At 44.3% G+C, this 71,159-nt stretch overlaps 4 protein-coding genes, 1 long non-coding RNA gene and 1 pseudogene across 7 annotated transcripts; 2 read left to right on the top strand and 4 right to left on the bottom strand.

The window, feature by feature from the left end:
* Positions 1-34,316: 34,316 nt before the first annotated feature.
* LOC109940137 (uncharacterized) lies at positions 34,317-35,219 on the bottom strand. Its single transcript, XR_002262660.2, has 3 exons — positions 35,170-35,219; positions 34,825-34,945; positions 34,317-34,510 (listed from the first exon to the last, which is right to left on the bottom strand). It is a non-coding gene; the product is annotated as an uncharacterized lncRNA (long non-coding RNA).
* Positions 35,220-37,442: 2,223 nt separating this feature from the next.
* Positions 37,443-38,061, bottom strand: LOC109940588 (RNA-binding protein FUS-like; annotated as a pseudogene).
* Positions 38,062-40,710: 2,649 nt separating this feature from the next.
* On the top strand, positions 40,711-44,346 carry LOC100382435 (uncharacterized). 2 transcript variants are annotated; one of them, NM_001368199.1, is made up of 4 exons: positions 40,853-41,123; positions 43,426-43,621; positions 43,710-43,729; positions 44,070-44,346. In NM_001368199.1, exons 1-4 carry the CDS (start codon positions 41,035-41,037, stop codon positions 44,098-44,100), a joined length of 336 nt encoding a protein of 111 aa, NP_001355128.1. In that variant the 5' UTR covers positions 40,853-41,034; the 3' UTR covers positions 44,101-44,346. The 2 variants fall into 2 exon arrangements, with proteins under 2 accessions (XP_035815591.1, NP_001355128.1); XM_035959698.1 differs by lacking the exon at positions 44,070-44,346 and having other exon boundaries at positions 40,711-41,123; positions 43,710-44,057.
* A 972-nt stretch (positions 44,347-45,318) lies between these two features.
* LOC100194209 (Ribosomal protein L7/L12-like) lies at positions 45,319-46,844 on the top strand. Of its 2 annotated transcripts, XM_008649213.4 has the most exons (2): positions 45,325-46,037; positions 46,436-46,679. In XM_008649213.4, the coding sequence occupies exon 1, from the start codon at positions 45,353-45,355 to the stop codon at positions 46,013-46,015; it is 663 nt and encodes a 220-aa protein (XP_008647435.1). In that variant the 5' UTR covers positions 45,325-45,352; the 3' UTR covers positions 46,016-46,037; positions 46,436-46,679. The 2 variants fall into 2 exon arrangements, with proteins under 2 accessions (NP_001132724.1, XP_008647435.1); NM_001139252.1 differs by having other exon boundaries at positions 45,319-46,844.
* A 743-nt stretch (positions 46,845-47,587) lies between these two features.
* On the bottom strand, positions 47,588-52,241 carry LOC100283736 (uncharacterized). Its single transcript, NM_001156635.2, has 3 exons — positions 51,904-52,241; positions 48,258-48,373; positions 47,588-48,111 (listed from the first exon to the last, which is right to left on the bottom strand). The coding sequence occupies exons 1-3, from the start codon at positions 52,010-52,012 to the stop codon at positions 47,761-47,763; spliced, it is 576 nt and encodes a 191-aa protein (NP_001150107.2). The 5' UTR covers positions 52,013-52,241; the 3' UTR covers positions 47,588-47,760.
* A 90-nt stretch (positions 52,242-52,331) lies between these two features.
* On the bottom strand, positions 52,332-59,566 carry LOC100283631 (uncharacterized). The gene is made up of 9 exons (NM_001156532.2): positions 59,183-59,566; positions 58,969-59,097; positions 57,737-57,908; positions 54,044-54,129; positions 53,861-53,929; positions 53,729-53,773; positions 53,581-53,643; positions 53,408-53,484; positions 52,332-52,832 (listed from the first exon to the last, which is right to left on the bottom strand). The coding sequence occupies exons 1-9, from the start codon at positions 59,336-59,338 to the stop codon at positions 52,817-52,819; spliced, it is 813 nt and encodes a 270-aa protein (NP_001150004.2). The 5' UTR covers positions 59,339-59,566; the 3' UTR covers positions 52,332-52,816.
* Between the last annotated feature and the right edge of the window lie 11,593 nt (positions 59,567-71,159).

The raw sequence follows: 71,159 nt of genomic DNA, 5'->3' as shown, positions 1-71,159 counted from the left end.
ATGAAATTGCGAGCTAACCCCGAAATGAATATCCACCATTTCACTTATTTAAGGTAAAATAATGTATTCTCTTTTACCAAGAATTACTTAATATTGAATATATTTTTATTCATGAGCATACTTTAAATTTCATGAGAAGAATATCTTATCTCACTACATGGATGATATTTCTATTTTGTCTTATGTTTACTCCATTTCTTAGTATTACTCCCTATAAAAGACACAAAAGGAATACATGAACTCTTTACTTATTTTTAGGGTTTACACCCGCCGGGAGCAGCACCGCCACGTCAGAGCTCGACGCCATAGATAATAGGTTATGACGTCGAGCTATGTTACCTTGGCACCATAGTCTATAGGCTATGGCGCAGAGCTTCGAGTACAAATTCTGAAATAAGTCATCTAATGGTCTAAATGTATATTTTTATCATAAAAAAGATTAAAAACAAAAAAAATTCGCCGTCTGCAACGACTTCATTATTACTCGGACCCTAGACCAAAGAAAGCTTCGCCGGCATGGTAGCTCAACGGCTCATCAGTCTGGGAACCTGATACGGATAAAGTTAGGTATTATCTGATTTGCGTGTAGTACTATTTTATCGACTATGTTTTCACAAACGTGCCCACACACTTCAATGCACGTGCCATTATTCGTGGGACATTAGGGAACTGACCCACCCATAACGATTGGCAAAGCCAAAAAAAAAGTCTTTCCTTTTTTCTTTTTCTTTTTTTTTTTGCTTGTAGCCTTGTACGTATAGTTTTCCAATGACTTGAATCTCATACGTATATTGTTGCCGGAAAAGCTCGACAGTACCCAGAAGAGGAAATTCTTGCATGTGTTTTATTACGCTGGAGTGAACAACCGCTCCCAGCAGAGAAAACGACGACAAGACTTGTGCTCGAGACTGAAGCTCCTATGCCTTGGGGCTGAAAACGAATCGGGACCACACGACGTATAGAAACCATGAGTCAAACGATAGAAACGTAATCACAGTCTGGTCCCAATCACTCAAGCGACACATGGTTTTGGTTCTCCGTCGCTTAGGCATCGGATTCTTCGATATCGTCTAAAGAATCTTCTCTCCTTCAAATAAGCTAGCTGCTGCCTTTTGCTGCTACCTTTAGATAGTGTTGAGCACTATTATGCGACGGGACATAACTGGACGGTCTGACTCCCGGACGGTTCGGTCTGCAGACGGTCCACGGATAAATCAAATCTCTTATCTTCTTACGTGTTTAGTCCTTTAATCTCGTGAAAACTGTTGAAAAACGTCTTGGAACGAGTCTAGACCTCCCTCTTATATATTTAAAGAGGTACGACCGATTGAACAACCAACAACCGATCAAACAATCAATATATCTTTAATTCTTTACATTTTGCATTTAAGTAGACAGTAACATAGATCTCTTCCTCTAATCTCCACCTCTCTCCGGCTCTACATTGTTTAGAGGCGTCTTGAGTGTCTTGCCGATCCCAAGACAAAATATAGGATCTCTCCTACTCGATGGGGTTCTCCCGGGAGCGAGATCCAGATGTTATTGGTAAACTTCGTCGCCTCTGCGCTCGCGGACCGTCCGGCTTGTCAGCCAGAAACCCTAGCTCTTGCGCCTAGTCGCGGACTGTCCGGTCCTCGTCCGCGACTTCGCAGAGACCACCGCCGCAGACGTCCCATTCCCTGTTCTGCCTTTCCGATTCTTCTCCACAAAGCCCATTCTCATTCCCACGTGCATCCCACGCCTAACTAAAATTAAATTAAAAAACAGGCCCCAAAGGGATTCGAACCCACGACCCCTCAAGTAAATGTGCTCATAGCTACCACTACACCACATATGTGTTTATATCTACATCTATTATAGTAAAAACATATACTACATCTCTACCAAAGCCCACCTGCTACCCTTGCACAATGTGTAGTAGTAGATAAGTATCACCGAGATTATTAAATTATATTTTTGGATTGAGAGGGTAGTATTTAAAGAAGAGTCTTGCATGCAATTTCTTTTGTTTGAATAATGTTTTAAACTTAAATTTATTTTTTTTTGCATGTGTGACATTTATTCTCCGTAATATTTTTCCATAGATCTGACTTATAAGTCATTTTTATAAACCAATGCCAAAGATGAATCCATGTTTCTTACTTGGAAACCCCGAACAAACACCACTATCATGAGGCGCTCGCGTTGGCGTCGCTCATCGACGACAAGAAGAAACTTGGCGACTGCCAGTTCGACCTCTGGAAGCAGTCCTACGTGGCTCATGTGCCGCTGTGTATGGCAAGCTCCGGCGCAGCCACCGCTTGAACGTGGTTCAAAGCGGCTGCACCGCGCTGTCCATCGTCAAACATGGGGACCTCATGGTCGTTGTCAATGCCGACGACTCTCGGGTTGTTCTAGGCACCGCAACCGACGACAGCGCCATCACGCCGTCCAACTCATCATCCACCTGAAGCCCAACCTGTCACGTAAGTCACTACTGACCGGCCATGAATTCTTATACGCTGGAATGACGGCCATTGTTGTTGTTGTGTGAGTGTTCTCGAACAAGATGTATGTAGAGGAGTAGCACATCCGGTGGTGCAACGACCAGGTGTACTACCTCGCTGATGAGCCCGGGGTGCACTTCATTTGACAGCACAGCCAAGAGTCATCGGTACTCACCATGTCGCGCACGTTCGACGACTACTATATCAAGGATTGTGGCATCATCTCAGCGCCGGAGGTGAGCAGAGGAGGACCGCAACAATGACCACTCGCCATCGTCGGGGTAGCTTTGTGCCGGTATGCCTTTAATTCTCTTTGCAAACACACACTTGCATTTTTTGTTTAAGCAAGCGTGTATGGTAGTGCGTGCCTGATGACTAACGATGAACGATGGAACTTCTACCGGCAGGTGTGGCACGTGCTCTCCATTGATGAGACCATGCAAATCATGGCATATATCGAAGTCTGTATGATACTGATGGTTGCAGTGTAGTAGTGAAACAACTAAATTAAAATAACAAAATTTATGTATTGCTAGAATCACAAATAGATTATAAAATATTTTCTTATAATATATAAGGCACATTTTGTATATAAGTTATTATAGTATTATATGTTCCCGTTGCAACGCACATGTACTCACCTAGTTTTTGAATGAAGAATACATATATGACCTGGACCTATTTTTATTCGTGCATACTGCACACCATATACAGTAAGTACGTGTCACAGCTCACAGCCTCGTGCGTTCGACTACCCGATCAAGGTACGCGGGGGCATTGGCACATGACGATTACCGGGTCTGGACCACGACGGCGCGGCATGATCACAAGGCACCACCGCACCAACACGCAATGAATCAAATCAAGTCCTTTTGAGGACGCCCACACAGTCACACACACACCACACGAGACTTTCCGCCACATCCGTGACGCGAAACCAGCGCCAGGATCGGGGCCAAATCGTACGTGGCGAATGAGAGCCACACCACGGGCCCAGGACCACCGAAGCATATGGGCTTGCAGGGACGGGACAAGGTTCGTCCTCCTCCAAATAACCAAGGGAGAGAATCGTCCGAGTCTCAAGAGACGTCAGTTGATCATGATCATGAATCTCTAGCGATCAGGTAGTGCGAGGGGGTTTTGGGGGTCAATTATCTAGGCAGGCAAGAGGGTTGGAGTTTTAGGCCTCTTTCGTTTGTTCCAACTCAACAAAACATGCCTCTTTTGTGAATTCAGATGGTTCACTAGAACCTGAGAAGGTCTGGTTTGGTTTGATTCCAGGAGCTTGTAGGTGGGGTTCCAATCCGAGTTGCTGAGGAGGTGAAAAGGGCTAGAATGGCATGTTTTTCATTCTGAGTTAGCTATTACCACTTGCTTCTGGTTTTAATCTGGGCCAAATATATTTGGATGGAAAGGGGCCGTTCCAGGCCAACTAAGGCCTTGTTCGGTTATTCCCAATACACATGGATTGAATGAGATTGGAAAAAAATTAAGAAGAAGTTTGACTTGTTTGGGATTCAAACCCATCCAATCCACTTAATCCACATGGATTGAGAGCTAACCGAACAAGCCCTAAATGAGGCCTTAGGGAATATGAAAATCAAGATGGAAGGCGGTACAAGTTTTTAATCTATATTTGCGGAATCTCGTTTTTAGACGAGGTAGTTCTGCATCCATCCTATATTTTAAATCTTGTGGTTCATTCAAACATCTATTCCTAGAGAAAATTCATGTATTTTTTATTTCTCTATTTTACATATTCATTTCTGTTTATTTATGTCTTTTTTTCAATCTTGCGGTTTAAAGAGGGCCTGAGTGTGGTTTAAAGAGGGCCTGAGTGTACTCTAGTTTAAGTTCCCTTCCACAATTGTTCGTTTCTATATTCTTGTGTATATCTAGTTCCCGTCTATCTTTGTCCCATTTCCTTTTGTTTGAAATTATTAAGTGTTGAAAGCTGAAAAGAGCTGTGCGGACGGTCCGGCCCAGAGGCCGGACGGTCCGCGGTCCGGACAGTCCGCGGTTGTGGCGCGGACGGTCCGCGCGTGCGCAGAGTCAGTTAGGGTTCCTAGTTTCTCGCGGGATTTGTTACCTAAAACCGCGGGATTAACTCGGAAATCAGTTTGAAGCGGATCCAGACCTCCCCCTTTATATAGATGAAGGGCTACGGCCGATTGAACCTGAAAGGGAATTAGGCTTACACCTAGTTCCTAAGTTAATTTTGGTGGTTGAATTGCCAACACAAACAATTGGACTAACTAGTTTGCCCAAGTGTATAGATTATACAGGTGTAAAAAGGTTCACACTCAGCCAATAAAAAGATCAAGAGTTGGATTCAACAAAAGAGCAAAGGGCCAACCGAAGGCACCTCTGGTCTGGCGCATCGGACTGTCCGGTGTGCCACCGGACAGTGTCCGGTGCACCACCGGACATGTCCGGTGCACCAGAGGACTCCACCGCGAACTTGCTACCTTCGGGAATTTCCAGAGGCGACTCCACTATAAATTCACCGGACTGTCCGGTGTACACCGGACAGTGTCCGGTCCTCCAAGGGAGGTCGGCCTCAGGAACTCGCCAGCTTCGGGAAACTCCAACGGCTAGTCCGCTATAATTCACCGGACATGTCCGGTGCAACTCCGGAGCAACGACTACATCGCGCCAACGGCTACCTGCAACGCATTTATTGCGCGCTCTGCGCGCGCAGAAGGCAGGCGCGCCCATTCCGGCGCACCGGATAAGGAACAGTAGATGTCCGGTGTGCACCGGACATCCTGGCGGGCCCACAAGTCAGAAGCTTCAACGGTCAGAATCCAACGGCAGTGATGACGTGGCGGGGGCACCGGACATGTCCGGTGTGCACCGGACATGTCCGGTGTGCACCGGACATGTCCGGTGTGCACCGGACTGTCCGGTGCACCATCGAGCAGACAGTCTCCCAACGACCACTTTTGGTGGTTGGGGCTATAAATACCCCAACCACCCCACCATTCATTGCATCCAAGTTTTCCACTTCCCAACTACTACAAGAGCTCTAGCATTCAATTCTAGACACACCAAAGAGATCAAATCCTCTCCAAATTCCACACAACGCCATAGTGACTAGAGAGAGTGATTTGCTTGTGTTCTTTTGAGCTCTTGCGCTTGGATTGCTTTCTTCTTTCTTGATTCTTTCATTGCGATCAAACTCACTTGTAATTGAGGCAAGAGACACCAAACTTGTGGTGGTCCTTGTGGGAACTTTGTGTTCCAAGTGATTGAGAAGAGAAAGCTCACTCGGTCCGTGGGATCGTTTGAGAGAGGGAAGGGTTGAAAGAGACCCGGCCTTTGTGGCCTCCTCAACGGGGAGTAGGTTTGCGAGAACCGAACCTCGTTAAAACAAATCCACGTGTCACACTCTTCATTTGCTTGCGATTTGTTTTGCGCCCTCTCTCGCGGACTCATTTATATTTCTAACACTAAACCGGCTTGTAGTTGTGTTTATATTTGTAAATTTCAGTTTCACCCTATTCACCCCCCCTCTAGGTGACTATCAATTGGTATCAGAGCCCGGTGCTTCATTAGAGCCTAACCGCTCGAAGTGATGTCGGGAGATCACGCCAAGAAGGAGATGGAGACTGGCGAAAAGCCCACTACAAGCCACGGGAGCACTTCATCGGAAGAGTCCCACACCAAGAGGAGGGAGAAGAAGAAGAGCTCCTCTAACAAAGGGAAGGAGAAGAAATCTTCTTCTCACCACAAAGAGAAGAAGGAAAAATCTTCTTCCCACAAGCCGCATCGGAGTGAGGACAAGCCAAAGAGGATGAGGAAGGTGGTCTACTACGAGACTGACACTTCATCAACATCAACCTCCGGCTCCGACGCGCCCTCCGTAACTTCTAAACGCCAAGAGCGTAAGAAGTTTAGTAAGATCCCTTACACTACCCTCGCATTTCTAAACATGCACCCTTACTTTCCGTCCCATTAGGCAAACCACCAACTTTTGATGGTGAAGATTATGCTAGGTGGAGTGATTTAATGCGATTTCATCTAACCTCACTCCACAAAAGTATATGTGATGTTGTTGAGTTTGGTGCACAGGTACCGTCTGTAGGGGATAAGGATTATGATGAGGATGAGGTGGCCCAAATCGAGCACTTCAACTCTCAAGCGACAACAATACTCCTCGCCTCACTAAGTAGAGAGGAGTATAACAAAGTGCAAGGGTTGAAGAGTGCCAAGGAGGTTTGGGATGTGCTCAAAACCGCGCACGAAGGAGATGAGCTCACAAAGATCACCAAGCGGGAAACGATCGAGGGGGAGCTCGGTCGGTTTCGGCTTCGCAAAGGGGAAGAGCCACAACACATGTACAACCGGCTCAAGACCTTGGTGAACCAAGTGCGCAACCTCGGGAGCATAAAGTGGGACGACCACGAGGTGGTTAAGGTTATTCTAAGATCACTTATTTTCCTTAACCCTACTCAAGTTCAATTAATTCGTGGTAATCCTAGATATACTAAAATGACCCCCGAGGAAGTTATCGGGCATTTTGTAAGTTTTGAGTGCATGATCGAAGGCTCGAGGAAGATCAACGAGCTTGACGAACCCACCACATCCGAAGCTCAACCCGTCGCATTCAAGGCAACGGAAGAAAAGAAGGAGGAGTCCACACCAAGTCGGCAACCAATCGACGCCTCCAAGCTCGACAATGAGGAAATGGCGCTCGTCATCAAGAGCTTCCGCCAAATCCTCAAGCAAAGGAGAGGGAAAGACTATAAGTCCCGCTCCAAGAAGGTTTGCTACAAATGTGGTAAGCCCGGTTATTTTATTGCTAAATGTCCATTATCAAGTGATAGTGACAGGGGCGACGACAAGAAGGGGAGAAGAAAGGAGAAGAAGAGGTACTACAAGAAGAAGGGCGGCGATGCCCATGTCTGTCGGGAGTGGGACTCCGACGAAAGCTCAAGCGACTCCTCCGACGACGAGGACGCCGCCAACATCGCCGTCACCAAGGGACTCCTCTTCCCAAACGTCGGCCACAAATGCCTTATGGCAAAGGACGGCAAAAAGAAGGTAAAATCAAGATCCTCCACTAAATATGAAACCTCCAGTGATGAGGATAATGCTAGTGATGAGGAAGATAATTTGCGTACCTTTTTTGCCAACCTCAACATGCAACAAAAGGAAAAACTTAATGAATTGATTAGTGTCATCCATGAAAAGGATGATCTCTTGGACACCCAAGAGGACTTCCTAATCAAGGAAAATAAAAAGCATGTTAAGGTTAAAAATGCTTATGCTCTAGAAATTGAGAAATGTCAAAAATTATCTAGTGAGCTAAGCACTTGCCATGAAACAATAGACAACCTTAGAAATGAAAATGCTAATTTATTAGCTAAGGTTGATTCTCATGTTTGCAATGTTTCAATTCCCAACCCTAGAGATAATAATGAGGATTTGCTTGCTAGGATTGAAGAATTGAACATTACTCTTGCTAGCCTTAGAATTGAGAATGAAAAATTGCTTGCTAAGGCTAAAGATTTTGATGTTTGCAATGCCACTATTTCCGATCTTAGAGATAAGAATGATATTCTTCGTGCTAAGATTGTTGAACTTAATTCTTGCAAACCGTCTACATCTACCATTGAGCATGTCACTATTTGTACTAGATGTAGAGATGTTGATATTAATGCTATTCATGATCATATGGCTTTAATTAAACAACAAAATGATCATATAGCAAAACTAGATGCTAAAATTGCCGAGCACAACTTAGAAAATGAGAAATTTAAATTTGCTCGTAGCATGCTTTATAATGGGAGACGCCCGGGCATCAAGGATGGCATTGGCTTCCAAAGGGGAGACAATGTCAAACTTAGTGCCCCTCCTAAAAGATTGTCAAATTTTGTAAAGGGCAAGGCTCCCATGCCTCAGGATAACGAGGGTTACATTTTATACCCTGCCGGTTATCCCGAGAGCAAAATTAGAAGAATTCATTCTAGGAAGTCTCACTCTGGCCCTAATCATGCTTTTATGTATAAGGGTGAGACATCTAGCTCTAGGCAACCAACCCGTGCTAAGTTGCCTAGAAAGAGAACTCCTAGTGCATCAAATGATCATGACATTTCATTTAAAACTTTTGATGCATCTTATGTGTTGACTAACAAATCCGGCAAAGTAGTTGCCAAGTATGTTGGGGGCAAGCACAAGGGGTCAAAGACTTGTGTTTGGGTACCCAAAGTTCTTGTGTCTAATGCCAAAGGACCCAAAACCATTTGGGTACCTAAAGTCAAGAACTAAACTTGTTTTGTAGGTTTATGCATCCGGGGGCTCAAGTTGGATACTCGACAGCGGATGCACGAACCACATGACTAGGGAGAAAAAGATGTTCTCCTCATATGAGAAAAACCAAGATCCCCAAAAACGATCACATTCGGGGATGGAAATCAAGGTTTGGTCAAAGGTTTGGGTAAAATTGCTATATCTCCTGACCATTCCATTTCCAATGTTTTTCTTGTTGATTCTTTAGATTACAACTTGCTTTCTGTATCTCAATTATGTCAAATGGGCTACAACTGTCTATTCACTGATATTGGTGTCACTGTCTTTAGAAGAAGTGATGATTCAATAGCATTTAAAGGAGTGTTAGAGGGTCAGCTATACTTGGTAGATTTTGATAGAGCTGAACTCGACACTTGCTTAATTGCTAAGACTAACATGGGTTGGCTCTGGCACCGCCGACTAGCCCATGTTGGGATGAAGAATCTTCACAAGCTTCAAAAGGTAGAACACATTTTAGGATTAACAAATGTTCATTTTGAGAAAGACAGGATTTGTAGTGCATGCCAAGCAGGGAAGCAAGTTGGCTCTCATCATCCGCATAAGAACATAATGACGACCGACAGGCCACTGGAGCTCCTGCACATGGATCTATTCGGCCCGATCGCTTACATAAGCATCGGCGGGAGTAAGTACTGTCTTGTTATTGTGGATGATTATTCTCGCTTCACTTGGGTATTCTTTTTACAGGAAAAATCTCAAACCCAAGAGACCTTAAAGGGATTCTTGAGACGGGCTCAAAATGAGTTCGGCTTAAGGATCAAGAAAATTAGAAGCGACAACGGGACGGAGTTCAAGAACTCTCAAATTGAAGGCTTCCTTGAGGAGAAGGGCATCAAGCATGAGTTCTCTTCTCCCTACACACCTCAACAAAATGGTGTAGTGGAGAGGAAGAATAGAACTCTATTGGACATGGCAAGAACCATGCTTGATGAGTACAAAACTTCGGATCGGTTTTGGGCCGAGGCGGTCAACACCGCCTGCTACGCCATTAACCGGTTGTATCTACACCGAATCCTCAAGAAAACATCATATGAACTCCTAACCGGTAAAAAGCCCAACATTTCATACTTTAGAGTCTTTGGTAGCAAATGTTTTATTCTTGTTAAAAGAGGTAGAAAATCTAAATTTGCTCCTAAGACTGTAGAAGGCTTTTTACTTGGTTATGACTCAAACACAAGGGCATATAGGGTCTTTAACAAGTCCACTGGACTAGTTGAAGTCTCATGTGACGTTGTGTTTGATGAAACTAACGGCTCTCAAGTAGAGCAAGTTGATCTTGATGAGATAGGTGAAGAACAGGCTCCGTGCATCGCTCTAAGGAACATGTCCATTGGGGATGTGTGTCCTAAGGAATCCGAAGAGCCTCCAAAAGCACAAGATCAACCGTCCTCCTCCACGCAAGCATCTCCACCAACTCAAGATGAGGAAGAGGCTCAAGTTGATGAAGAAGAAGATCAATCAAATGAGCCACCTCAAGATGACGGCATAGATCAAGGGGGAGATGCAAATGTTCAAGAAAAGGAGGATGAGCAAGAGCAAAGGCCGCCACACCCAAGAGTCCACCAAGCAATTCAACGAGATCACCCCGTCGACACCATTCTCGGCGATATTCATAAGGGGGTAACTACTAGATCTCGTGTTGCACATTTTTGTGAACATTACTCTTTTGTTTCCTCTATTGAGCCACACAGGGTAGAGGAAGCACTCCAAGATTCGGATTGGGTGGTGGCAATGCAAGAGGAGCTCAACAACTTTACTAGGAATGAGGTATGGCATTTAGTTCCACGTCCTAACCAAAATGTTGTAGGAACCAAATGGGTCTTCCGCAACAAGCAAGATGAGCATGGTGTGGTGACAAGGAACAAAGCTCGACTTGTGGCCAAAGGATACTCTCAAGTCGAAGGTTTGGATTTCGGTGAAACCTATGCACCCGTAGCTAGGCTTGAGTCGATTCGCATATTATTGGCCTATGCTACTTACCATGGCTTTAAGCTTTATCAAATGGACGTGAAAAGCGCCTTCCTCAATGGACCAATCAAGGAAGAAGTCTATGTTGAGCAACCTCCCGGCTTTGAAGACAGTGAGTACCCTAACCATGTCTATAAGCTCTCTAAGGCGCTTTATGGGCTCAAGCAAGCCCCAAGAGCATGGTATGAATGCCTTAGAGATTTTCTTATTGCAAATGGATTCAAAGTCGGAAAGGCTGATCCTACACTCTTTACTAAAACTCTTGAAAATGACTTGTTTGTATGCCAAATTTATGTTGATGATATTATATTTGGGTCTACTAACGAGTCTACATGTGAAGAGTTTAGTAGGATCATGACACAGAAATTCGAGATGTCTATGATGGGGGAGTTGAAGTATTTTCTAGGATTCCAAGTCAAGCAACTCCAAGAGGGCACCTTCATTAGCCAAACAAAGTACACTCAAGACATTCTAAACAAGTTTGGGATGAAGGATGCCAAGCCCATCAAGACACCCATGGGAACCAATGGGCATCTCGACCTCGACACGGGAGGTAAGTCCGTGGATCAAAAGGTATACCGGTCGATGATAGGTTCATTACTCTATTTATGTGCATCTCGACCGGATATTATGCTTTCCGTTTGCATGTGTGCAAGATTCCAATCCGACCCTAAGGAATCCCACCTTACGGCCGTAAAACGAATCTTGAGATATTTGGCTTATACTCCTAAGTTTGGGCTTTGGTACCCTCGGGGATCCACATTTGATTTGATTGGTTATTCGGATGCCGATTGGGCAGGGTGCAAAATCAATAGGAAGAGCACATCGGGGACTTGCCAGTTCTTGGGAAGATCCTTGGTGTCTTGGGCTTCAAAGAAGCAAAATTCGGTCGCTCTTTCCACCGCCGAAGCCGAGTACATTGCCGCAGGCCATTGTTGCGCGCAACTACTTTGGATGAGGCAAACCCTGCGGGATGAAGCGTCCCCAATCCTCTGGGACTCAAATGTGAAACAATTACTAGTCCCAGGAGGCTAGTAAACACATTTATACATCAGATGATTCCAGATCTGCTTAAACGAGACAAACCTATAAAGGTGGCGAACAACTTTAAGAGTTGGTCCACAACTCGGGACATTTCATCAGAGTGGGGCTGAAGCAGCCCGATATACGCAGTGAAGCAATTCAGCGGTCCAACAGCCACAGGCAAGGTTGGGAACAGTCGTAACTCTTACCCGATCTCCTTTTTCTGAAAAACAACAAATAAGCAAGGGTGAGTACAAACGTACTCAGCAGCCCACCTTCACCCGCGGAATGGGGAAATCAGATATAATGCATGGAATATGTGGAGCTCAGGATATTTTGCAGAAACAACAATATTTTATGCAGAGTTGTTTTGAAAAACATTTTGTATTTTTGCAAAGTGCATCCTCTCCAAAAGGAGCAGGAAGTTTTTCAGTATTATAACAAAATCCCCTGGACTAAACCATCCAGGTATCTCAACAGTTCCCACTGGTTTTCATTTTCAAAAACAGCTACTGGACTTCCCGTCCACCATAGCTCACGGCTCAACCGCCGAACCTTTTTTTAAAACCACTTTTCAAAAGCATCTCTTTTTTTGGAAAACAAAACATTAATTGTCATACCATACCAGACTCGTCCATTCCTGTGGACACAGACTATTCGAATAGGTTTTCAAACTCTGCGCAGAGGGGTACACTTTACCCACTAGTTCGGCTCTGCGATCCCATGGCCAATGAGACCCGAATCCGACTCTCTTTCTTTCCCCGTACGTCCTAACCTTAACGGTTATCCGGAAGGAGTCAGGCCACCACCATGTCCAAACCGGACAAAACTTTCCCCCTCCTTATCCTCCCGGTGCTCCCCAGCCTTCATAACCCTGGGGTTGGACCGTACGAGTTCAGATTGAGTGACTGCCCACACAGTCTCGAGTGGTTGTACTATTAAAGAGTACAGGTAGTGAAGATGACAAACCGGTCCTTATATGAGGGGACAATCCTTCTGCTCACGCCTAAACCAGCTGAGCCAACACCTTAGGCCCTCCCCTAAACCAGGGAGTCCCTGATTATCCCACTCACAAGGTGAAAAGGGTGAAAACCCTTCATCACACACATTTTGAAAAGCATTTTCTTTTGAAAACTCACACCTGTTCTCAAATCATTTGGAACATATATATCAGGGATTGATTGTGGCAAGCGGCTGGGTGGCCATAATAACTTGTCTCAAAATCATATCATGCATAAAATAACAGGCTGAGGGTTGTGGTTGAAACATCATAGGTAATTTATGCATCAAAGGGATCCAGTGAGCTTGTCGTGCTTATTCGGCGAAGGGGGAAGGGGAGTTCGCGGAACTGGCTTCTGGCTCCACCGCCTAGCGTAGACTTGCAGATCTGGCCTCCACGAGACGGCACGAACGCTCCGATAACTATGCAACATGAACAAGCAAACATACAAACCAGCAAGTATACCAACAAATATTTAGTATAGTGGTCAGAAAAGCGATATATGGATGGGTAGAGTCTTGAGTAGAATCTGTGTCATGTGGTGTTGTGATATTACTGGTGGTGGAGCGGAGGTGCTTACCAGGAGGGTGGACTGGAGGCGAAGCGACACTATGCGTGTAGCCGGCAGAGCGGAGTAACTGAGTGGGTGGGGTGTTTACCTTGGTTGAGGGTGTTGAGTGTGTGTGGAGAGGGAGAGGGTAGTTGGGTGTATTTATAGCTGGGTGTATGTGGTGTAGCACAGTGAAGTTCACTGTTGGTGAGAATAGTGACGAATGAATCGTCTGACTTAGTATGAACAGGAGAGTTATAGGCAGAATATGGGACAAGAGTATTTTGGGAGTTTTCTGGAATATGGACCATGCTTAAGGGATGACATGGTTGGGTAGGGAATAGTTTGATAAGAATTTAGAAACGAGATTTATTGGAATCTAAGTTTGGGAGCCTGGTTCGAAGGATTCTCAAAGTTAAGCGTGCTCAACTTGGAGAAACCTGGGATGGGTGACCAGATGGGAAGTTCTCTACTGGAAGAAAAATCACAGTCACCGGAGTTCGTATGACTGGAATATGGGTCTGGCTGGTCTTAGGTGGACTCGACAACATGATGTACGAGTAGTTGAAATTTGGGATGACTAGATGACCGATGAATAGTAACGATGATTAGTAACGATGAATAGTGGCGATGGAAAAGAAATTATAGTTATCATCGATGAATAGTAACAATGATGAATAGTAATGATAAATAGTAACGATGATGAATAGTGTATGTGAATAGTAACGATGAATAGTAAAGGTGAATAGTAATGGTGAATAGTGATAGTGAATAGTTCGTATGAACGAACGATGAACGATGAATAGGAACTATGAACGAACGGACGAACGAACGATCGGAATTTCGGCAGCATGACGGCAGGAAAAGATTATTTGGACGAACGAACGAACGAACGATCGAATGATCGTACGAACGAACGATCGGAATTTCGGCAGCATAACGGCAGGACAAAGATTATCTGGAAGAACGATGAATAGGGACTATGAACGAACGATGAACGATGAATAGGAACTATGAACGAACGATGAACGATCGAATGATCGAATGAACGAACGATCGGAATTTCGGCAGCATAACGGTAGGAAAAAGATTATTTGGACGAACGAACGGACGAACGATCGAACGATCGGACGAACGGACGAACGAACCATGAACGATCAGACGAACGATCGAACGATCGGACGAACGAACGAACAAACTAAGAACAGGGGACGAACGATCGAAGAACGATCGAACGATCCTTGTGCTAGTGTGTGCTTGTGTGGAACATGGAGTGGGTGTGTGGGGGGGGGGGGGAGATTTGCCATGAAATGGCTTGGGGTGGGAAGAGAGGAGGCCCTTGCCCCTCTATTTATAGCCATGGTGGGGGATTAGGGGGAGGGATGAGAGGATTAGTGGGAGGATGAGAGGATTAGTGGGAGGTTAGCATGTATTTGTCTTGTATAAGTGTAATTAGCTTGTAGAGCTCACCGTATGACACTGGAGGCATACATATACGTATGGGCATGAGGAAAGTTATGAAGAAAATATTTGTAGGGTCTTGAAAAATGATTCTGAAGGTATTTCTCAAGAGGAAAATATCTGGAGATACATCAGTGGAATATTTGGGCAGTATTTCTGGAAAGAAATCAAAGGGGGGTTACTGGGGAAATATCTGAGCAGTATTTCTGGAAAGAATTTGAGGGGGATCACTGAGGAAATATTTGTAGGATATTTTGAGGAGGATTTTAGAGAGAATATAGACCACTATACTTTATTTGTTGATATCAACTCGCAAACAAACATTTTGAAATGAAATTTGAAATTCATTTTGAATTTAGAGCAAGTTTGAGAAAATTTCAGGATTTGAAATTTTGGGATGCTACACGGGACTACGGTTACAAATTAACCAAAGTCCCTTTGCTATGTGATAATGAGAGTGCAATCAAGATGGCCGACAATCCCGTCGAGCATAGTCGCACTAAGCACATAGTCATTCGGTATCACTTTCTTAGGGATCACCAACAAAAGGGAGATATCGAGATTTCATACATTAACACTAAAGATCAATTAGCCGATATCTTTACCAAGCCACTTGATGAACAAACTTTTACCAAACTTAGGCATGAGCTCAATATTCTTGATTCACGCAATTTCTTTTGCTAGATTGCACACATAGCTCATTTATATACCTTTGATCATGTCTCTTTCATGTGCTATGACTAATGTGTTTTCAAGCCTATCTCAAACCAAGTCATAGGTATATTGAAAGGAAATTGGAGTCTTCGGCGAAGACAAAGGCTTCCACTCCGTAACTCATCCTTCGCCGCCACTCCGCGTTTCTCTCCATCTTTAGGGGGAGAATTCCAAGCAAAAGGACTTTGTCTTTGGGGGAGAGAGTAAGAGCCCAAAGCAAAAGGATCAAACTTCGTCTTTGGTATAATCTTAACTCATTTATTTATGACCAAAGGGGAAGATAGCACTTCGAGGGCTCTAATGATTCCGTTTTTGGCGATTCATGCCAAAGGGGGAGAAAGAAAGAGCCCAAAGCAAAAGGACCGCACCACCACCAATTTCAAAAACTTAGTGTTGAATATTATCAATTGGTTTTCCTATTGTGTTCAAAAGGGGGAGAAAGTAGTATTTCAAAAAATTATCACAAAACCCTCTTGAACACTAAGAGGAGGATTTCATTTAGGGGAGTTTTGTTTAAGTCAAAGGAAAAGCATTTGAAACAGGGGGAGAAAATTTTAAATCTTGAAAATGCTTTGCAAAATCTTATTCATTTACCTTTGACTATTTGCAAAAGAACTTTGAAAAGGTTTTACAAAAGAGTTTGCAAAAACAAAACTCGTGGTGCAAGCGTGGTCCAAAATGTTATAAGAAAGAAACAATCCATGCATATCCTGTAAGTAGTTATAATTGGCTCAATTCCAAGCAACCTTTGCACTTACATTATGCAAACTAGTTCAATTATGCACTTCTATATTTGCTTTGGTTTGTGTTGGCATCAATCACCAAAAAGGGGGAGATTGAAAGGGAATTAGGCTTACACCTAGTTCCTAAGTTAATTTTGGTGGTTGAATTGCCCAAAACAAACAATTGGACTAACTAGTTTGCCCAAGTGTATAGATTATACAGGTGTAAAAAGGTTCACACTCAGCCAATAAAAAGATCAAGAGTTGGATTCAACAAAAGAGCAAAGGGTCAACCGAAGGCACCTCTGGTCTGGCGCATCGGACTATCCGGTGTGCCACCGGACAGTGTCCGGTGCACCACCGGACATGTCCGGTGCACCAGAGGACTCCACCGCGAACTTGCTACCTTCGGGAATTTCCAGAGGCGACTCCGCTATAAATTCACCGGACTGTCCGGTGTACACCGGACAGTGTCCGGTGCTCCAAGGGAGGTCGGCCTCAGGAACTCGCCAGCTTCGGGAAACTCCAACGGCTAGTCCGCTATAATTCACCGGACATGTCCGGTGCAACTCCGGAGCAACGACTACATCGCGCCAACGGCTACCTGCAACGCATTTATTGCGCGCTCTGCGCGCGCAGAAGGCAGGCGCGCCCATTCCGGCGCACCGGACAAGGAACAGTAGATGTCCGGTGTGCACCGGACATCCTGGCGGGCCCACAAGTCAGAAGCTTCAACGGTCAGAATCCAACGGCAGTGATGACGTGGCGGGGGCACCGGACATGTCCGGTGTGCACCGGACTGTCCGGTGCACCATCGAGCAGACAGCCTCCCAACGGCCACTTTTGGTGGTTGGGGCTATAAATACCCCAACCACCCCACCATTCATTGCATCCAAGTTTTCCACTTCCCAACTACTACAAGAGCTCTAGCATTCAATTCTAGACACACCAAAGAGATCAAATCCTCTCCAAATTCCACACAACGCCATAGTGACTAGAGAGAGTGATTTGCTTGTGTTCTTTTGAGCTCTTGCGCTTGGATTGCTTTCTTCTTTCTTGATTCTTTCATTGCGATCAAACTCACTTGTAATTGAGGCAAGAGACACCAAACTTGTGGTGGTCCTTGTGGGAACTTTGTGTTCCAAGTGATTGAGAAGAGAAAGCTCACTCGGTCCGTGGGATCGTTTGAGAGAGGGAAGGGTTGAAAGAGACCCGGCCTTTGTGGCCTCCTCAACGGGGAGTAGGTTTGCGAGAACCGAACCTCGGTAAAACAAATCCACGTGTCACACTCTTCATTTGCTTGCGATTTGTTTTGCGCCCTCTCTCGCAGACTCATTTATATTTCTAACACTAAACCGACTTGTAGTTGTGTTTATATTTGTAAATTTCAGTTTCGCCCTATTCACCCCCCTCTAGGCGACTATCAGAACCCCCAACAATCGAACAAATCAAGTCTATTTCTCGTTTTTACCTTACGCATTAGGAATAGTTCTAGTCTAGTTCTAGGTTAGCCTCTCAATCCTCAAATCCTCCGCTTCTCTTCGACTCTACGTCAATTAGAAGAGTCTAGGTCGGCCTGCCGAGCCTAGACAACTCCTAGGATCTCTCCTCCCCGACGGGGTCCCTCCCGGGAGCGAGATCCAGGCGCCGCCGGCGATCTTCCGCCGCCCCTGCGTACGCGCGGACCGTCCGGCCCCTGGGCGCGGACCGTCCGGCCGTCAGGCAGGGAACGCCAGCCTCTGTTCTAGGTCACGGACCGTCCGGTCCCTGGTTGCGGACCGTCCGCGCCTGTGCAGAGAGCACCGCCGCCTCACGCCAGGTCGCGGACCGTCCGGCCCTGTGCCGCGGACCGTCCGCGCCTGACCAGAGAGCACCGCCGCTGGTTCTTTTGAAGTGTTTGGCGCCTCCAAAAAGGTGTCAACATACTTTTTGGCGACTCCGCTGGGGAAGGTGTTTAGATCTACTAAAAATCTGGCCCTCAAATGGCCGGTTCTAAAGATCACACCGATATCTCCCCGGACAATATCCTGAAGCCGGCTGTTGAAAGTCTGACGGCCGATGAGCAACAACAATACGAGGACTACATGCGTCAAGCGAGGGAGAAATTCTTATCACAATACACGGTGGATCGCCACCAGAAAGTTGTCAAACATGGAGAGACCGACGTCGCATCTCTTCTATCTTCGCTTCAAGTCCCCAACGTAAGTAAACCCGACGACATCCAATTTATTAAATAGTATGTAGATCATCAGCAGAATCAAATGAAACAACAGATTGGAGGGTTAGAAGAGTCAATTAGAAAATTAACGCATACGTTGGAGAAGTCTGTTGCTCCTAGTTTTCCATCATATGAGACTAGTGAAAGGGAAATAGGCTTTAAACCTTTTCCTAAATGATTTTGGTGATTGAATGTCCAACACAAACAATTGGACTAATTAGTTTGCTCTAGATTATATGTTCTACAGGTGCCAAAGATTCAACATAAAACCAATAAAAAGAATAAGACAAGAGTCAAAATAAAGGAGCAAAGGGGCAACCGAAGGCACCCCTGGTCTGGCGCACCGGACTGTCCGGTGTGCCACCGGACAGTGAACAGTACCTGTCCGGTGCACCAGGGGACTCAGACTCAATCTCGCCACCTTCGGGAAAGTCTGGGGCCGGCGCGCTATAATTCACCGGACTGTCCGGTGTACACCGGACAGTGTCCGGTGCTCCAACGGAACGCGGCCTCAGGAACTCGGCAGCCTCGGGATTTCACGAAGACTGCTCCGCTAAAATTCACCGGACTGTCCGGTGTGCACCGGACTGTCCGGTGTGCCAGCGGAGCAACGGTCATCTGTGCCCAACGGTCGACTCTGACAGTAAACAGTGCAGAACAGTACACGCGGCAGGAGTCAGAGCAGAGGATCAGAGAGGCACCGGACTGTCCGGTGTGCACCGGACTGTCCGGTGCCACATGAGGACAAAAGCCTCCAACGGTCGACCAGCTCCAACCCCAACGGATAGGATGACGTGGCTGGGGCACCGGACATGTCCGGTGTGCACCGGACTGTCCGGTGCACCCATCGCCAGCAGACTTCATCAACGGCTAGTTTTTGGATGGTGGCTATAAATACCACCCCAACCGGCCACTTCAAGAAGTGGGAGTCGAAGCAACATTCCAAGTCATCTAGTTGACATACTCAAGCCCTCCCAACCACATATATTCATTGATACATCCTATACACAAGATCTAGCCCACTACAACCAACACAAGTGCCACAAAAGAGAGAGCGAGCAATTGAGAGCTACTCAATTGAGTTCAGCCCTAGTGCCTTGTGAGATTCATTGAGAGATAGTGTGTGCTTCATCTTTGTGCTCATTTGCGCGTGGAGTTTTGACTCCCATTCAAACTTCCTCCAAAGTGTTGGAGGCTTGTAAAAGCTAGCAAGAGACACCAAAGATTGTGGTGGTCCTTGTGGGATCGAGAGTGATCCTTGAGAAGAAGAAGAGCTCGCCGATCCTTGTGTGATCGGGAGAGAGGGAAAGGGTTGAAAAAGACCCGTCCTTAAGTGGACTCCTCAACGGGGACTAGGCCTTCGAGGGCCGAACCTCGGTAAAACAAATCACCCGTGTTCATTGTGCTTTTGCTTGAGATTTGTTTGCTTTCCCTTACTCTAAGTTCTCTTGCACTATTCTTTGCTCATATCATTTGGTGTTGCTTCAAGTTAAAATCTCATTTAAGTGAAGCAACACTCCGCAAGAAAAGAACTTGAGTTAGTGCTCTTTTTCATCTAAGCTTTCTTGCTTTGTTATCATAGAATTATTAGTTGTATTGATTTATCACTTCCGCTTTATTTGAAAGCTATACTCTTTACCAGCAAGAACTTAGTTTTTATACTCCGATAATTGTTCATCTTGTTCTAACCACTAATCAAAGGATCTAGTTGGGGGATAAAGTTTTAATTTTCAGGTTTCGCCTATCCACCCCCCTCTAGGCGACTTTCAATTGGTATCAGAGCTAGGCACTTCATCTTGAGTCTAACAACTCGAAGTGATGGCTCGTAGAAGATCCCAAAAGAACAAGAAGACTCCTCCAACGAACGCAACTCAAAAGGAGGTAACTCTTGAGATATTACTTGATGATTGTTCTAATTATGATTCATGGTCTACTAGTGTGATAAATGCCTTTAGAACCATACATCCTCAATTAGAACAAATTATTGACAAGAGTATTTTCCCCTCTAGTTTTAATGGAAAAATTAATTCCGAGGAGGATCAAAGATGTTATCGCTTAAACTACCTAGCTTTTGACATCTTAAACAATTCTCTTAGCAAAGAAGATTATCGTGCCTTCATATCAAACTATGACGAATCCATTCCCGATGCGCATGATATTTGGACTAGAATTAAAATCAAGTTTGATGAGTCCAAACATAATAGTTCATTTAATGCCTCAACTTCCTTTAGTTTTTGTGATACTAACCCTTGCAAGGAAGAAGGAGAAAATGAACGATGGAGACCAAACGATGAATCCACCTCTCCAAAAGGTTTGTCTTCCCATTTCGATTCCCACATGTGTTGTGTAGCTAATGAAAATGATAGCGGAAGCACAAACGAGGATGAGGAGGAAGAAAGAAGCTTTGTGCATCTCTACGCTCGCCTAAGCCAAGAAGATAAGGCGGTCATGCTCAAACTTCTAGAAAGAGCGAGAGAACAAAGCGAAGCTCGTCAAAGGCTAGAAGATATTCTCTCCATAAAGATGCAACACTTTGACGAGTTGACTAAAGAACATGAGGAGCTAAAGTGCTCTCATGTTGATTTGGTCCAAAGGTATGAAACTATTTCAATTGAGCAAGATAACGCTTTACATTGTATCGCTCAATTAGTAAATAGGAATACCTTGCTTAAGGACCAAATAGAAAAGCTAAAAGTTGAAAATCTAGCTTTTCAAAATAAATATGATATGCTTCTATGTTCTCATGAAAATCTTATAGATGATCATATCATATTAAACATTGCTCATGAGGTTGTGATAGAAAATTTAAAATCCCAACAACCTCACTCATGCACATGTATTCAAATTGATACTATATTACCATGTGCTAATGCTTGTTGTTCGTCGACAAGCAAATCTTCTTTTGAGCTAGAATCTGCAGGAACAAATGATGATTCATATCAAAAGCTCAAAGAAGAAAATGAGAGGCTAAAGAAGAGCTTGACACAACTTAAAGGGAAATGCATTGCCCAACCTTCTCAAGATAACTGTGATCACATGGTGAAGAAGCTTGAGACGGGAACAACCGTGGCATGCACTACATCCCTTGAAGAAAATGTCAAGGATTTGAGGATTGCCAAGAGGAATAAACAAAAGAAGAAATTCAACACCTCCTCCAAAAGCCTCAACCACGCCTCCACAAAAGGTAACATCCAAGGTAATGATCAAGCCACACTTCACATTAAGAGGTGTAGTGAATGCTTTAAAGAGGGGCACTTGATTAGGTCATGTCCCTACATTAAAAATGGCTTGATTATTAACAAGGATGATAGACTTTGTTTTAAATGCTCCAAGAAGGGACACTTGCTTAGATCTTGTCCCCATTTAAAACAAAAAGGCATAGGGTTAGAAAAGAAGGTTTTTACTAACCATGTAGCAGGCAACAAACAAGGAAAGAAGAAATCTTCAAAATTTGGAAAACGCCTATGCTACACATGCCGAAAGAAGGGACATCAATGCAAAGATTGTCCCATTGGTAAAAATCTCACTCCTAACTTGTCATTTGATTCATATATAACTAGGCAACCCAAGATTGCAACTTGTGCTAGAAAGGTAACAAGTTTACCAAGCGCTAGCACAAAGGACACTTGGGTTCCTAGATCTTTGTTTACTAACCTTAACGGACCCATCAAGCGATGGGTACCAAAATGTGCTTGACAAGATTTGTAGGAGAAGGAGATGGTATGAACCTTTGGGGTGCTTGAGGGAGTTAATTCAATTCTTATCAACTCAAGCTATCAATCTTCAAATGATCTACATATTCAAGATTGACCCAAGGTTACTTCAGTTTATTGTATTCAAAACTCATATCATCTCGGCAAGATATTAATGTTGTAGGAAATAAAGAATCATCATGTGCGGAATATCAAAGCCTACAACATGGAGGAAAGTCAAGGGATGGTAACATTTATATTCTTAAGTGCAATTATCTTAATTCATCATATGTCTTGTGTAGTCACATAGAAATAGAAAGCACTTAAGGATGTTTTAAAAAATTATGTCATCATTCTTTGAAGAAAATTCCTCTCATATGGTAGATTGTGTATTCATCAAATTCTATATTATGACAATCTACATGTTTTAAATTGTTGCAAGTTCACATGGCATGTTTCTACATTAGTTATTCTATTATTGCCATGTTCTAGATATAGAGAGATACTTCATGTTCTTAAAAGAATAAGGTGTCATGTAAGGAATTCAAATACTTAGGACACTTATAAAAGGAAAATTCTCTCTATAGCTAGAAAAGTGAGACTATTGTTTTTATCTAAATAATTTAAGTAGTCTCACTTGTAGAGATAATTTTCTCTATGGAAATGCGTAATCCACCATGGCAAGGAAAATCAATCCAATAATGTATGTTGTATGTTTTATTGCTTAAATTGGATATGATTCTTCTACATTTATCGCTCTCCATGTTATGAATTAGATTTATTCCCTTAAGTCTCAAGAATTTAACCATGCTTGTTTTATGAGTTAAAACTAGGCATACTTCATGGAATAATCTAGTTCATATTATAAAGTTTCCATGCCAATAGTAATTCACTTTTCATTCTTTGTCAAAATGATTACTAAATGGAAACTAGTGCTTGTGTTACTAACGTATCTCTTGAGCTTACTTATAAATATGCATAGAAGGGAAAGTACACAAGCCTCATGGGTTGACCTTCACCCAAAAGAAGAAAGGTAAAAGCAAAGGTATGGGAACTCATCTTCTTGGATAAATTTAGTTCCCATCTCAATGGGTATTTAATCTAAATTATCATATTCTACCCTTGTGAGGAATAGATTCGCTATTGGACCAAAATTAACTAAGTGTGCATTCAAATATCATTTTCTTATTGCTCATGTCCATTAGAATCTATTTAATGCCTTTGCAATATTTATGTATATGTTATCATATTGATTTGCTTCCAAGTGATGATTAACTAACTTTAATATGATAAAGTAAAATCTCCGATGATTATTAAAATGCTTAAAAGGTGCTCACTCATTTTTCTCAAATGAAATGCACTAATGTTAAGGATTTTACTTCATGTCTGTGTGACTTGTGGATGATGAATTTTGTATGCTAATTATCTAAAGTAATCATCCTTCACCATATACTCCCTTGCGCTATTAACATGTCTCTTGAGTATTTTCAATAAGTTTGGAAGGAAAAAGAGACAAATACAAAGGGAGGACACTCAAATGAAAAGGGAAAAACATCAAGGATAACAACACCTACTTGGACAATAAGGTCTTCGCAATAATCAACGGTGTGGTTGTAAGCATTCTAAATTCTTTTTCATTATGAGATTACAAGGCTTAAGTTGTCTATTGCTAAATTTATGAGCCTTTATCAAAATGTATAATGCTTCTCCCTTTATGTTCTTTAAAGTAAATGCATCGAAATCATTTCTTTAAAATTACTTGATGCATATCTTTAGGGGGAGTCCATTATTATATTTTGATTATGTTGAGACTATTGCTTTATCTTAGTAATTTCATATAGTCTCTTGCATGAGAATAATGTTTCTCATATAGTATGCTACTTCATCAATCAAACTTGTTAAAGTAATATCGCTTTTATCAAGGATTATTGCTTTCATTTTTAAAAAGTAGCATGCTTATTGGATTCTCCTATTTTTAAGCTTGATTGGAAATTTAATGCCTTTGTTGTTTTCTTGATCGCATATTGGTTGATCATTGAACAACTTCGATTATCACTTATGTTTCTTAGTGCCTCATGTAATTTCAATTTGATCTCAATTGGTAATTTTAATTGACATCTATCTTGATATGCACTAAGGAAAAAGGAGAATTCATGATTCATTTATGCAACTTGTGATCCATTTGATATATGCTAACAATAACTTGAAAAAGATCACTAGTTGTAGAACTCTCTCTTGTGCAAAGTATTTCCATAAATTGTCATTGGGTATAGGTCTTAAGCAACTAAGACTAAGGACAAAGCACAATGAAGAGAGCGTCTCTATGAGAAGGTACAAAAGGGTAAAATCACTTCCTTTCATTTAAACTTGTACCTAAATCTTCCTCTTAAAAGCATTCCTTGCATATCTTATATATAAGGAAGAGAAAGCATGTCCTTTGCATTTATCCCTGCTTCATACCTAGTTTAACCTCTTAAAATTTCACTCATGCATTATTGCATCTTTGCTAAAACTAGATGAAGTGATTCTATTGTCAAAGAGCTTAAAGCTTAACCTTGTAACGAGGATAAGCTACCTTTGTTCCAAAGGTGGATGGTCCTTAAGTCTCTTTGAAATCCTTAAAGGAAAATGCTTAAAATGTTTGCAACATGCTTTCATAAGTGCATAAACTGTCTTGAGCATCACTCATATACTATGACACAATGCACTTCACTCTCTCTATGATATAGACTTGTTCTCATTAACCTAATTATGTGCACTTGGCATTTAAGGCCAAAATATGTATTCCTCTCAAGGCACATATTTAGGGGGAGAAATCTATATTATATAGAACTATGATCATGCTTAATTGACATATCTCTTGATCATATCTCTTTCATTTTGGTACAAATGCATATATCTTATTATTCCCGTACCATGACTACGACTAATATGTTTCCAAGTATATTCTATGCTAAGTCGTAGATTGAAAGGGAAATGGAGTCTTCGGCGAAAACAAAGGCTTCCACTCCGTATATCATACTTCGCCATCACTCCAAGGAACTCTCTATTCTTTGAGGGAGAAATGAGCATCAAAGAAAAGGACTTCGTCTCTGGAAGAGAGTAAGAGCCCAAAGCTAAAAGACCGGACTTCGCCTTTGGTATAATCTTAACTCATTTATTTATGCCCAAAGGGGAAGACAGCACTTCGAGGGCTCTAATGATTCCGTTTTTTGGTGATTCATGCCAAAAAGGGGGAGAAATGAGCCCAAAGCAAAAGGACCGCACCACCACCAAATTCAAAAACTTAGTGCTTTCCAAAAGTATTTATCATTTGGTATCCTATTGTGTTCAAAAAGGGGGAGAAAGGAGTATTTCAAAAATGGTATATCAAAACCCTCTTGAACACTAAGAGGTGGATTGCTTTTAGGGGGAGTTTTGTTAAGTCAAAAGAAAAGCATTTGAAACAGGGGGAGAAAATTTAAAATCTTGAAAATGCTTTACAAACTCTTATTCATTTACCTTTGACTATTTGCAAAAGATCTTTGAAATGGATTTACAAAAAGAATTTGCAAAAACAAAACATGTGGTGCAAGCGTGGTCCAAAATACTAAATAAAATAAAGAAAGAAAGCATCCGTGCATATTTTATGAATATTGGTTTAATTCCAAGTAATCTTTGCACCTATTCTATGCAAACTAGTTCAATTATTCTCTTATATATTTGCTTTGGTTTGTGTTGGCATCAATCACCAAAAAGGGGGAGATTGAAAGGGAAATAGGCTTTAAACCTTTTCCTAAATGATTTTGGTGATTGAATGTCCAACACAAACAATTGGACTAATTAGTTTGCTCTAGATTATATGTTCTACAGGTGCCAAAGATTCAACATAAAACCAATAAAAAGAATAAGACAAGAGTCAAAATAAAGGAGCAAAGGGGCAACCGAAGGCACCCCTGGTCTGGCGCACCGGACTGTCCGGTGTGCCACCGGACAGTGAACAGTACCTGTCCGGTGCACCAGGGGACTCAGACTCAATCTCGCCACCTTCGGGAAAGTCTGGGGCCGGCGCGCTATAATTCACCGGACTGTCCGGTGTACACCGGACAGTGTCCGGTGCTCCAACGGAACGCGGCCTCAGGAACTCGGCAGCCTCGGGATTTCACGAAGACTGCTCCGCTAAAATTCACCGGACTGTCCGGTGTGCACCGGACTGTCCGGTGTGCCAGCGGAGCAACGGTCATCTGTGCCCAACGGTCGACTCTGACAGTAAACAGTGCAGAACAGTACACGCGGCAGGAGTCAGAGCAGAGGATCAGAGAGGCACCGGACTGTCCGGTGTGCACCGGACTGTCCGGTGCCACATGAGGACAAAAGCCTCCAACGGTCGACCAGCTCCAACCCCAACGGATAGGATGACGTGGCTGGGGCACCGGACATGTCCGGTGTGCACCGGACTGTCCGGTGCACCCATCGCCAGCAGACTTCATCAACGGCTAGTTTTTGGATGGTGGCTATAAATACCACCCCAACCGGCCACTTCAAGAAGTGGGAGTCGAAGCAACATTCCAAGTCATCTAGTTGACATACTCAAGCCCTCCCAACCACATATATTCATTGATACATCCTATACACAAGATCTAGCCCACTACAACCAACACAAGTGCCACAAAAGAGAGAGCGAGCAATTGAGAGCTACTCAATTGAGTTCAGCCCTAGTGCCTTGTGAGATTCATTGAGAGATAGTGTGTGCTTCATCTTTGTGCTCATTTGCGCGTGGAGTTTTGACTCCCATTCAAACTTCCTCCAAAGTGTTGGAGGCTTGTAAAAGCTAGCAAGAGACACCAAAGATTGTGGTGGTCCTTGTGGGATCGAGAGTGATCCTTGAGAAGAAGAAGAGCTCGCCGATCCTTGTGTGATCGGGAGAGAGGGAAAGGGTTGAAAAAGACCCGTCCTTAAGTGGACTCCTCAACGGGGACTAGGCCTTCGAGGGCCGAACCTCGGTAAAACAAATCACCCGTGTTCATTGTGCTTTTGCTTGAGATTTGTTTGCTTTCCCTTACTCTAAGTTCTCTTGCACTATTCTTTGCTCATATCATTTGGTGTTGCTTCAAGTTAAAATCTCATTTAAGTGAAGCAACACTCCGCAAGAAAAGAACTTGAGTTAGTGCTCTTTTTCATCTAAGCTTTCTTGCTTTGTTATCATAGAATTATTAGTTGTATTGATTTATCACTTCCGCTTTATTTGAAAGCTATACTCTTTACCAGCAAGAACTTAGTTTTTATACTCCGATAATTGTTCATCTTGTTCTAACCACTAATCAAAGGATCTAGTTGGGGGATAAAGTTTTAATTTTCAGGTTTCGCCTATCCACCCCCCCTCTAGGCGACTTTCAACTAGTAACAGGATATCTATGTCTAATACATCGGCAACAAATGGGGATTTGCAGACCCAACCATTATATGGTATGCCGATGAACTCATATCCAGGGCAAGTACCACCGCCGCCATCCCTGCTTGGCAGATCGGCGCCCCTGAATACGGTCGGACCATCCGGCCCATACGCGGACCGTCCGGCTTGCTCTGCCGGACAGTCCGGGGCCGCCTTAGGACCGCCGCCGTCCCTGTTTGGCAGATCGGCGACCCTGGACGCGATCGGACCGTCCGAGATGCTACCCGGACCATCCGACCCTTACGCGGACCGTCCGGCTTTCTATGCCGGACAGTCCGGGGCCGTACCGGGACTACCGCGTGGCGCCCCAATAATGGCGAACACGACCGGCCAGTTCGGATGTACCACCGTACAAACCGGATACACATATGCGGAACCTGCTGTTGCACACCATGCACCAAATTATTACACACCACAACAGCAGTATATTTCGCCTTCTACATATTTAAACCATAATGCACCACATAATCACAGACCGATCAACACTATCGATCGGTCACGGCAAGAAGGTCGGTATACTAATACCCGACCAAATGAGCCCCACAGCCCAGGATCCGGTGGTCTACCACCGGGTGCAATGGAAAAAATTAGGGAAGAGATGACTGAACTATTTCGAGATAAGTTCGGAGTTAATGTAGCCAGAGTAGGGCAATCATACCAAAAGCCATATAATCACCGGTTTGACACTGTCCCATATCCACAAGGGGCAAGGATACTGGAATTTTCTAAGTTTTCTGGTGAGAATGGGAGAAGCACATACGAACACATAGGCCAGTTCCTAGCACACCTAGGCGAATTGGCTGATGGAGAAGCATTTCGTGTTCGGTTATTTTCTTTATCGCTTACTGGTACTGCTTTTGCATGGTACGCCGCCCTGCCTCCTAATTCCATTAATTCTTGGAATGAGTTAGAAAATAAATTTCATGAACATTTCTTTGCTGGGGAATATGAATTAGGATTAGCTGACTTAGCTTCAGTCCGACAAGGACGCGAAGAATCGGTTAATGATTATATCCGGAGGTTCCGGGACACTAGAAACCGATGCTTTCGGATCCATGTTGCAGACAAAGAGCTAGCAGGGCTAGCTTTTAATGGGTTGCTATCCTACTTAAGAGACAAATTAGATGGAACCCAGTTCTTTTCGATAGCCCAGCTACATCAGCGGGCTTTAGCCTGTGAAAGCCGATTTAAAGAGACATCAAAATCGGCCGCCCGTACTATACATCTAATAGAGCGTGATAGTTCAGATGATGAATCCGCAGATGTATATACCACTGAGTTTATTTGGCCAACAAAGGCCAAATCTTCAGCATGTTCTTCCTTACAGCCGGTTCAAAAGAATCGGCAAGAAGAGATTAAATTTACCTTTAATGTTGCCAAATGCGATAAGATATTTGATGAGCTACTTAAAAATGGCAACATTAAATTAACTCATAATATCCCTCCTATAGATGAATTAAAGAGGCGTGCTTATTGTAAGTGGCATAATTCTTTCTCTCATGCCACCAATGACTGTAATGTTTTTCGTCGACAGGTACAATCGGCCATAAATGAGGGCCGGTTGGCTTTTCAGGAAATGCAAGTGGACACACAACCATTTCCTGTTAATACAATAGATGTCGCATGCGAAAAGATTTTAGTTCGGCCCGAAATGGCCGATAAAAGCAAAGGCAAAGACATCATCATTGACGATCCTCGCACGTCAAATATATCGCAAAAGGAGATTGCTCGAAAGGCTCCGGACGATAAGGCTAAAAGGTCCGGAGGCACCGGGGGGCAGGCACAATTAATGAGCCAAGCACGACAGCCTGGCCTGAGCATCACAGACGGTATGACACCTACGTGCGGACGGTCCGGTGCTCAGACAGACGGTTCGGCTAACTCTGCCGAACAATCCGCCTATGGCCAAAGGCGTCAGCCTCCACACAAAGCCTTAAAGGGGAAAGAGACGCAACGGCAAAGCACATATGGTCGGTTGATCAAAACTGACTCTACTTTTGATCAGTTGCTCTCCAAGAATACTAGCAAAAAGATCGTTCTACGTGATCGGTCAACGAAGAAACCTCGGTCACCTGCTAAAACAAAACGGGTAAACAAAACGGCTCGAAAGGTGACACAACAAGCATCGCCTATTCATCCTATGAGACCAAGGTACTTTCCACCCGTTTACTCATCGTCGGTATATTATCCTGTTCAAACATGGAATGGTACGATGATGAATCCATGGTATATGTATAGTCCCTTTGTCTATCCAGGCTGGGGGGCACCTCCATTCTATTCCTTTTGATCCATTGATCAAACGGTCATGGCCGAGAAAGAAAAAATCCGAAACGGCCTTTACATTGGTGCTTTATTGAATGATCTCCATGTTGAAAAGCCGATGACTTACATCAGGTTTAGTTCATATGCTTTTGGTTCGTCAACCTTCACCAAAAGGCAGGGGGGCATATGTTGAAAGCTGAAAAGAGCTGTGCGGACGGTCCGGCCCTGAGGCCGGACGGTCCGCGGTCCGGACAGTCCGCGGTTGTGGCGCGGACGGTCCGCGCGTGCGCAGAGTCAGTTAGGGTTCCTAGTTTCTCGCGGGATTTGTTACCTAAAATCGCGGGATTAACTCGGAAATCAGTTTGAATCGGATCCAGACCTCCCCCTTTATATAGATGAAGGGCTACGGCCGATTGAACCCCCAACAATCGAACAAATCAAGTCTATTTCTCGTTTTTACCTTACGCATTAGGAATAGTTCTAGTCTAGTTCTAGGTTAGCCTCTCAATCCTCAAATCCTCCGCTTCTCTTCGACTCTACGTCAATTAGAAGAGTCTAGGTCGGCCTGCCGAGCCTAGACAACTCCTAGGATCTCTCCTCCCCGACGGGGTCCCTCCCGGGAGCGAGATCCAGGCGCCGCCGGCGATCTTCCGCCGCCCCTGCGTACGCGCGGACCGTCCGGCCCCTGGGCGCGGACCGTCCGGCCGTCAGGCAAGGAACGCCAGCCTCTGTTCTAGGTCACGGACCGTCCGGTCCCTGGTTGCGGACCGTCCGCGCCTGTGCAGAGAGCACCGCCGCCTCACGCCAGGTCGCGGACCGTCCGGCCCTGTGCCGCGGACCGTCCGCGCCTGACCAGAGAGCACCGCCGCTGGTTCTTTTGAAGTGTTTGGCGCCTCCAAAAAGGTGTCAACATTAAGAAATCTTCTCTTTTATTTCTATTAATTTTATCCCTACTTAGAGTACAGAGGCAAATGATCCCTAAAATATGATGGACGACAAAACATAATTTACATGATAAAATTTGTTGACGTCGGAAGAGATCTGGAATATATATTCTATACTATACTTAAAGCACCAGTTTCAACCGTCGTCATGCGTTATTTTTTTACAAATAACTCCTCACAACTATTTCAAATTAACCCGCTGCACGTCTATAGATGTCAAACGACGCCCGACACGGGCTAGATGCACGCGGGCCACAACTATGGCACAGACACGTCATGTCGGCCTGCTAACTGTGTCGGACCAGCCCGTTAGCCCGTCAATCCATTTAATTAAATCAGCGTAACGACGCCCAACACGGGCTAGATGCACGCGGGCCACAACTATGACACAGGCACGTCATGCTGGCCTGCTAACTGTGTCGCGCCAGCCCGTTAGCCCGTCGATCCATTTAATTAAATCAGCGTAAAATGTAAAAAAATGGTGCAGGAGGTGGGGTTCGAGCCCATACCCTAATGAAAGAAGGGGGGAGACACTGGGTGAAACTGTCTAACCAGTAGAACATTACGCTAAAATATTTTAATATTGAATATAAATTGTATATAGGTATATACGTTTTTTTTAAAATAAAAAAAATAATCGTGTCGAGACGGGCCAGCACTACGGGCCGAGGCTACATCCCAAGCACGACACGACGTTCTTTGCTTTTGCAAGCATTAGGTCATTTCTGAGACCACATTAGCGCAATGGACTACATGGTGTTTGAGGTTGCTCAATTGGATGGAGCATCAATGATTTGTCACACTAACAGCAAAATGAAAGGTTATTTGTTGGTTTTAAACATTAGTAATTGCTACGAAGTAGCGTAATTTATATGGAGCGCATCCAGTTTTTATTGATGCCTGACTTTAGCAATCGCTCCATATTTTGATCTATCTTTTTATAAGTTTGACTTCATGGGACTTATTTTATAAACTTGATCTCACAAACTTTCTCTTATTTGGTCTCTGTATGATGGGATTATGTCATTTTATAATCTCTGTTCATTCAGTCAATCGTTGTGAACTCTCTTCTAATCGCTCACTTTATTGGTCGTGTTGAACCAAGACATATTTGCATGGAGTAAACAATAACATCAGTTATCTAAATCAAAAAATATATTATACAGAGAGCGGAAACAATCAATAAAAAATCTTGAAATTTTTTTGATGGATAGTTTACGTGGGTATTGTTGTAAGTCGTCGCAACGCACGTGCAACCGACTAGTATATATATATATCGGTACACCAGTAATAGCTGCCGCACACGTGGTTGACATATGACCTTATATGCAGCAGGGGCATAGCTAAGCGATGAGACTGATCTAGAGATCGATTAAACCAATGTTGATCCTATTTTCCACCGGTAGACCCTCAAAACGGCCCGAAAGGAGCGTGTGAAGGTTTCCTTAGAATAGTCAAGAGCACCTAGAATATTGTCAAATCTCGTTGAAGACATGACAAACATAAAGATAGAGAAAGAAAGTGATGGGTCCTCAGGAATAGGGTACTCAAAGTAGGTCCATAACTTGTGTCGGCCCATCCGAGCAAGAAGCCACGAGAACAAGGCCGACCAAACCCTGCCGAGCAACACTACGAACGGACGATGACGAGCAACTTCCGCTGAGCAACCCTGTAAGGCGGACAAGGCCGAGCAACTCTCGTAGGGCAACTCTTCGAGGCGGACGAGGGCGACCAACTCTTTGGGGCGGACGAGGTCGACCAACTCCCATCGAGCAACTCTTCGGGGCAGACGAGGCCAACCAACTCCCGCTGAGCAACTCTACGAGGCGAAAAAGTGAAAACCCACCATGAGGTGTAGTACGCCTATGGGTCCCAGTTCCACGATTCCCCGTCATGCGTCAGACAGGCGCACACATGTACCCACTTGTCATGAAAATGAGGCTGGCACTTTTGGTCCACACTAGCCACGATAAAGCACGTCGTCGCCAAACATCGTCTTGGCTGACACCACGACACGCCGAAGGTGTGACGGGGAGTCTTTGTCAAGAGGACAAGGCGACACCGCGTACAACCCTTAGCGTCCCCCGACTCTGCCTCGCAGGACCAGTCAAGCTCTGCTATGGCCTACGGAGAGCCTCACATCGGAGTCTCTACAGTAACCCAGCATACCGGGCAAGACAGATCGATCCACATCCACTATATCGGACATATGCTTACACGCGGTCAGAAGGCGACGTTAGGGGAGCTACATCAGAGGAGCTCCCATAGACAACAAGTCTCGCTCCGCTTTAGACACATGACACTTTGTATAAGGTCGCCCCTTGAACTATAAAAGGGGGTGGTAGAACGCGAACAAGAGAGGAGCATTTGACCAGAATTCTCTCCTTCATATTCTCACACTAGCACCCTTTGTAACACGCTCTTAGGAACAAAACAATGATCAACACTATATTGGACGTAAGGTGCGAGCCTGAACCAATATAAGCCCTATCTAACACAAAATCTATTGTGTCATCCATTTCTGGAACCACAACAAAAAGCGACAGTAGATGTATTTCTAATCGAATGAATGTTGAATACCTCCATAGTCCATGAACCTCCCATATATAGAGACGATGGATTTACTCAAGTAGAAAATAACCTAAAAAGTTCTCTAAGTTTTCTATATCAAACATCAATATAGAAACAAATCAGTTTAGAATCCAACAAAAGTTGGTCTAGGCTACTTTAAAAAATCAAGTAGGGCAACTTTTCACGTGTACCATACACAATGGCTGGCCTAGCAATAGAAAGTCGGTCTGGTCGAATTCTAATCTCTACTAACCCATATGAGCAGAGCGAGGGCGTCCACCGGCTCCGTGCCCCCGCCCGGCCCCGCACATCCGGCTCCCCGAAAACCTCTCCCTCCGCGCCAGCGCCAGGGCTCATCCCCACCGCGTCCGCCATCATCGCCGAAATCCTCGCTCGCCCCATGCCGCGCCGAGATCCTCATCTGCCCCGCGCCTGCCTCCCAAACCGCGCCCGCCCCTCAGCCCCGGCGCCCGCCGCTGCGTCCCACACTGTGACAACCACCCCCTTCCCCCGCGAGATGCTGGCTCTCCTCCACCTAAACCCCAACGTAGCTTCTCCACCACGCTGCCAGCCTCGTCGCAGCGGAGTTCCTCCGCCTGCTCCTCAATGCCCAACCCCCGCCCCTGCAATGTCGTCGTCGCCTGGTATTTAATTGGCGTTTCGTCTACGGAGGTAGCCCAGCGCGGCGATGCGCTAGCCGTGGGGCGGCTGCTTCTCGGGCGGCGACGTCCGTGTAGGCGGGCGCGTCATCCCCCAGGAGCCAGAGCCGGAGGTCTTCTCCTTCGTCGAGCCCTTCCGCGTTGTGGTGCCCAGGTGAGTAGAAAACTAGCCATCCCTCTCCTCCTTTGGTGTGCTTCCCTCCTCTCCCCCTCCGCGTTGTGGTCCCCAGGTTGATGATGATGAGGAAGCCAGGATTATTTCAAGATGGACGACCCATCTTGATGCAACATTTGTGAGTTTACAACAAAGTTGCCATGACGCCTGGCCGGATGTCAGCGGAGTGATGTCTGGCCGGCGAGATGGAGCAACGCCTGCTTGTGGTAAGCCGTGCGGAGCTTCTTGTACTTCTGCACAAAGGTTGGAAGGTCGATGTCCTTCTCCAGGAACTTCTGGTGCAGCTCCTCGGACTCCTTATCCAACTTTGCCATTGATGCTGAGGAAACAACAATATGTTTAGTTTGTGTGACAAACACCTTACAAATTCAAATACTTGGAATTACATATACTTTTTGTTGTTGTTTTGAACCGGTATTGAAAAAGTTCTAAAGGCTAGCATGATCATTATGCCTGAACATTGACATGTAATGTACATTGTATCCGATTCTGAATCAGAAAATAACCAAACTCAAATACAAGTATGCAACTGGTAAGAAAGAAACACAGGAACTTCACAGGAAAAATGCAGGAAGAATGGAAATTTTAGCGTTCCAAACAGGCCGTCAAGATGTTATTGTTCAGAATATTTACTTTGGAGCTTGTCGAGCAGTGCGGCAGGGGAATAGGACCTCATAATATCATCCTTTTGCCTCTCCAAATCAGTTAGGCGGTCTTGAGCAGCAGCCAGTTTCGTGGTTCTAATTATTGTGCACTGCACAAAATTATAAATGCAAATGAAATTTCAGCAAAGAAATGAAACGCCAAAAACATAAGAACAAAATCAGAAGAAAGCTTTGCAGTAACAGTATTACAAGGTTGTCATTTCATGGTATTATATATTTTATAAATTATGCATGATCATTTAGTTTAATAATGAATAACAGAACCACAATGTTTGTTATCTTTCTTCATGACATAAAGGTGACAGTGCGGCACCTGATTCCTAAGTTCCAAAATCCGCTGCTCCTTTTCTAAATTTCCCCTGTGTCACAATGTTTCCAATTTTTTCTATGCTCCTATTCCTGAATTCCAAAGACCAACTCATAAAAAATTCCAGTGTTCCAATCCTCTGTTTTGCCACTACACCCATTTCCTATTCCTATAGTTTTTTCCTTTCCTGTGTTTTTCATTCCATTCCAAACAGGCCATAAAAATGTGGGTTATGTTGCGGAAAGGACTTTAGCATCCTCTGGCGAACTCAGCATCACAAATATAAAAAGTGATCGTGCAACAGAGCTTACATTGTTCTGGGTTTTCACTTGATCAAGTGAGTTAAAGAATGCATTATATGCCTCTCTGTCTTTCAATAGCCTTTGTAGCTCCTCAATACTGCATAAAAAATATTAAAATAGCATGATATAACAAGGTTGTCAACTCCAGCCAAATGATGCATCATCCGGAAAATTAATATTGTGCAAATACATATGCTGTCAACAAAGAGAATTAGCAAACACAGCACAAAGAATCAGCCATGCATAAATGGTCAATCCAAAATTATACAACATTTGTTTGAAGGCTTAAAGCTGTTTATGTTAAAATTGCCTCAGGATAGTTCTATTTTCTTTCGTTTTTGTTAACTCTGGATCACTGGCACAAGCTGTTTATGTGGGAAGTCTCGATTGAAGCTCAAGGTTTAAAGATATACTAACAGAGGCAAAAACTGGACACTGTCTGTTTTTAAGAATTTATCCAGTTCGTGTTTACGTGACCTTGAACTTTTAGTGGAACATTTGTATACACATTTCGTTAGAAATTAGGATCAAATTTCTAAACTAACAAAGATGCAATGAAAAAACTTAAATTGTTAGGTTCCCACTTTCGAAACATCTTCACATTTTACTTCTCATCGAATGCATTTCCTTATGGTTGGCTCTTTGAATATCCTTTTATCATGTTCCTGTTAAACTTCTTTGCACCGATTTGATTAGCAACTGGATATCTGATTGAGGGGTTTTACGCTTGCTGGTGTATCTTGCAGCCACATCCTGATGTGAAGCCGTCTGCTTCACTTCGAATATGTGGGCACTGAAGCTGTGTGACGACGAAAAAATGCCAGTGGAAAGAACCGGGAACATGTTTGTTTGTGTTCATCTTCACTACATTTTGCTTCCCAGACATTTTTTATTTCCTTTTCAATGTCTCTTTGGTAGTGAATCATGTGAGAACTAAAGAACTTACAAACATCTGAGCCCCTGGAAAGGATGAAAATGTCCATTGGTCTCCACCTTGATTGATGTGTTTTTCTGCTCTTTTACTGATATATCATGAGAGATGGTGTTTCTTTTCTGTAAAAGAAATACAATACTGTAGCGTTTGATCAATTGGTTAATTGACCACTATAACTTGTATCAGCCATGCAAGTTCTAGAACCCATTAAATATCCTCCCAGTAATGTTGCTTTTTAAAAGGTTTTGTGGGGGTTATTGATAATATTGGGCACACTAAATCTCTAAACCAAATGGAGATCCTGCAGCCTAGGGTAGAATGCAATATTAATTCCGAATGGATGTTTTGCAGCCAATTGCAGGATGGCTTAGTTTTTTTATAGGTAAATTTAGCAAATTAGAGGTATGAATCATGTCAAGCAGTTTTATATTTTTCCGTTTGGTATTTTGCGAAGGTACATGTTTGGATATATTTCTTGTGTTCTTGTTGTAAATGAACCTCTCATGATACCAGATGTCATGCCGGGACTTGTATGTCTCCTAGAAAGTTTTCTTTAGATTATGTGTCCATCATTTGAGTAGAATAAAATAGGTGAACTTACTGGTATTATTTCATTGTAATCTCCCTGCTTCCATTTGAAAAATATAAATTACCTGATGATTGTAATTCACTAGGATTTTCCTCTTGAGAAGGCAGTGTTAGGTATAAATATTGTAGCCTCAAAAGCTACTTAATTGAATGTGCTTGTTTATTCCGTAATCATGAATTGTTTCTCATTCACATTGGAGTAGCTTTTTTTGTGCTCAATAAAATGGTGTAATAAAATGGTCTGACATCTAATTGTTTGCTGACTGTATAACTGTGGTTGGTATGATGCCAATTTGCTGAACTCCCTTGCTTTGTTAGTAAATGGTTCATGAAATTTGTACAAATACAAACAGATGCAAAGCTCTTGATAGAAAATCTGTTTCTCAAACAAATGATGTCCCAGTTTAACTTTAAACTGTTGTATTTCAATTCAAACAGTAATGGCATTGTAAAAGTGAAATGTGTATATCAAATGCTCTCATACCTGCCAGTTTCCTTGTCCTTCACCTGGGCTAGGATACTGACCAGAACCTCTTTGCCAGTTATCTCCACCATATGCTGGTCCAGCCCCCTGTCTACCATCCCCACCGTAACTAGGATTCACACCAGGAACTCTGTTACCATCAGGATTCGCTGATGGACGTACCTGCCCATAGTTACCAGGTGTATTAGGTTGACCATAAGATCTAGGTGCTGATGGTTGGCCATAAGACCCAGGTGCTGAAGGAGCAATAGATGTTCTCCTGCCTGCCCTTGCGAGAAGTTGCTACGCTCTTGGGGGTTGTTGTAACCTTGACCTTGCCCAGCTGGATTTACATGCCCTTGGTACTGACTTTGACTTCGAAAATCAGGTGGTCCATTGTAGCCTGAACGGTCTGTGTAATCATTCCTTCCTTCCAAAACCTCTACCATCCTGACCACCTTGTGCATAATTCTGCTGTAGTTTCCTCGGTAGTTACGGTTCCTGTCAGTTCTTGATGGTTTGCTATAATGAACAGGTGGTGGTCTTGCTTTTCTTATGCTTCCTCTAATGTAAATTTGATTTTTTAAATAATTTCCTAGCTTGTCGACCATTAGAGGCTCTCCCACTCTTGGATCCACTGAAGCATTTTAGAGGTGCTCTGTTCTACTATCAAAGGTTAGCATGACTGTTTCTGCACTAGATCCCAAATGGCGGCCATGGTGTGGCGGCCTGAGGCAAATGGCGGCATGAAGAAGAAGCTGGAGAAGGAGTCGTCACTGGACTGGGAGCTTTTCAATCTCAGGAGACGGCCATGTCAGATGCCTGGTACGAGGTGCTGTCGGTGCTGCACTTGATGGCCATGGTCTGCTTGCTGCAGGCCAACACCCTGCTTCTCCCAAGGTCATTGGCCAGTACAAGGCACCAGACCTATCCAGTGTGGGATCCTGTGGCACATCAGATACCTCGAGGGCTTAACGGAGATGTTTTGTGTTATTAATGGGATGTACTGGTTGAGTATCAGTTTGAACCGTAAGACATTGCAATATTTTCGAAAGATCTGTTAATGTTTGTAATTTATTGTAATAGTCTTAGCATTAATGATGTCGTTGACATTACATTATTAAATTAAAATTATATATAGAAGTTTGTATGGTATTGCAATGTAGTGTTGAAATGGATAGATTAAAATAAATAAAATTATGTATGACTAGGATCACAAATGGAACGAAATCTATTTATCAAAAAAGTATAGCATACATTTGTACGTAAGTTATCGTGGTATTATATATTTCCGTTGCAAAGCACGGGCACTCACCTAGTATATATATATATATATACCACGTCGAGTGGGAAAAACCGAAAATCGTGGAAGGTGCACGACTGCGCGACCGTGAAACCATGAAATGACATAATCACTTGCGTTTAAATTTTAAAATTCTTATGGCCATCATTTTCTGCTTGTCTCTCTGCTCCTCGCAGCGCCGCCCACATCACATTCCAAAACATGTCTTGGAGATATGTTTCTTTAACACGCAAGGCCTCCATGATAGGGAAAGATGAGCCACCATAGGAGGTCAAACTTAAAAAATGGGACGAGAGGGGATACCGCAAGCAATATGGCAGGACCAGCTAATCAACGACGATAATTTTTCAAATTCTAATGATTAGTGCGGTTTTACGTAGAAGACGTGGTTAGTGCGATTTATTGAGTAAAAAAACTATCGTGTTTCTGCTGTTCATATTTGAGATTTTCACTTTATTTATATATAAAAAAAATAAAGCCACCCGGGTGGACCGCTTCAAGGCCCACTGGCCGAGCAGCCCACCAGAGCAGCAGGTTTTAGGGCGTCTGTTGCCGCACGTAGAGGACAGCGAGGAGCAGAGGCTGCGCGGGGCTGGTGGCGGCGCACAGGGCTGAGCGGTTCAGCTCTGGCCGAAATCCATGCTGTCCGCTGCGTAACCTCCTCCAGTTCGGCTCCATAACTATGGAGATCTGCTCCCTGCTCAGCAACTCGCCGAAAAATCCCAGCTCTTTGTTCCTATTCCTCCTCTCGGTTCCAGTCACGATTTGGATCGATTCCTTCGATTCTTGGTGTTCTGGTGTTAATCCTGCTGGTGGAAGAAGGTGGAGGTGGTACTGCTTGTGCGCAGCGAGGTTCTCCTGCGCTCCGTTGTCTCACCAGTGCACCTGTGTGGTGCTCTGTCTGTTCTGATTATTGTCCACCGTGGCCTGGTGCCTGGGCTCCCTGCTGCGCGGTGTTCGTCTTCTCGGGCTGGTGCCGTGGACGTCTCCCTCGGCTCCGGCAGCGGCTCTAGTGATAGCCTATGGCCCTAAGCGACCTTGGAAACCTGTGAAAACTTATGTGTGGTTTTGATAATTAATACTTCCTCCGTTTCTTTTTATTAGTCGCTAGATAGTACAAAATTGCACTATCCAGCGACTAATAAAAAGAAACGGAGGGAGTACAACCGCTGAACTAACGTCTACTCTAGTATTGTGAATAAGATATGTTAAGTCCATATTTGAAGATTAAACAATGTTGGCAACAAAGGGTGTTCAAGGTAGAATGAAAGCAAGATGCAAAGACCCAAGACAATTGTAAATTGGTCGAATGGATGTGACTACACGTTTTGGAGAGACACAAAGCAGAGTCCTCGTGGTTGTTCGCGTTTGACAACTGTAGATAAAAATTCATACACCGGAAAAAAGAACTAGATGTGTTCGGTAGCTAAAATTTACATGTCATCATCTAGATTTAGAGAGTATATTGGGTACACCGCCCATTAGAATTTTTTCTATCATTTTTACAGTTCTCGATACTCTAAATTTAGCTAGGATTTATACCTAGGTCGTTGGAGTTGCTTTTAATAGTTAGCTAGTTATTTGTTAGTTAGCTAATTCTAGCTAGCAATTTTTAGTCAACTAAGGACATGCTTGGTTTTTTAGTCCGAAGACTAAAGTTTAATTATGGTACTAAAGTTTAGACCTTACCTGTTTTATTGTAGAGGCTACAAGTATTCAGAACATATTAAATGAATCATAAAAAGACCAAAATACTCTTTAGCATTCTCCCGCAGTTAGTGTAACTGAAATAAATGAGGAACAAAAAAATTAGTAATTACTTGAGTGACTAGAGACTAAATCGGTTTAGTCTCTATTTTAATCTTATTGTTTGGTAATTTAGAGACTAAATTTAACTAAAATAAAAAAAATCTTTAGTGACTATTACATAACTCTTAGTCACGTGGACCTGCAGACTCCCGAGCACAAGATACGTTTTCCAAAGAGAGATAGCAGGTCGGCTGACGTGTGGAGCCGACCATGGCTTGGCCCACACATCAGCCGCCGGACGAGGAAACCTTTGCGATAGCAGGAGCAGTCCAGGACTCGTTTTTTTTCTTGCTAGAACCTTGCGAGTTCCGACTCCCTCACTCATCTCCGTCCGTCCGCCGCACCGTCGCCGAGCGCCGCTCCGCGCCGGAGACGTCCTGTTTTTTTGCCGCCTACGAGCGCTGTCCCTCTTTTCTTTCCGCGGCTCTGCCCCAACTTCTGCATCCGAATCTCCCACGAAGTTGTCACGGCGATGGCAGCGACCGGCGGCGTTTCAACTGACGATATCCCGATCCTGCAGGCAGAGAACCTCACCAGCAACGTCAAGTCCGTCCACTACAGGTATGTCTCTCTCTCTCAATCCGATCTGGAGGTGCGCTTAGTTTAAGGTTAGGTTTGATCTGGATTTAGCGTGATCTCTTGGACTGGTAGCCTTACCACGGAGTAATTTACGTTCCCCGCATTTATGGGAGTTTTGCTTGCAAAGGCTTGACTATAGAGTGTTTAAATGTTGATCAAAGAGACAGAGAGGAAGAAGGGAGTTGCGACTTGATAACTTAAATATCTTTTGCCATCCTAATTGTGGAGGTCAGATTTTGATGTCAAGTTGCAGCCATCCTAATTGTGGACGTCACACGAGAGGGATTTAGTAAATTTTGTGATAGGCGAATTGCTCCTTTCTTGTAGCCATCCTATTTGTGGAGGTCAAGTAAATTTTATGATAGGTGAATTGCTCCTTTCTATAGATGCCTAGTTAAACGGGATCTGATTGCTCTTCATGCTATTACATGGCTAAGCCTAGGGACTAGGGGTTGAATTCCACAATGCTTGATGAATGGTGAAGTTCATAGTTCATACTGTTATAGTGTTATCCATGAGCACTGACTAGTTATCTGCTAGGAATTTTTTATTCTGTTGAGAAGTGAGAACTGCCCCTTAGATCCGCTAGGCATGTTTAGTGTGCAAAGGTTCTTGTGGTGTCAGTGCTGCAGTTGGCCAATGTTGATCTGAGACAAAAAAAGGGGAGTTGCCTGCGGAGGTCACAACTCATACGAGAGAGATTTAGTAACTATTTACAGTTTTGTGACCTGTTAATTACTTATTTCTATAGATTCCTGGTTGAATCTGCTATGTTGAATTAGCCGGATCTGCTTTGTTCTTCATGCTATTACATTGTTAGGCCTAGAAACTAGGGATTGAATCCCATGATGCTTGATGAATAGTGAAGTTCATGCTGTTATCCTTGAGCACTGAGCAGTTCTCTGATATGACCTTTTTATTCTGTCGAGAGGTGAACTACCCCTTAGATCCGCTAGGTGTGTTCGGTGTGCAAAGGGTTTTGTGGTATTAGTGTTGGTGTGTTTCGCTTGGCCATAAAGTTTTATATTCTTTAGCATGCTTTGCAGAGTATATTTACACTTTAGTGGCTATATAGGATCAACTGAACATGTACTTAATATTCCTAATAAACAGGTTCCGGGCACAATGTAAAAGTCATGAAGATATTTTGTGTGTGTGTGTGTGATGACATACCCCTCAACTTCCCCTTCTAATTTCTCATTAGGACCTCTCATTTTGAATATACCTGACTAATTTGCTATTTTAACTATGGTGGTTTATCTTTATCCTATGGGAAGTTTGTCTAGGTACCACTAATAGGTCACATTTTTGTGAATATACCATTAAAAGATCCAACCTTTGCTGTGTACCATTAAAAGGTTGGATTTCTTTGACTGCTAGCATTTCTGTGAAAATTCCGTTAACAGAAACATATATACCCCTGCCCTTTACAACACAGTAGCATGAATACATACTTGGGCTTGCTGGACGTAAAACAAGGACATTCATCAGGACCTACCATATAACATTATATATCATAACTTAGCAGCAATGCAGCATAGCATCCTGCATACCATAATATGCTCATACTCATATATACACATAGCACTGGTCCCATTCACTTCACAGCTATGTGCTCATACTCATATATATACATGTCTAAGTAGAAGAATTTGGAGATTGTCAGAGAAGATTACCCATCTGGAATCCCAGTAGGATCCACCCTAACTCAATCCCCCCTCGATTTTACATCATGAGTACATGACCCTCAAATACTGGGGTTAGGACCATGAACTCGTAACGCAAATGGAGAGGGAGGAAGGGGAGGGTGCACACCAGTTTGGAGAGAGGGCGGAGGAGCTCGAGCTGCAGAGGAAGATGGGGGAGGGTTGTCGGAGGAAAGATCTGCCGCCGGGGAACTCTGCGTCTCGGGCACTGGAGAGGGCTGCTTGTCTCCTATGCAGTTGTCTGCGTGCGTGAGGCTGTGGTGTGGGCTATTCGTTCATGAGGGATGGAAAGCTAACAGCCAAGGCACCAAGTTGTTTGGTGAATTTAGGCACAGGGGTAAAACTGTATTTTTTTTTGTAATTCCCATATATTTGTAAATTGCAAAAAAATGAAAGATTTAGACTTATGTAACGGAAGGAGATAGAGTGCTATATACCAGTAATGTTCAATCTTTCAATGCTAGATGGAAAAGATCTATTCTTTTAATGGTGCATTCCCAAACATGTAATCTTTTGAACTTTGATGCTAAGCTGCCAATTTTCCCTTGTCCTAAACAAGAGGTATTTTCATGTCACAGTCGAACATTCTTGTCGATCATTGGTGGAGTTGTTGCTGGAATCTGGGGATTCACAGGCTTGACGGGATTTGTCTTCTACTTTCTGATAATGATGGTTGCATCTATCGGGCTCTTAGCAAAGTCAAAGTTTTCAGTGCAGACATACTTCGATAGTTGGACCAGGATTTCAATTGAAGGAGTTTTTGGTGGCCTTATGGTAAAGCCCTTATTTTACTGCCATGTCATACTCTGTTGCTTATCATGTTGTTTAATGATGTACTAATACAATGCAATTTTCTTTGCAGTCATTCGTGCTGTTCTGGACGTATCCTTTTTCTTCGATAATTTATAAACAGTCTTGTTCATACTCTATTTCTGTTCTTCATGTGCTTGTGTAGATAGGCTGAATATTGCAAATAGTTGGGATGGTAAACCAACATGTTCATACTCTACTGGTTGCATATTGGGTAACATACTGTTGCCATCTATTTTGGTGGAATATAAATGAACAATATTTTAGTCAATCGGACAAAACAATCCCTGAACCAGCGAAGCAGTTTATTTTTCCTAATCTATAAACATGTTTATGCTTATTTCCTATCTATGTTCAACTGGTTTAGTGTTGGTCCTTCTCTGCTCTTGTTCATCCTTGATGAGAGAGATAGATTTGCTTATGACATTGTTCATATCTTCTGATGGACGTAGAAAGAGCTACCCTCCAAGGAAAATATGGAATTTCATCTGATGTCGAACATTCCCAATGGGCTCTTTGTACACTCAGTTTTTATTTTGGTAATTGTTGATATAATATTTTGTGATACTATATCGTTGGACCTAAGCAGAGCTCATAAACTGATGTAGCAACTCCTTCGCTTGGATGATCTGTAGCAGTTGTGATTTGTCATTTCCAGTAATGAATGTAAACTTTGATTGATGGACACTCGGATTTTTTTGCATTATCACTTGAAATGTGAATGGCCGGTCTGGTGCTGTCTCACTGACTGACTAAGTCTACTAAGTCACCAGGTCACGAATTCGAAACAATACTGAGGGGTGTTTAAATGTACTAAAGTTAGTTTGTTGGTTATAAAATTGCTAGCTTACTAGTAGCTAGCTTATTAAAAATAGTTAATACCTAAACTATTAGCTAGTGTGTTTGAATGTCTATAGCTAATTTTAGTTACTAACCATTAGCTTTAGTGCATTAAAAAACCCCTAAGGCTTAGTTTGGGTACTTTAGTATTGAGTTTAATCCACATGTATTGAGGTTAATTGGGGTGTAATTTAAACTAATTTACACAACAATCCACATCAACATAAGTGAATTGGGTTCAATACTTGAATAACCAAATAAAGCCTAAGTCACTGGTCATGAATTCGAAACTATCTTTCTGTATTTATGGTGGGCTTGTCTTGTGAAGGTTTGTCTCAGCTTACTAATTTGTTGGTTTATCCTTTGCTAGCCCAAAATAGAGTTTCTTTTCTTTTCGAGATCAAAATGACTGAAATTGCTCGGACAGTCTGACTGCTTAATTCACTCTGTTAAATCTTATGAAATATTTAAATGTACTGGAGCTAATAGTTAGTGACTAAAATTAGTTAGAGACATTAAATACTCTATCTAATAGTTCAAATATTAACTAATGTATCGTGGATCGTCAAAATAGACAAAAATAGTATTTCTACGTAAAACACTCATAAAGGGTATTTCCATTTAACTACCCAAACAGGATATTCGTTTTTTTCTTATTTTTGATGATATTGTGATGGAACGACGAGCCTATTTCTTCGCTTTTTCGCCAACAAATCTTTTAGTAAATTAGTTAATTACACTGACAATTTTTTATCTAACTAACTATTACGTTCAAACATCCTTAGTCTAGCTCAGTCCTGCCGAACCTGACTGAACCCATCTCATCTGAGGGGGTTATCGGGCCGAAATTTCTACATGGGCCTAACCCCAGATCCAAGCTTCCAAACTCATCGCCCTCCCCACGGCCAGAACCCTAGCCTCGTCGCCATGGCCTCCTCCTTGCTCCGCTCCGGCCACCGCCTCTTTCTCCGACGCCACCGCCTACCCGCGGCATTCTCCACCGCTACGGCCGAGGAGCTAATCGACGTACGCAAGCTTCCCACCAACTACGACCCCTCCACCTTCGACCCGTCCTCCCCGTCCCGCCCGCTGCCGTCCGACCGCGTGTGGCGCCTCGTCGAGGATGTCTCCTCCCTCACCCTCGCGGAGACCGCGGCTCTCTCCTCTCTCCTCCTCCGCCGCCTCGACATACCCTCCGCACCACCCATCGCCATCCTCAACTCCGCCGCGGGGCTGGGCGGCGCCGCCACGGCCGGCGCGGCGGGGGAGAAGGCGGGGGCGGCGGCGGCGGCGGCGGCCGAGAAGACCGTCTTCGAGCTGCGGCTGGAGGGCTACGACGCTGCGAGCAAGATCAAGGTGATCAAGGAGATCCGGTCGTTCACCGACCTGGGGCTGAAGGAGGCCAAGGAGCTGGTGGAGAAGGCGCCTGCGGTGATCAAGGGCGGCCTATCCAAGGACGAAGCCAAGGCGATCATCGAGCGGATGAAGGCAGTTGGCGCCAAGGTCGTCATGGACTGATCAGAACAAGCCTTTTTCAACGGTGAAATCCTGCAACTGCGAATCTATGCTTCATTTCAGATCAACTTTAAGTGCAAGGATGGACGGGTGGATTGTGGACAGTTCCTCTATGAACTTGCGGAAATTGATGTGGCACAGCGCTAATAGGTTTTCAAGCACGTTAATCAAATGAACATTGATCCTGCAATGCTATAGGGTATTGGCATCAATCGCTCGTCATTATGTTCGAATTTGTGACCTTTCAATTGTGGGAAGTTAAAATGACATAGTTAGTTATTTTGTTCATCGCAGGGTCTTGTTTGAGACTGGATGTCCATATGGATACAATAACATTTTGCTCTTGTTTCTGTGAATGTACAAATCGATTCTTATTGAATGCAACTTAACTCTCGACTGTTGTTGCTATAATGCTATGTGCAGGTGGCCAGGTGCTGTAGCTCCATGCGCTTCTCTATCCTCAGGGTTGATGCCGCATGCTGCTTGGCTCGGCACTGTTACTGAAATTTCGAGGCTCAACGGTCTTCAATCATTCATGTCATCATGTGTTTCTTCTTGTCCTGTTTAGGAATAGCCTTCGCTAACAGGAAACAGGGAATAAATTATTTCTAAATTTGAGATAAAAAGCATGCACAGTTGGAGTATTAAAGCATGTGTTCTACTTCTAGGCCTCTGGTTGACGTCTTGCCTTACGTAGACTGATTGGTACACTGTCTCACTCACGGTTTGCCACACCTAAAGTTAGGCTAGTTTGACTAGATTAGAAGTGTGTTTTGTTTGTAGCTATAGTTGTGATAAGATTTTTCTTTCATTAATGACTTGTAAAAACGTTACAAAATTCTTTTAGGCATAACAAGATGTGGCAAAGAATTTGAGCGTCTAACCTTAAACAAGTGGTAGAAAATATACGGTGATTTTTAATACATTAGGTATACAATCAAACAGGAGACTTGGAGCCCAATGTTATGGCTCATGGTTTACCGTCGATACATTATGAGAGATATCACGATTTCAGAGCCTTTTTTATATAATAGAAACATAATGTTCTATCCTTTTGCAGTCTCCTGCATATGGTATTATGGATCGAAAAATAACAAATATTCACCATAAAACCATAAAACAAAAGGAAACATCCATAGTGAACACATCAACATATCTAGTGCCCTCTAATTTAGGATTAGATCTCTATTTATAACTAAAATTTATTTAGAATCCGAACATTTTATGAAAAAACGTTTGGACCATAATCCACTACCATTCCTAATTAAAGCTGCATCAAACAAATAGCCAACTTTAATTTAAAGCGAACAACCCCATAATCTACACTAAAGATCAACACAAAGATTCTATACACAAAAGAGACGTGAAAAGATGACAAATGAAATGATCGTGACTGCAAGCACCAAAAAGGTCTAGAAAAATTCACGTAGCGCGTCCTGGTACAGCAGTGAATCGTCGTGCAAAGTTGTTTCTCAAAAAGATTCAGAGAAAGGATTCAGTTAATCTGCTGTTTTTTGCTGTATTTCCTCATGCTTGCGTTCTTGGAGCACATGCTTTCGATGCAATTGATCACATCTCGAGGCTGAAATACTCGTGCTTAAGAAAACATCCAGGTACCCAGCATTTGCATCTCAAGTTACAGAACAGAGTTCAGGATCCCAGGGCAATGCACAACCACTAATCCCGTTTGTAATATTACAGCACAACCTGTAAGGGGCACGCATCAAAATATCTGAAGCCAACTGTGTTCATTGGTCAGCCTCAGGCTTGCTACCATTGGCCTCGCCATTGCCTGTGTGGTTTTCTGGCGAGGTCGTCTGGGGTTCCTGCTGCTGCTGCCCCGGGCCTGTACTGGGTTCAGGATGGAAGTTGATAGGGAACTTGGTGACTCGGGGCTTGTCGGCCAAGATATTTCTTTGCACCCTGTCAATTAGCACCTTTGCTGGAGGCTCTTCTCTCAATTGTTCATCATCATAATCATTGTTCACGTAGTAGCCTACTCTCATGAACTCCTGGCCCATGTAAGAGCATGTCAATAGCAGCACAGTCACACCAATTATGTCTTCCTCACGTATCTTTGAGGGATCCGGTGGGTCAGCCTGCAGTTGGATTGCCATATTGTTTCTCAAAACTGGGTAGATATGACAAGGCTTAACACAAAAGGGAAAAATCACAAACAGTGCTCGCACTTTATTCCTAAACAAAACTAGGACCTATTGTCTAGTGAATGTTTGAAGTAGAATACCTGAAGGACAAAACGGTAGGTCCCAACATTGACAGGGCCAACAAGCACGCTCTCAAGCTGTTGATCGTAGTTTTCATCTTCAGCTGATCCAACATATATAAGCTTCCACTCCAGATCTGAAATGCAAGCAAAGGGGGTCTTTACATGCATTTAAAAACCCAACGTCCAAAAGCAAAGACAGAAATCAAAACATGCGAATTGCATATGTCTCACACAGATCATGTGTATCTGGACATGCCTTTATAGTACACAGGGAAAAAATTAAACATAACATTACAATTAAAATTCCTCAAACAAGACAATATCCATGCATAATCCATAAATTATATCACGGTACTTCATTGTTGATTGGGTTATATCTGTACAATTTTCTAAGTAATACCTATCATGGTACACCTTTTGCCACTATCAACAAACCAGAGCCATAAGAGGGGAGAAAGTAAAGCAAACATGTCTGGGCCAAAAATTTTATATAATGACCCACCCCCATTCAAACAGCTTTTGAAGCTAGCAGGATCCCAAGAAACCATGTAGCTTATGAAAGAGGCCAGCAGATTAACCACTGTAGACTGCAGTGAATAAATCACTAAAAGCAGAAGAGAACATTTTTTTCAGAGTTGCCAACAATAGAACATACTCCCTCTATTCCAAATTATAAGACATTTTAGCATTTTTAGATATATAGTTTTTACTGTGTACCTAGATATAACATATATCTAGATGTGTAGCAAAAGTTATAAATGTAGAAAAGCCAAAATGTCTTATAGTTTCAGTTAGAGTTTATTTCCTCTGTTTAGGTGATTAGCCGCTTGTCATATTTACATGTTTAGGTGATTGGTTAGTTGACTTATTTCCCTATTTCTCTCGGATCACCTGCTTGGTCATTTTTCTATGAATCAGGTAAAGGAACATCATCGGTAGAGGTATATATATTGTACTCCTAATATTCAGTTGAATGCAAACAATATTCGTGCTATCATGGTATCAAGAGACTGTCATGATCCCGTGACATCTCGCTTACGCTAAACCTCACCTGCATGTGCCGCCTCCTTAGTGCCAAGCCGCCACCATGTCACATGGTGACCTTCCAACCACTCCCTCCACCGCCACATGGTGACCTTCCAACCACTTCCTCCACCGTTGATGCCCAACAACGCGCCAAGGATGCGGCCGCATAAAAGGAGGACCACCAGGGCCTGGTTGGTGCCGCCATTGAGGCTGCCAAGGCCATGGTCGCCGCTCAAGATCATCTACATGCCGCACAGGACGTTCTCACAAAGGACATTGGGCGACAACGGTGCCCACGATGACGCCAAGCTGTCGACGACCTTGATATCCATGACTACGAGGCACCACCATCGCCAGTCCCCATGTGTAGGCATCGGGTGTCATGAACATCTGTGTCCTCATGCCAACAGTTTTGGACCCCATCTCCCACTACAACGTTGGCGTGACCACATCCTCGCATTCAAACGACCACATCCTCTCTAATGTCACCTTCTTCGTCATGCCATCCTGGTGGCGTATGGATGTCATGTTCCTATTGTGGGTGCTAGGCACACTCTCTTCCAAGCTAGTGGAGTCTACCCACATCCGCCACAACATAGCACGCCGCTTCTGGATCACCATCTAGCAACCATGAAGCTCATGCTCTTCACCTTGACGCTGAATTTCGTATCTTCATGCAAGGCGGTGTCTCAATCAACGACTACCGCCGCAAGATGAAAGAGATAGTTGGCACTCTCGGCGACCTCGACAAGATTATCCGCAATTGCACCCTCATCATCAATGTTCTACACGGCCTAAATGAGAAATTCGCCCCTAAGAAGGCACACTTCAAGCGTTTCAAGTTGTTCCCCTCCAATTAGGCCCACAACGACCTTATCCTCAAGAAGATCGACTACAACAAGCCAACACCACCTCCAGCTCCAGCAATCGCCCCCGTCAATTCTCTAGTGTGGTCTTCAAGCGGCTCTACTCCCCTAGCATTGCCTCCATTGGAGGTTCGACAATGCCCCATGACAGATCCACCAGCTCCACGACGCACTCTAGCAGCACTGGTGGTGACTCGACCCAGCGCTGTGTGCACACGTTCCCCAGGCTGCGTAACAGCAAGCCCTACTGCCCAAGCCCACTTCACCAAACACGCCCTTCAGCCCTTCCTATTGACGTCGTTCAAGCAGGCCCAGCAGCAGACTAGCGGCCAGTTTGTTTTGGCTTTTCGCAGCTTTTGGCCACCAAAAGCTGCTGCGGACTGCCAAACACTCAGCTTTTCAGTCAGCTTCTATAAAATTCGTTTGGGTAAAAACCATTTAAAATCAACATAAACATATAATCGGTTGAGTCATCGCAATAGTAGTAATCTGTCACTTTATAGATCCTGAGCTTCATGGACAACTTTATCTTCCTCAGCACGTAATCCTAATGATACTCAGATTCTCTACACAGCCAGATTCTCCCCACAGCTAGATTCTCGGAAAAGCTGGTCAGAAAAAAGCTGAACCAAACAGGCCCTAGGCCACCTCCACATCCCACTGATGTCCCTGCATGGACACTATGGTCCAGATATTGGGATTAGCAATCCCTCACCAGCAATTTCAGCACCACAACCCTCTTGATATTCAGTAGAATACAAGCAATATTCATGCTACCAATTTCAAACAGGGGGTACAAGATTTTAAAAAAACTCAAATAGAACTCCACTTGTGTTAAGTCCAACAGCAAAATTATACATTTGTATCATCAGCTACAGCTATAGCACAAGTACATATGTATCCCTTATAGGTACAAGATACGAATAACATGATATTTATCCATTGCACATTCAATTATAATCATCTTCAAGCACAACTAATGCTAGATTGTAGGCAGCCATCCACGCATGACACGTGTGTGCATGGAATTTCTTGCACAACTATAGAATGTGGCAGCCAGATTTTGACAATACAAGTATACAACTCAATGACCCGCTAAGCAAATAGGTTCAAGTCATTTGACATTCTGATATCTAGATACTAGTAATGGAGGGTAGAATATATGATCAAGAATCACATGGTACATAACAGCATAGTGGAAATTATGCTGCATTCTTATGCCAATTGTTACATAAAGGCCGGAATATGGTTAATAGAAGTTAACCGTCACGAGCATACAAACAAGGTGAGCTGTAGAACAGGAGCGCTGACAGTTCAACCCCCAATCCACACACACACCAAATTCCATGTAACCCTTCTTAATTGTTTGTGAACCAACAATTAGCTGTATGTAAAAATTGCTAAGTGTTTCTAATCATTCATGGATCCGCCAATCGCCTAACATCCAAAAACGTACTCCATTACAGGAATCAGGAATGCAACATGCACCACCGAACAAGAACAGTGGTAGCCTCGAACAATGGTAGCCTCGACAACAATGGCATCCGCATCTATGCTAGTACTGCCGCACAGGAATGCAACCGATGTAGCAGCGCTCGACTCAACTCCCATACCCTCCTGATGTCATCCTGCAGAGGTTGCAAAACCCACCCCCATAGCCCGGTATTCACACTGCATCCAAAGCGACACCCACCGATCTCACGACGCACGAAACCCTAGCCCGCCGCCACGCACCACGGGGCCATAGAAAAAAGGAGGGAGGTGATCCGTACCGTCGTCGAGGGGCACGAGGCACTCGTAGGAGATCTCAAATTGGAAGGGATTGAGGAAGGCGGTGGGGTTATCCAGCACCGCCACGTTGGTGATGTTCACCGCGCTCATCGCCGCCGCCGCAGCCGCCGGGAGTAGCCGCTCGTACTCGAGCAGAGGGGAAAAGACGAAAGCGAGGCACGGCGGCTGCGGATCGGATTTGTGGTCAGGGGTTGCTCTGCTCGAGGGCGCGACCTTTCAAGCGGGTTTAATGGGGAGCGGCGGGAAGCGAATTTGGGTTGGCGGGAGACGGCCTGGAGCCCGATGTTTGGAGTGAGAGGGCCAGAGAAGCTGGGGTCTGCGGAAGCCGAGAGAGTAGAGGGGACGACGACTGTCGAAACTGAACTACAAAAGCGAACTCTAATTTCCTAATTTGCACGAGAGCCTTAATTAGACGGTGGTAATATTCTCAAAATTTTGAGGAATCGCACAGAATTCTCCTAAAAATGGACTTTCTACATATATCTTTCCTGATAAGCAGCTGCGATCACATTCGTTAGGCATTAGGCTAAAGAAGTAGCAGTCATCGTTGATTGCTCACTAGCGCCGCTCTTGGTACCAAGACTGATTCAACAGAAACAATGGAGACAAAGCCCTGACGGAATGAATATACATGAGCCCGTGGTTCGATAAGACGATAAGAATGGTGCCGTGTAATCATTCCTCGCTACGAAATCGACTCCCCAGATATATAGCAAACATGTTACCAGCGTTCTCTTCAACAAGCCTAGTCAAGGTTCAACTTGGACACCATAATAATACAGATATAAGACAAAACAAATGGCTTGGTGCACACAAATCGCTCAAAGAACTGGGTAGAACCATGGTGACAAAGGGACCACGACATGAGCGGTTCCAAGGCAAGAAGACTCCACCTCACTTTTTTAGAACACTGCACACCACAAACAGAGAGCAATATTATGTGCCGTACATACATCGAAGGAAATATCGTGCTGCAACAAAGTAAACTAAAGAAAATGTCAGAATGGCCATAGGGCATGTACAACATCGATTCTATATTGTGGTTCCCCAAATACTAAATATAACTAAGAAACCCCTTCGTACAACCCAATGTATCTAAGTCTTTATTTTAATTACTATAACCCCTCAAGATACGACTCATTTAGGTCTTGTTCGGTTATTCTAATTCCATATGAATTGGGCTGTATTAGAATGGATTGAGATGTATTTTAACTTGATATGGATTTAAACCGGTTTAATACCACTCCATCCATATGGCTTAACGGTGAAACGAACAAGCTCTAATAGAACCGTATCTAGACTTAGAGAACTCAGAACCGTGCTAGAGACGTTCCTTCACTAAAATACCGTCTCTTGTGTTTTTTTGCACTTACCCCCTTGATACCCCATAAGATACAGAGCATTTATGTGGGTTGTACATGCCCTAATAGTGGTACTCAGGCATACCCTGGTGTCCTTCAGGAAATTAAACTGGATATTACTTACTTGTAAAGGTAGGCCGCAATACCAAGAATGACACACAGAAGGATGATGTCGATGCAAAAGTTGCGACTTGATCTAAGCTGGTAACAAGTCAATGTGAAAAACAAATGGTACGAGGTCACCAAACTACTCAAGCATTAGTTAGCAAGTGTAGAACGGAAGTGCTAAGTTCTTACTTGAAGAACAGTCTCCTTCAGTCTCACGTTGGTATTCTTCAAATCTGCATTGGCTCTATCCACCTACAATCATCATTATGTAGCAAAATAAGAGTTGCTAGACAATTTCTGGGAGCCAACGAAAACTAATGGCTGCCAGATAACAGACCTTATCATCCATTTCGTCCATCAGAGGGACTTGTCTGTCCAATTCCTGAAGATCGCAGTTACTCAGTTAGTCAGTTAGTTGTCCTTAACTTACTAAAATTACCATATAAAAAAATCAAGTGCAGCAAACAACCTCATTCATATCAGATGCCATGTTTTTCAAAGTTTCCAGTCCTTCACCAATAACGTCCAAACCTTCATCCTGCACAATTTTATTGCCAAAGACAAGTTACACCATATGACAAATTGAGAGGAAATGCATCCAGTAGCAAGAGAATATGAAACAGAAAGGAGGAAAGTGGCTCAGTGAATTTACCTGTTTCATTCTGCGCATCTCATATTCCCGACGGAACTGATTAGATTCTTCTGTCCCCTTAAAGTACTCATCATCAAAGTTTCCATCTGTATGTTTTATGTAAAGTTAAAGAGAGAAATGACATCAGGCAGTTATTCAAACATAAATGAAAGTCAAAACTAGAAGGATCTTGAGTCTGACTACACATGAGGTTCAGTTTGATAGATGGCTTTCCAATAACTAGGGAGCAACAATGTTACTTATTTTAGCCTGACTTATTAATCTAGGTGGTTATGGTTACATTTTCGAATTGGGCACAGTGGTATTTTGAATCACATGTTTCATTGTAATACCCAACTTGGGGATATAAAAGAGAGGAATAAAATTAGCGTAATGTCTTCTCCTTCATAGAACTATTATGAGACATGATTAAAATAAATAATTCCCCAATAAAAGTGCATCATGCTGGAGTTTTGTTGTTGTGCATATAATAATAATAGCAACATTATTAATCAAAATATGATGATAAGGAAATTGAATAGAATCTTAGATGGAGATTAGGGTTTAAAAAAATAGAAAAGAAAGGAGAAGAGATAAAAAGAAAACCCTAGAAATTGGGGAAAAGAGAGGAAAGAAATAAATATTATACAATACAAATTAGAAATTTTAATTACACGGCTTCACCACATTTTGTATGACCAAAATTCATAATTAGTCTGTATACAATTATGCCACAAAGTTTAAATTAGTTTGAAGCTTGGAATTTGGAAAGAAGAGATAAAACAAAACAGAAAAGGATAAAGAAAAGAATAAAGAAGTAGTCGCGTGGGCTCAATCTTCTGAAGCCAGCCCACCTAACCCTACCCACGCGCGGCCCAGTTCCTTATTCCCTACTCGCGCGGCCCGGCTTTCTCCACGCGCGCGCTTGCACTTCACTTCCACGCGGGGCCCACTCGCCAGGGCATTCTCCCACGCTTGCGTGGAGTTCGCGTCTCTGGCGTGTGAGGCCAATCTGTCAGCCCTCGCCACACCATGGCCGAACGGCTCCTGCTCAACCACCTGCGCGATATTCCCAGGCGACGCGCGCTCCAGTATCGAACCTGGCGGCCTATATGACCGCGGGGCTGAGCCGAGTTCTCCCCTATCCCCTTCTCTCCATCGTTTAGTCTCAGCCGCCAGCACACCGAGCTCGTCGGGGGAGACACGAGTCCGCCACCGTCGATCACGTGAACCGCGGGCACCGGGCAATCCGTGGTGCATTCCTGTGTTGCGTCGTGACCCCTTGAAGCTTCGGCAGCCGCTAGTTTCTTCGTTGGTGTCGCGGCTCTAGCACATTTGCTCATCGGACTAGGCACTCGCCGTCGCGCCGTGCAACACCGTGGACCGGCCATCTTGTTGCGAATTCCGGGTATGTGCTTGATCCCCTGTGTTCGCTTAGGTTCTAATTAGCGCTGGGATTGTTCAATTTTGATTGGGCCGTGGGGCTCGTCGGCAATTTGCGTGCCGCCGTGGGATTTCCCCGTCGAGGCACTCGGCTTGCCGAGTTGAGCGGGAGAAAGAAGAGGGGCCAGGACTGTTGATCTCATAATAAACGGCCCTGGTGAGATGAACGGGGGAGAGGTGTTAGAACCGTTGGATCAGGCGCATGCGGGTAGGATTAGATCCGAACACCGTTTTGGACGCGTTCGCCTGAGCCATAGATCTAAGATCCAGTGGTGGTCAGCGTGTACCGCCTCATAGAGTGGCCGATCTAATCTGGATCCCAGAATTCAGATCGGGCGGCTCTGATCGCTCGATACCTCTTCGTAGAGACAGCTTTGCATTTGAGCCCTCGGATAATAGGGCAATAAACCCGCAGTCCTGCGCGAGTTGGTTCTGAGTCACAGGAATTTTTGTAGATTAACCCCTATTGTCTCTGGATTTCGAGGGGCAGTCCAGTCAGCATATAAAATCAGGGAAATTCATTATAAATTCATTTTTAATACAAAAATAATGGTAGAAACTTGTATAAATCATAGAAAATTCATTATAAATCCTTTTTAGCCCACTCCAGTTCCTATAATTTTGTAATATTATTGTGCATCCATATGTGCCTCTGTTTTGGCATGAAAGACACATTAAAATTTATCTGGCACTTAATCTCATATTAAATACATAAAAACTTGGAAAATTCATAACTTAAAATCTATAACCACGAATTTAATGATTCCCGTTCCTATGATCTCATTTTAATGTCTAGATTATTACTGTGTATTTTATTTACATGTTTGGTGTGATGTTAATTTTCGCTATACTATGTATGTATTGTGTTGATGCGAGTAGACGAGCAAGCTTCAGAGGATCCTGAGGTTCAGCTGGTAGAGACTGCCGAGCAGGAGCTCATTGATGGCAAGTTGTGCCCTTGATCACTTCCTTTTACCCATTCATGTTCTTATTAATCATAATGATCTGCATAGGTTAATTATGGGACCCAATAGGTTACCCTAGATTTTGACTATCTTTATACCTTGTTTCACCACTGGTTTTACTACTAAATTTTTGGGTAGTACATGCTATTGCTTTTATGTGGCTTTGGGTATAGAGATATTCATCACTCATTGTTATACTTTCTATTATCTGTTTATTATTACTGTTCATGCTAAGATCATTATGTTAATGGAAACATGGAGAACCACTCGGGAAAACAGTGCTACCACAAGGGTTTAATTGGACGCCCTTGACTGATTAACTAGGAAAGCTAGTGGATGACTACCTTACCCGAAAGGGGCAAGGACAGTAGGGGAGTGGTCAGTGTAGGGAGGTCCTTGGGTTGATTTTGCTGCGATGGCGGTCAGACGAGGGATTCCTGCACTGGAGCTTCCTATAAACTGTAGCGGGTTTTCTGAAGCTAGTGGAACTTTGTAAAGACCTCGTAGTGGTACCCTGCCTCGCTTCCTTGGTAGAGGTGTATGGGGTCTGATCAACTCCGTGGCAAATGGGTAACACGACTTGTGGGTAAAGATGCGCAACCTCTGCAGAGTGTAAAACTGGTATACTAGCCGTGTTCACGGTCATGAGCGGCTCGGACACTCACATGATTAATTTATGGAACTTAAACTTAATTTGTCATTTCATTGCATCTGGGACTATTTTATTATTTTTACTTATTATTACTATGGTTTGGTATTCACTTACACTTAGTAACTGCTAATAAAATTTTGACCAACTTATAAAAGCAATGCTCAGCTTCAACCTTTATTTCATTGATAAGCCTTACACTTCATGAACTCACACCTTTGGTAAGTTCATGCCACATTATTCCCCACAACTTGTTGAGCGATGAACATGTGTGAGCTCACTCTTGCTGTCTCACACCCTCCCACAGGAAAAGAACAGGTGGTCGAAGAGGAGCCGCCTAACACTGAGGCTTTCGACTTGATCTAGGTGGCGTCTCCTAGTCAGCTTTGTGGCGCCAGAGAATAATATATAGTTCGCTTATTTTATCATTTATTTTTGTAAGACTTCCGCTATGTAATAAATACATTTATGATATTTATGACATTTATCTATATGCACTTTGTTATTATATGTGTTGTCTTCTCTGGCGCATATATGAGATGCACTCGACTTTGATCCTTAAATCCGGGTGTGACATTCATAAAAAAGAAATATGCCATTTTTTTCCTGCTAAAAAGAACAAAGGTGGACAACGAAGATGTTCAATTGCTCACTAACCAGCAGTAGAGTCGAACTTTATGGCTCCTCCAGTGCGAGATCCTGAGGCTCCCCAACTTCCATTTTTCTTTGTGGCAGTAGAACTACCATCTGGGATTGATTGTATTCTGTCAGGTAAAGCGGCAACCAGATCACTACGGGTCGCAATTTCTTCTCTTGTCAGCCCTTTCACCTGTTCAAAGGAGTCTTCAGAAACACTAACTTAAATAAATTTTATAACATTGGTAGACCTAAATGTTTGCATGTCGTATTACCGTCAAATATAACCATATAAAAAGGTATGCTAAATTAAACTGTAAGCAGTTCAATCAAGAACAAGTAAAACCAAACAAGTGATTGTTTGCTCAGCACTCAGACGAAACTTTGTATCTTTACGAAAAGTGACGTGTGAATAAGTATGTAAGCTTGTCTAAACTCAAATGTGCAGGTGAGAAGCAAAGCAATCCAGACTAGAGAAAAAAGATCGGGTCATGTAAGCCAAAATCAAGTGGGATGCCGAGACCCATTGACCCAAGAATAACAGTGTATATGAAGTTCCATGAGATCAGAAAAGAGATGACATCAACAATCAGCGCTCAATTATTGTCAAACAAATAACAATGCATTTGAATAAACCAATAAACATAACATGGAGGGAGACCTCATAGTATTTAAATTGGTGTATGAGAGTTGGACAGAAGAGGCGATGAACCTCGTTCTAGGATTGTCTAACTGCAGTGCAGGTTAGTGCCTATACCGCCCACAAAGGAACCAGATGAAGGCCACAATCAACCAATTAACATATGTATAAATTCTAATCAACATGGCAAAACACAAGCTGACAAGCCATTAAAAATTTCACCCATGCATGCCCTGCCCAGTCTGCACGTAGTCACCATGCAAGTAATCTTATGAAATTCTCCTATATGGCTCACTCCCAATCCACACAATACGCAAACTACTGATCCAGACCAGAGGTTATCCCCCAAATTCTGGCATACATGCTAGCACCAACCACCAAGTCATCAACAACCTTAAAATTCACAAAATGGCCTGGTAAATCATTTCCCAAGTGTCGAAACTACCTAAGAATCTAATATCTCTAGCCGCACAGCCTAATTTTAGCCAGCAACAGTCCAAGCAAGTTTAGTTACTGGCAAACACGAAGACAAACCCTCAAGTTACAGAGCTCGCCGATCGAGCACACTTCACCTATAACTCAGCGGAGGCAATGCGGGTACTAGAGCGGCAACCTTCTTAACGGCGAGGCGCTGCAGCTTGGGAAGGTCCTCCTCGAGGAGCTTGGCCTTGGTGCGCCGGATCTCGGCGTTAAGCGCCACCACCGCGGCCCGGTTCTTCTCTTGCTTCGCCGTTTCCGCTTTCTGTTCCAAACGCCAAACAGACCGTCGTCAGATTCAGATCCAGGGCTCCGGGCCGCTGACGCAGAGCGAGAGGACGGGATCTCACATCGACGCATTGGTTGATGTCCGCGTCGACGGACGCGTAGAGGCGGGCGAACGGGTCGTCGCCGGCGACGTTGGCGCCGTTGAGCTTGTCGACGTCGTACTTGTCGTACTTCTGGCAGATCGCGTCCACCCGGGTGAGGATGTCGATCACGGTCATCCTCGCGCCCCGATTTCTCCCACCGCGAGCGAATTCGAGACGAGGACTGCGGAGGAAGGAAGCGAAGCGAGGCGAGGAACAACCCGAGTACGGCGAGCCAACCGAAGCTGAACTGAACGGGGGAAACGGGAAAGGGAAGAAACGACACGATGCGGCGGAACCTGCCCGAGACCCCGAGTCAGGCAGCCTGGAGGGTGGGGGAACACAGCCTGGCGACGCTGTCCGCCGGGTCCCACCAACCAGCCGGCCAAGACTCACATCGGTTGGTGTGTTGATTGGGCCGAGCTGTGGCAGGTTTGGGCTTGGGCCGTGTTTTTTTGTAAAATATAATGTAGACCCATAAAATATATGACCAGACCTAGACCCATCAGCCAAACTGATATACTCTCTCAGCGAAAAGGGACTCTCGACGAAAAAAAAACAGTGTAGTATCTAAAAAAACCTAAAGGTATTGTCCATGTTCAGTAGATGTATGTATGCTTGATTGGCCGAAGTAGCCAAATATATATCATGCCAAGATTACAATACTCCCTTTGCCGCGATGCCAAAAAGATAACATAAACATTAACCAGCTTGCATAAGCAAAGCAACAATTAATGCCATGGCTGCCGTGTCCTAAATACACTAACCTAACGACCTTACAATATCCTTAGATTCCTTGCGAGTTTGTTCTGTTGCATATAAGCGCATGATACAATCAAACAAGCACGCACGTTACATTACACACTGTTTGCGATTAGACTTTAGAGTTTCTCGGGTCAGATTTGTGGGTCCGTCAGATTCGGGTCGGACCATAGAAAAAACCGACTCGAGTCCATACATATCCTAACGAAAACATAGCCCAACCTGATGGCTCGTGGGTCAGCTCGTCCGTCGATGTGGCTCGGTCCATATAAGGTCATGTTCGATTATTTAGGTCTCATATAAATTAAACAGGATTGAAAAAAAATATGAAAGATTTTAATTTGTTTGGAATTGAAACTCACTTAATCCCACGTAATCTACATGGATTGATAGCAAACCAAACAGACCCCCAATCTGATATTTCTGGATAGATCGGTCCAGATTAATCTTATCGGGTGGCCTATGCTAGCTTCACGTCGATGTTCATGATGTCATAGTGTGTAAGCATATCGTCCTACAACAAGAAGATCCAGTGAAGCATATCGTCTCTAGGTAACACTACATGCGCTCTCTATTCTCGTACACGCATGAATCATGACTGTGTGATAGAAAGAACGACTCAACACTGAATTGGTGACATGCATGCGATTTTGTGTCACGTGCTTGCAGACAAGAGGAGAACGCCGCCACCTTATATGGCTTTTCAGAGACATCAATTGCTAAATAATGTAGCTGATCAATTCTAATTAGATCTGACAGAGTACTAAAGGGTGTTTAAATGCACTATAGACAGGGACAGTCGGAGAGTTTTATAACCTTTTATATATAAGTTTATTTAATATTAAGCATAGAAAAAATGAAGATTTGAGTGGGCTAAAACAGTCATGTTCTAGGCTGAGGCGGTATTTGAATGTAATAAAGATAATAGTTAGTTAACTAAAAAATTATTAGTGAAATTAGCTAGCTAACTAATAACTAATTTACTAAAAATAACTAATAGTTTAACTATTAGCTAGAGTGTTTGAATATCTACAGCTAATTTTAGACACTAACTATTAGTTCCAGTGCATTCAAACACTCCCTTACTCGTCAGATCGGTCCAGTCCTCTCTCGACTCCTGTCCTACTACTTGGATCAGTCCTTGTATCTATTAACAACTATAACGACCCAATGGGCATGACCGTAACGTCCAGGCCCATGTCGTCCACGGTCTAACTAAGAGGACGGTGTCGTCCGCTCGACAGGCTCGCTGCCGCAACTCCCGCACGATGTATTAGTCATTGCTTGTACGTGTATAAATATTACACTTGAGATCAATATACAAAATGTTGTTCATCCAATCATTCTCACAACATTTACCCATATGGTCCCATTCTTCTCGACGCCACTCGAGCCAGTCCACCCCGATATCCCCTTCCTGACGCCGCCCGCCGCCACCCCTTCCCGACGCGCGACAACACCCCTGCCCCTTCCCAATGCTCTTGTTCCGCTCGTTGTTGTCGCGATGGGAGGCCTGCTCGGAAGGCCTGATCTCGCACGCTGCGGTGACGTGAATCGTCTCTGACGACTAGTGAGCTTGGCGAACCAGCGAGTCCTGGCTCTTAGTCATAGACATTGCCCAACGCCGTCCCTTTCCCAATGTCCCCACCCTTCAATGAGATCGACATTTGACAAGATACGCATGACTTCGATTCGGTCAGCAAAAAATTAGAGGTGTGTTTGCTTCTTTTGTGCATATAGTTCTCTTATTTGAACTTGTGTCACATACTGATATGAAACTTGAATCCCATGCAACACTAGTTTTTTACGATCTTACTTGATTTCGACCTTGGATCTTTTTGGCCCCATGAATTCCCGTCCTATGTTCGCCATTGGCTATAGCTAATAGTTAGTTAGCTAAAAATTAATAGTAAAATTAGCTAGCTAATAAATAACTACTTAACTATTAGTTAATTTGCTAAAAGTAGCTAATAGCTGAAGTATTAGATAGATTGTTTGGATATCTTTAGTTAATTTTAGTAGCTAACTATTAGTTCAAGTGTATTCATACATCCCCTAAGGGTAATAACCAATAAATATATAATGCGTAAGTTATATATTTATTCCATGCCAAGGGAGACTTTGCAGCTCCCGGTGCGAGAGCTAATCATAGGCAATGTCAACACTAGTACGTACGAGCCCCATTGCTGAGTCAAGATGGCCATCATGTTGCCCATCTCGTCAAACAAAGGAAACAAATAAGCGCACCCATCAGCATCGATCAGCGAAAAATACCGCCACTTGAAACGCATGCTACTAATATATAGGATAGTATAGTAGTAGTAGAAACTAGAAGCCTAGCTAGATCGAAATAGAACAGGCGGAAGCTACTAACTAGCTAGCTAAAAAACACCTCGTATCTGCCTTTGATTCACACGGCACATCAGCTCACGTCCGTTCGTCCGTCCTCAATGTTTCATTCAAAGTTTCAAACCTACTAGGCCGCCACGATTTTCTAAAGGGAGAGGCCGGTAGCTAGCTCGTTTCTGCTCACGTTTATTTCATCTGTTACACGCCGGCGCGGCGGCGAAGGACGACGACCGCGGCGTGTGAACCGGCACCTGTACGCTAGAATTCCCCCGGCACCTAATGATTGTGTCCGGCCGGCCGGCGGTCATGTGCGGCGCGTGTTATCGCGACTAGCTAGTGTGTCTGCACATCCCTCCTGGTCATTGACGCTGAGCCACGAGACGAGGAATTCGAAGGCGACGACGATGAGACAATTAATTAGACAAACAAAGCGGCAGACGCGAGAGTAGTTTATATATAGAAGATGATCCGGCCGTTTATTTTAATTTTGTGCGAGGACGACGACGACAGTGACCGTACCGTACCGGGACATGCAAACTTTGTGGACAAGAAGAAACGTCGTCGCCGCCGCCGCCGCCGAACTCCTGAGGTTGGATCGAGTCGAGACTACGTGGATTGGATGAACGATGGCGCTGATGGTTGGGTTTAAAATACTCGGTGATCACCACTAGCTAGCTAGTATAGTACTACCAGGCAAGGCATGAAAGGAGCTATAGCTAGTCTCTTCGGCTCTGCATGTAACTCCGATCCTATGGAGAAATAGAAGGATCGGAAGCGGAGCTAGCTCGCACCAGGCAGGACGAACTTGCGTGCTGAGCCCAGCGTGACGTTCACGCGAGACACAGTAAAAATTCTACTAGTAGTATACTTTGGTTGGTTGATGTGAGTGACGTTCACGCGAGTCACATGTTTAGTAGTCCCTGACTGGACTGCGCCTGGGATCGTCAGCCAAGTCCTCTCGGTGTCAGTTGGGGGACATGCCCAGGGTCGGTCAGGCTGGGATTGGGTGCTGCAGTGCATGCATGCGAAAATCCGGGCACCTTGCGCGGCGACGGCGACGACGACGGGTGTGAAACGGCGCCGGCAGTCGTAGATGCGCGGTAACTAACTACTACTAGTAGTAAACAAACTGCGGGCTATTATCGGTAGCCACTGAGCTTTTTGACTTGCTACTGCCTGCACTCTCGAGGGCCCGTTTGCCAGAAGCAAAACATGCACATTCCTCTCGGACCTGCCTGGAGAAAAAAAAATTGGCGAGCTGGCCTCAAATAAAGTCGTCACGCGTGCAGGGGAAAACCCCGCCACGTCAAGGAACGGACGAGCTGCAAGAATATGCCCGGCGAGAGAAGCCAACAAAGAGAAGGGCGGGGGCGGCCGGTGGCCACACGAACAGAAACACCGATTCACGTGGCCTAAAGAGGGATCCTACGACTGTCTGATTGAGAGGCGTCACCGGCCGCTGCTAGCTGCCCTTGTAAGTGCAAGTTTATGGTGTTAAAAAACTGTTGTGGGCTGTTAGGTGTTAAAAAGCTAAAAAATGTTTGGTGTAAACCACTAAAAGTCGTTAAAAGATATTTGATATATGTTTTCACATTTCCATCCGAAAGCCACTATAAATAGATCCAGGGGTGTGCTTTCAGTTTTGCACTGCGAGAAAATCGGTTTTTTATAGAAAGTTGCTTCCTGAATCCGGTACTTTGGTTTAGCTTTTAGCTTATATGGGGCAAAAACCAAAGCCAAAAGCCAAACCAGACACATCCTTAGTTGGAATGTGGCTGTGAAAAAAGTTATTGTGGGGGGGTGTGAGTTGTGAGCTATAAAAAGCTAAAAATCATTTAGTAGAAGCCGCTAAAAGTCCTTCCATATTTATTTGCACACTTCCATCGAAAGCCATTAAAGACATGTTCAGAGTTGCTTTCAATTTTGTACGAAAACTAGCTTTTGGAAAAAAGCTGCGTATGATTTCATCCCTTTGGTTTGGCTTTTTGAGAGCAAAAGCTAATGCTAAGGCCAAAAGTCAAACCAAACACACCTTTAATAATATATCTTATAGTGGTTTATGATGTTTCTATGTCACATATGACAAAATAAAAGTCTTCTCATATAATAAGTCTTTCATGATATAAGATATATATTTAATATTTGGTCCACCTCTTTCTCTCATAAAAAATTTTGAGATTCGTGAGTAGCCCACTTCTAGCTGGCTACTAATGAGCAGCTCGCTTCCCTTCTGTTTCCAACTCTCTTTCTTCCACGTTACCACAAATCTGATGAGCAGATATAATAATGTGATGTAGCCTGGGTGCAAGAGATGTTATGTCAGATTTTGTGATGATGTGGAAGAAAGAGAAATAAAGAGATAAATAAAATGAGCTGCTCACTAGTAGCCAGTAGAAGGCGGGCTCCTCATAGACTTCAGGACACTTTGTGAGAGAAATGGATGGAGCAATTATATAATGTGAGGGTTGTTATATGAGCAGATTTTTAGTTGGCTATATATATCATATGGCACCATTATAAAGCCCGCTGTGAACTATATTATGAAACTTACTCTTAAGAGCAAGTATAATAAAATATTGTAGGTGGGTTGAAAGAGATGGTACATTGAATTTATGGTGATGTAGAAGAAAGAGAAATGAAGAGGGAGAAAAAGCAGACTGCTCACTCATAGCAAGCTGAGAATGAGTTGTATACGGACTTTAAGGTAGTGTTTGGTTGAGGAGCCAACTAGAAAGGAGTCGTTCCATCCCTGATTCTAGGAACAGAGCCGCTCTGTTCTGTGTTTGGTAAGCTGGAACGGAGCGGCTCTGTTTTTTGTTTGGTTGCAGAGTGAACTGGAACAGAGCGGCTCCATTCTTTGTTTGGCTGAAGAGTCACTGAAGTTCATCACAACATGCAGGCTCCATCCGTGACTGTGCGAGCGGGCTGGGAACGGAGCGGCTCCGTCCGGTTGATTTTTTGGAGTGGGATGGTTTCGGATCTGAGGAGAATATTCCCTAATTGGAGCCACTCCGTTGTAGTTACTTTGTAAACAAACAACAATAAAACTGGGACAGAACGACTCCATTCTACTTGCCTCTTCAACCAAACAATACCTAAGATTGTTCTGGATTCTTGATCACCGAATCAGCTCTCAAGTAAAAAAAAAGACGCATCCTTTACGGACAGGTACATCATGTGACCTAGTGAGGTACCATTCGGCTCCTAACCCCTACAGAAAGAGACAGCAGCAAAGCCGGTCTAGCTTGCTGGTCGCTCTCCACCAGCTTTGCTTCGCGGGACCTGCAAGCCACTGACCCTTCTCCGTGTCCATGCGTGCATGGATCGGTGTTGCGGAAGCTGCGGTGCAGTGCAGGCGTCCGGCGGACTGCACGTACGGCAGCGTACGTACGTGGTAGTTCTGGATGACCACTCTTCCGCACGAGTGTTACTGACACACGGTTTTACTTCGACGCTGTCCACACCACAGTGATTGCTTCCATTCCATGTGATCGTCGTCAAGCATCTCTCTCTGTGCATGCGCAGTGTGTGGCCGTTCCGTGCAGCCTGCATGCGTGAGTCCGCTTCGAATTTTCGACTGATTGATCCAAATGAAACCCACCAGGCGGTCCAGCGCATTTGCTGAGTACGACTACGTGCGTGGTGGTTAGCTAGGTCGTTAGAGCAACCAAAGCAGAAAGGGGAGCAGCGCCTTTGGCTGGCACAGCCGTCGTTTCCTGTCATCGTTTTGTCCTGCCAGCAGTACAGAGAGAACCGATCCCCCCCTCAGCCTCAAAGAAGAAGGGAAGTCCACTCCCCGGCCGGCCGGAACATCCCATCCATGCATACCTGTCTTGACTTGTTGCGCCAGTGGGCGAGGCCACCACCTACTACTACTACTACTTCCTTCCGATGCCGAAATGCGCGGATACTTTTGTGTGTTACTTGATTAATGCACCAGTAGCTACGTACCCCATCGATCACGTCCTTAGCCCAGCGAACCTTCTAAAAATAAAAAACGTCAACGAGTGTCACAGCAGGGGGCAAAAAAAAAAAAAACAGCGTCGTCAGCAAGCTCCAGAACCGGCTAAGGTGCAGAGTAGGAGAACTTGTAGCTTGCAAGTTGCAAGGCGGTGGCACGCTGTGGAATGGAAGGAGCTGAAGAATGTCTCTGGCAATATCTGCCCCCACCGGGGCCCCTCACGTTACAATGCCACGGGAAGACATTGCCTACAGTTCGGTTTTGGCCGTGATCGGAAGTGCTGTTTTGCAGTAAACCTGTAGAAACCAAGCAGTATTAGCCGTCACAGCTGTGGTAAGAGTGCAGCCAAGTAGTAGCGAGTAGATTCTCAGTTCAGGTGAGGACTATGCGCCCATTTTGTCATTGCAACGATCACTAAAATCAGTGAGTAAAAACACTTCTATTATAGAAGGTGTTTTGCAAAACTAGTATAAGCCATTTCTGCCAAACAATTTATGCAACAGTTTCAGCTCTAAGAAGACTGTTTTTTTTAGAAAAAGTTAAAGCGAGAGCTGTTTTTCGAAAAAAAAATATGCAATTTGGAGTGGGCGTAGCCTATCTATCAACGGAGCGAGAGCGAGAGCTGTAGCTTCACAAAGTGAAAAAGACTCGTAGTAGTTTACAACTTTAGAAGCTGTATTGAATCATGTTTTTCCCCTTCTAAATTCTGATAAAGAGCCAAAAGGTACAGAACAACGAGGCAGCGCTCCTGAAACTCGAATTGTAAAACAGTGACAAACCGCGATGGCTTAAAGATGGAGCAACCGCGCAATGGCCTAGCTCTAAGTAACTTTGGAAGTTACGTACTATGTAAGCTGCATAAATGTAAATGGTCACTAGATCGATTAGGCTATCTCTATCATCTTACCCATCCTTATAATCATACTCAAACTACATTCTATAAATAATGTAGTATATAGTGGTAAACAGTGTTTTAGGTGACCATAGTAGTCTCATAGGGACGTATATATAGCATTGGAATTTCGTTTAGATGGTGTTGACGCCTTTTTGGAGCGCCAAACACTCAACAAGAACCGTGGCGGTGCCTTCTGCACAGGGGCGGACGGTCCGCGCGCAGGGGCCGGACGGTCCGCGGCCTGGTGCGAGGCGCGGTGGTGCTCTCTGCGCAAGGGTGGACTGTCCGCGGCCTGGGGCCGGACGGTCCGCGGCCTGGTGCGCGGCTAGGGCTCCTGCCTGACGGCCGGACGGTCCGCGCCCTGGGGCCGGACGGTCCGCGCGTACGCAGGGACGGCGGAAGATCGCCGACGGCGCCTGGATCTCGCTCCCGGGAGGGACCCCGTCGGGGAGCAGAGATCCTAGGTGGTGTCTAGGCTCGGGTAGACCGACCTAGACTCCTCTAATCGACGTAGAGTTGAGGAGAGGCGGAGAATTTGGGGATTGGAAGGCTAAACTAGGGCTAAACTAGAACTACTCCTAAGATAAAATGCGAAATAGAAGTTGTATTGATTCGATTGATGGTGGTTCAATCGGCCGTAGCCCTTCATCTATATAAAGGGGGGGGGTCTGGATCCGCTTCCAACTGATTTCCGAGTTAATCCCGCGGTTTTAGGTAACAAATCCCGCGAGAAACTAGGAACCCTAACTGACTCTGCGCACGCGCGGACCGTCCGCGCCACCACTGCGGACGGTCCGGACCGCGGACCGTCCGGCCTCCGGGCCGGACCGTCCGCACGGTCATTTTGGGTTCCAACATATGCCCCCCCTGCCTTTTGGTGAAGGTTGACGAACCAAAAGCATATGAACTAAACCTGATGTAAGTCACCGGCTTTTCGATATGGAGATTATTCAATAAAGCACCAATATAAAGACCGTTTCGGATTGTATCTTTCTCGGCCATGACCATTTGATCAATGGATCAAAAGGAATAGAATGGAGGTGCCCCCCAGTCTGGATAGACGAAGGGACTATACATGTACCATGGATTCATCATCGTGCCATTCCATGTTTGAACAGGATAATATACCGACGATGAGTAAATAGGTGGAAAGTACCCTGGTCTCATAGAATGAATAGGCGATGCTTGTTGTGTCGCCTTTCGGGCCGTTTTGTTTAACCGTTTTGTTTTAGCAGGTGGCCGGGGTTTCTTTGTTGACCGATCACGTGGAACAGTCTTTTTGCTAGCATTTTTGGAGAGCAACTGATCAAAAGTAGGATCGGCTTTGATCAGCCGATTATATGTGCTTTGACCTTGCGCCTTTTTCCTTGCTTTGTGTAGAGGTTGACGCCTTTGGTCATAGGGGGACTGTCCGGCTGAGTTAGCCGGACCGTTTGTCTGAGCACCGGATCGTCCGCACGTAGGTGCCGGACCATCTACGATGTTCGGGCTAGGCTGATGTGTTTGGTTCACTAACTGTGCCTGCCCCCCAGTGTCTTCGGACTTTTTAGCCTTCTCGTCCGAAGCCTTTCGAGCAATCTCTTTTTGTGATATATCTGACATGCGGGGATCGCCAATGACGATACCCTTGCCTTTGCCTTTATCGGCCATTTCGGGCCGAACCAAGACCTTTTTGCATGTGAGTTCTATTGTATTAACAGGAAAGGGTTGTGTGTCTACTTGCATCTCCTGAAAAGCCAATCGACCCTCATTTATGGCCGATTGTATCTGTCGACGAAAAACATTACAATCATTGGTGGCATGAGAAAAGGAATTATGCCACTTACAATAAGCACGCCTCTTTAATTCATCAGGAGGAGGAATAGTATGAGTTAATTTAATGTTGCCGTTTTTCAGTAACTCGTCAAATATTTTATCGCATTTGGCAACATTAAACGTAAACTTAACTTCTTCTTGTCGATTCTTTCGAATCGACTGTAAAGCAGAACACGGTGAAGGTTTAGCCTGCCCTGGCCAAACCAGTTCAGCGGTGTATACATTCGTGGATTCATCGTCCGAGTTATCATATCCCACTAGATGCATCTTATGGCTAGCCGATTTTGATGTTTCCTTACTTCGGCTTTCACATGTCATAGCCCGCTGGTGCAAGTGCACTAGCGAAAAGAATTGGGTGCCATCTAATTTTTCTTTTAAGTAGGGTCGCAACCCATTGAAAGCTAGCCCTGTTAGTTGTTTTTCCGCGACATGAATCTGAAAGCATCGGTTTCTAGTGTCCCGGAATCTCCGGATATAGTCATTAACCGATTCTTCAGGCCCCTGTCGGACTGAAGCTAAGTCAGCCAATTCTAACTCACGTTCTCCTGAGAAGAAGTGTTCATGAAATTTCTGCTCTAATTCTTCCCAAGAGTTAATAGAGTTTGGTGGCAAAGCTGCGTACCATGCAAATGCAGTATCAGTAAGGGACAACGAGAATAAACGAACGCGGTAGGCTTCCCCATCAGCCAATTCTCCCAAGTGTGCTATGAATTGGCTTATATGTTCATGTGTGCTTTTCCCACCTTCACCAGAAAACTTAGAGAAGTCTGGTATTCTAGTCCCCTGTGGATATGGCACAGTGTCGAATCGGTGGCTATAAGGCTTCCGATACGATTGCCCTGTACCTGACACACTAATACCGAGTTTGTCCCTGAACATCCCGGCTACCTCGTCTCTGATCCTCTCCGCCATATCTGGCGACCATCCATTGAGTTTGTGGGTGGAGATTTCAGGTTGCCTGACGTTACTCTGTCGGCTTTCCTCCCAGAGATGTTTGAGGTGTGTGTTAGGTGTCCTATTAATGTCACCAGCTCCTGCCCTATACCCCTCAGGCTCTCTTGTGGCCGAATAGTATTCAGCCCTATGTCCAGGAGGTGGTATGGTATGATTATAATGTGTTGCTGGTGGGGCACCATAATGCTGCTGCGATGAATGCGGGAACTGCGCGTATTGCGTAGCTCTCGGCTCTGCGTATGCATATATCCGGACGGTCCGGCATAAGAGGTCGGATGGTCCGTGACCTGGCCAAATGGTCCGAATGTATATCCGGATTGTCCAGCCGTATATGGTGCTACATGGGTAGTCTCGTACCCAGACCGTCTGTCATAAAGAATAGGACGGTCCGCGATCGGGCCGAATGGTCCAGGGCTGTACCCGGACGGATCGGCCATATATGGCGCGACTTGGGCAGTCTGCGCATGGACTCGTGTAGAGTCGGATGGTCCAGCGTAATACGTCGGCCGGTTCATGCCATATCCGGACGGTCCGACGTAAGATGGCGGACGGTCCGCAACATATCCGGACGGTCCGGCGTGATGCACCGGACGGTCCGTGATGGGGCCGAAGTGTTCAGGGTTGTACCCTGATGGTCCGGCCATGTACGGTGCGACCTGAGTGTTTTGTGTGCGGGCCTGCATCTGGTCGGACGGTCCGGCGAAATACGTCGGACGGTCCGCGGTATAACCGGACTGTCTGAGATGATGCTCGGACGGTCCGGTCGCGTCCAGTACCTGCCGCGTGCCTAGTGGTTGCGGCTGTGATGGTGACACAAAAGCGTGCATCGGCATACCATATGATGGCTGGGTCAAGGGTGACCCATTTATAGCCGATGTGTTTGACGTGGGTGGCACTGTATTAGACTCTCGCGATGGAAAGTTAGGAGCAGCTGATTTCTCGTATGCACGTAAATGCATTTTAATAGATTCATCTACATATTGCTTTAACTGATCTCCTCGTTGATCCATGAAAGTCGTAAGAGATAAGTCTGGAGTACTTACAGCGGGACCCTGAAGTGGAGGTAGGAGAGATTCCATATCGATCTCCCCTTGACGGACAATCTTCTGGTGGCGATCTACCGTGAAGTGTGACAAGTACTTGTCCGCCGCCTCCTTGCGCCGTTTGGAGAGTTTATGCAGCAGTTCTGCCTCTTCCTTGTCGCGTTGTTCGTTCCATTGCCG

Source organism: Zea mays, chromosome 6, assembly GCF_902167145.1.
Source record: "Zea mays cultivar B73 chromosome 6, Zm-B73-REFERENCE-NAM-5.0, whole genome shotgun sequence".
Lineage (NCBI taxonomy): Eukaryota > Viridiplantae > Streptophyta > Magnoliopsida > Poales > Poaceae > Zea > Zea mays.
The sequence above is the reverse complement of the archived record's forward strand: the minus strand, read 5'-3'. Positions and strand labels throughout refer to the sequence as shown.

Bases quoted from the DNA above. Each gene is read 5' to 3' on its own strand.
- LOC100194209 (NM_001139252.1), top strand. From the start codon at position 45,353: ATGGGCCTAACCCCAGATCCAAGCTTCCAAACTCATCGCCCTCCCCAC.
- LOC100283736 (NM_001156635.2), bottom strand. From the start codon at position 52,012: ATGAGCGCGGTGAACATCACCAACGTGGCGGTGCTGGATAACCCCACC. The intron at 48,374-51,903 runs GTACGGATCACC...CTTGCATTTCAG, and splicing joins CCTCGTGCCCCTCGACGACG to ATCTGGAGTGGAAGCTTATA. The intron at 48,112-48,257 runs GTATTCTACTTC...ATCCAACTGCAG, and splicing joins CCTACCGTTTTGTCCTTCAG to GCTGACCCACCGGATCCCTC.
- LOC100382435 (XM_035959698.1), top strand. From the start codon at position 41,035: ATGGCAGCGACCGGCGGCGTTTCAACTGACGATATCCCGATCCTGCAG. The intron at 41,124-43,425 runs GTATGTCTCTCT...TTCATGTCACAG, and splicing joins GTCAAGTCCGTCCACTACAG to TCGAACATTCTTGTCGATCA. The intron at 43,622-43,709 runs GTAAAGCCCTTA...TTTTCTTTGCAG, and splicing joins GAGTTTTTGGTGGCCTTATG to TCATTCGTGCTGTTCTGGAC.
- LOC100283631 (NM_001156532.2), bottom strand. From the start codon at position 59,338: ATGACCGTGATCGACATCCTCACCCGGGTGGACGCGATCTGCCAGAAG. The intron at 59,098-59,182 runs GTGAGATCCCGT...CGTTTGGAACAG, and splicing joins ACATCAACCAATGCGTCGAT to AAAGCGGAAACGGCGAAGCA. The intron at 53,485-53,580 runs GTAAGAACTTAG...ACTTGTTACCAG, and splicing joins TGAAGGAGACTGTTCTTCAA to CTTAGATCAAGTCGCAACTT.